This window comes from Zootoca vivipara, chromosome 7 (genome assembly GCF_965207765.1).
Source record: "Zootoca vivipara chromosome 7, rZooViv2.hap1.1, whole genome shotgun sequence".
Lineage (NCBI taxonomy): Eukaryota > Metazoa > Chordata > Lepidosauria > Squamata > Lacertidae > Zootoca > Zootoca vivipara.
In genome coordinates, this window is record NC_142590.1 from 54,474,671 (window position 1) to 54,543,839 (window position 69,169).

At 43.2% G+C, this 69,169-nt stretch overlaps 1 protein-coding gene and 2 non-coding genes across 4 annotated transcripts; 2 read left to right on the forward strand and 1 right to left on the reverse strand.

Annotated features, from left to right (window-relative positions):
* The first annotated feature begins 1,337 nt into the window (after positions 1-1,337).
* On the forward strand, positions 1,338-1,410 carry TRNAK-UUU (transfer RNA lysine (anticodon UUU)). Its single transcript has one exon. It is a non-coding gene; the product is annotated as a tRNA-Lys (tRNA).
* Positions 1,411-1,687: 277 nt separating this feature from the next.
* TRNAK-UUU (transfer RNA lysine (anticodon UUU)) lies at positions 1,688-1,760 on the reverse strand. Its single transcript has one exon. It is a non-coding gene; the product is annotated as a tRNA-Lys (tRNA).
* Positions 1,761-9,138: 7,378 nt separating this feature from the next.
* Positions 9,139-35,072, forward strand: MDM4 (MDM4 regulator of p53). 2 transcript variants are annotated; one of them, XM_035122379.3, is made up of 11 exons: positions 9,139-9,360; positions 13,612-13,723; positions 15,704-15,778; positions 19,210-19,343; positions 20,944-20,999; positions 26,198-26,265; positions 26,942-27,035; positions 29,029-29,168; positions 29,863-30,009; positions 31,001-31,081; positions 33,147-35,072. In XM_035122379.3, exons 2-11 carry the CDS (start codon positions 13,649-13,651, stop codon positions 33,678-33,680), a joined length of 1,404 nt encoding a protein of 467 aa, XP_034978270.1. In that variant the 5' UTR covers positions 9,139-9,360; positions 13,612-13,648; the 3' UTR covers positions 33,681-35,072. The 2 variants fall into 2 exon arrangements, with proteins under 2 accessions (XP_034978270.1, XP_034978269.1); XM_035122378.3 differs by having other exon boundaries at positions 9,192-9,360; positions 26,939-27,035.
* Positions 35,073-69,169: the final 34,097 nt, after the last annotated feature.

The following is a 69,169-nucleotide window of genomic DNA, read 5'->3' on the forward strand; positions in this document are numbered from 1 at the left end:
AATGCCAAGCTAAAACTTTAAAAATTCATTCAGCAGCTATCACATTTTTCAGTAAATCAATATTTTCTCTGGACCCTTGTGTGGATTTCATTGTGCACAGGGCAGTTGAGGGTTGGGGCAGGCTCCAGCCCACAAAAGTCGAAGGGCGGAGGCCGATAACTTATGACATCCTCTGCTTAGTACGCAAAAATTTGAGGTCTATCTGTTGGTCGAAATATGAAGCGCGTTTGTTCTCAGCAGCCTGCGCCATCTCCTTCTTCAGTGCCCTCAGGGTTGGGGAGATAGTGGTGGAAAAACATTCAGACAGTGGTTACCGTGGCCTTCTTTTAAATGACATTCAGCTATCCAGCTCTGGACTGTTAGTGCATATTCGGAGTTCAAAAACAGATCAGTGTGGCAAGGGTGCCTGGTTAAAATTAGCAGCTTCCAAGCATCAAGGTCCCTGTCCCGTAAAGGACACTAGGCGTTATTTGTATTTGAGACCTGCTGGCTCCGGCCCACTATTCATTCACGAGGATGGTTCCCGGCTGATGAGGCACCAATTCACGTGTGTCCTACGTATGGCAATTAACGCATGCGGGTTTCCTGCAAAAGAATATGCCCCCCATTCTTTCAGGATAGGGGCTGCCACCTCTGTGGCACATTTAGGCCTCCCTACAGACAGGATCAAGAAATTGGGCCGTTGGAAGTCGAATGCCTATATAGGGTACTCGACTAAGGCGAAAGGAAGGTCTCTAACGCTGCCCAGTTTGGCGGAGCGGGACTGGTGAGCAATGAGGATTCGCTCTTTTCACTGTTGCCCCGCACATGGCGGCTTCCCTCCCGATCCGGAAGTGGAGGCTCGGGTGGAACGTTGGCCTTCTGCGCGTCTCTTTGCCAACTGGGGAACCTTTTTGTCTTTATGGGTTCCAAGGGAGGGAAGGGGAAGCGTCGCCCGCTAGCAAAGCAAAACTAGGGGAGCTGATGCAGCAACAGTTCTTGCATGCATGCTGCAAACCGAGGTTCCTAGGCTGCGCCTGCGCAAATACTGACTTATTTATTTATTTTGCTCCCTGCCAACCAGTGTGCATATAAAATAACCCTGAGCCGCTGTGCAAATTAATATACCTTCCGCCCCGTGTGCAGCTGTTTGTGGGTGTCTTTGTCAATGCAAAACTGATACGTTGTTTCCCGAAACGAGGGTTGGCAGGCGGAAATGGTGGCAGGAGTTTACGGGGGAAATACCAACCTCCGTTGCTCTGATTGGTTATCGCAGGGCAATGAAGGTAATTAACACATTGCGCACACTCCAGCAGCTTCGCTTTCTCTAGCGCCGTAGTGGAGAAACTCAGCACGGAGCCCGGATAGCTCAGTCGGTAGAGCATCAGACTTTTAATCTGAGGGTCCAGGGTTCAAGTCCCTGTTCGGGCGGATTCCGTTTTTTTATTTAAAAAAATTCATTAATTTTTTTGTTTAAATGGTTCTTACAACTTTCTGCAGTCCGATTTCCCTTGAATAGTTTTTTTCGCTGTGTTATGCTAGAGACTAGCTCATGGCAAGAAGCTACTCTTCCAACGTGCATTAAAAAGAAAACCCCGAAACAGATTGCAAAGGAATCCTGTAACTTAATTTTTCCTACCGGTAGTAAAACCACCTCTTTGCAGTTCGATAGACTTTTTATTTGCCATTTTCTATTAAAAATCGTACTCGCCCGAACAGGGACTTGAACCCTGGACCCTCAGATTAAAAGTCTGATGCTCTACCGACTGAGCTATCCGGGCGCTCTACAAACTTTTGTTTCCACACTGTAGATGGTCTTCCTCGTTCATCCTGGCAACCTGTCTCTGTACTGTATTTGAACACTGTACAGTATGTGCATTCTTTCTTCATGTGTATAGAAGTACAGATTAGCCTACTTGCTCTCCCCTTTTTTAATTTCTTGCTGCAGTGATATTTCCTTCCTGCCTCGTTTTTTAAAAAAATATCTGGTTCTGCATGAGTAATGAAGGAAAGTGTAAAAAACATTGGAATAACCAGGCTTCAATTTATATACGTACTTTAAAAAAGCGAGCGTGGGGGGGGGGCGAACCTTTTGCAAATAACAAGATACTAGCAAAGTGTTTCCCCAACTTCAGTCCCCCCATGTGACTGTTTAAACAAGCAAGGCACGTATTAAATATCTAATATTCTTTAACTCTGCAATCCTATAACTTGACTACTTAGAAGTAAATGCCATTGAGTTCAGTACTACTTACTCCCAGGTAAGGGGGTGTATTGCAGCCTACCGTAGGGCTCCCCCTGAACAATACTGTATAATGAATGCAACGTGGCACTTCAATCTTTCCAAAAGTGCAGCAGCCAGCTGAAATATCTCAGCTCGGAAGGCATAGGGACTGAGCTCTAAGCTTTCGTTTTCCAATGCCTGTCCTTGTTTGCCAGGGCTTTTATTTCTTTTCTGGCTGTGCTTGTAACTATGTCTGGGGAGTTCTTGAACATAAATTCCTGCACACACACACACACACACACACACACACCCATCCCCTCAGATTTGGAAAAGTAGGAAACTGCAAAGGTAAACAACATTAGAATAAAATTCTTCACCAGATAACATTGGACGTCAAATTAAAAAGTGTGTGCTGAGAATTTACAATTGCTTTCATTTCTTTTCCATTCCAGCATGCTAGTAAGGTCGGGTGCATAGGTATATATAGAGCCCACAGATTTGCACTGTTAGGGAAAATTTTGGGTTGAGAGACTACTCAACAGCCCAGCTTGTCAGGGTACCAGTCCCCCGCGGGTCAGCAAAAGAAGGAAATTCCAGCCAAGCAATTTATGTCGTGCCCCCCCCCCTGTAATTTCCGTAACAGCACAAAAGCAGAAAAAATGCGGTAGCAAATTTACAATTGTCTGTGTTTTTGCATATTTCTTGGCCAAGGATACATCTATTTTTAAGCATGGTGTGTGTGCGGTTTTCTATGCTCATGCCCTGTTGGTACTTAATTGGCATGATAGAATCAACAGATTAGAAGGTAGTGACAAACGCAAAAAAGAACATCCACTGGTTTCAAGGGGACAGAGCAATGCTGCTACTTACATACAGATTCAAATACATGTGGGTGTGAACGACTCCAGTCTTATTTGAATGGGTTAACAAATAATGCTCAAAAGTGGACAAGCCTGTAACTGCACTTGCGGTTTGAGGACCTGCCCCCCACGAGAAATAAAGACACAGTGACACATGGATTTGGGTTAATGGGTAAAATAAGGCCACAACTTTATTGGTTAGAGCAAGTGAGAGGTATTGGCTTAGGCATTGGACACCCTAGCAAGCATGACTCCATCCCGCTCAGCGGGGGGCCATATAAGGTTAACACCCTGAGGGAGGAGCCTGTTGATGCAAATACAACTGAAAGCTCCCCCTGGTGTCACCGGGGGTCGTGCCATGCCCAGCAGGACATCGGACAGGATCCACAACCGCCGGATCCCTTAAGGTGATACCCCTATAAGAGGAGGGTTGGATGATGGCCACAACCAGTCCAGACAACACACCAGACAACTCCATATTCCAATGCCTAACCGCCACCCGAGCCAAGAGGCTCGCCGCCAATACCCTCACCGCTGTAACCAAGCCCTAATGCTTCTTGTGATATCAGCTAGCCAGATGTCATTTCCTTGATTGGAAATATGGACGCCATCATCACGAAAGAGAGCAGCCTTGCTGAACCGAATTTCAGGGTGCTCAATAACATGGCCACCCATGTTACACAGTTTGCGTGCCACCACACAATTCAAGAGTTTCCTGGATTTCTCCAAAGCCAGACGGTTATAGCTATCGCGCCACACTCTCCTCTTGAGCAGTGTGGACCAAAACAAGGTTGTCTCAGGGAATAAGGCAGCAAGTCCATCAAAGTCCTTCTTTATATTTAGCAATAAGTCCACTCTTCCCAATTCATCCCACGCCTTAGTCGTTTGCAGTAACCAGCGGCTCGGGGCCACGAGGGTTATTTTGCTCACTGCATGGATCTGCCTCATTGTTTGCTGGTGGTAAGCTTGCAATGCGGTAGGGGCAGCCTTGTGACATCTCATACAACAAGAACACATTTTTTTAATGCCACTAATTAGCTGCTGTGGGCTAAAGCCCATTTCAAACGCCAGTGTTGTGAGAATTTTGAGGTGATATATAAAAAATTAAATGTTCATAACTGTATATATAAACCACATGTCTGAAGCAGTCCAAGAAGGCAGTCCTGAAGCCATGACAAGGTCTTTCTCTTTGAAAGGAGGGAGGAAATGAAAAAACCTCCCCATTGTCTCTCTGCTCACAGATCCTGCCTAAGGGCACATTTAAGGTGTGAATGGGGTGAGCCCGACACCTTGGACCTAGATTCCGGAATTGAGTAGTTAGAATAACAAAAGCATGGCCACGCTCCATATTTTACCCCCTTGATGCCTCCTTTGCAGCTTGGTACACCACTTTTCACACACACACACACACACACACACACACACACACACACACACACTTGACAGTAAGGTTGTGACCAGATTCCATGGCTTCAACGTCGGCCTATTCCCACCCATTGCATTGCATTGTTGACTATAGAAGCCAACCCCCAGCGGGTATTGGCTGGGGCTAATGGGAGTTGTAGTCCAAGTGGAAGGCACCAGGTAGGCAGAGGCTGATCTAGCCTGAGAAGAGTTCTGCAGAACTCAAAACCTTGTACAGTTCTGTGATATTTTGGTTGGCCTAAAACAAAAGTATTGCCCTAATGTGCATTTTGGCATTTTTTTAATGGGCCAACAGGACTCTCTTCACACGTTTTTGATTAATACAGGAGCCAGGAGTTTTTCCGAAATTGAAAACAGTAGTTGGCAAGTTGATAGAAAAGTCGATGGATGTGACAAGGAAGAAGATTTCTGATCTTTCTGCATTATAGAACTTGAAGGCCATTTCTTATTTGCTTAAACTTTAAGCTCTTAGCTGAGTAAGTCACTTTTGTGTCTGATGTGAATACTGTTATAAGAGTTTTAAGGTCATACATTATATATGTATCACAGTGGTATATATATGTGTATGTATGTATGTATGTATGTATATATATATATATATATGTATCACAGTGGTACCTCTACTTACGAATTTAATGCGTTCCGAACGCACATTCGTAAGTCGAAAAAATTTGTATCATAAGTCGAAGCAACCCTATCTAAAAATTCGTAAGTAGAAAAAATCCTATCTAAACCACATCCAAGATGGCAGACGGAGCTCCGTTCGTAAGTAGAAACATTCATAAGTAGAAACATTCGTAAGTAGAGGTACCACTGTGTGTGTATATAAAATAAATGTTCATAAATGTACGAAGCAAAATTCTGGGTTGAGAGACTACTCAACAGCCCAGCTCGTCAGGGTGCAAGTCCTCTGCGAGTCCATGCGGTTAGTAAAAGAAGGAAATTCCAGCCAAGCAATTTGGAGCAAAACAGCAGTCAGTAGACTTAGATCCTTTATTGCAACAGGTTCAAACAGCAGCAAGTGAACCCCGAGCATGGGGCGACATTGACTTTTAAAACTTCCCACCACATCCCAGAATACAGTTCGCACAGAATCATTGATACATCATCTTTATCTCACTGATGTGTCACCAAAGGAGAGGGGCAGACAGGGGTTACACTAGTTTAACCTTGGGCAAACATGTCCAGATAAGTCCTTGGTCCGATATTAGCATAGGCATAACATGTCAGGGCATGACCCAGGTATAAGATTAGCCTAGGCAAACACCTCTGAAGTCCCACCACCCAAAGTACAATAGAACTTCCTTTGCATGTCTGGACCCCTAGGCAAGTCTGGTGATGGGATTAGGCTTTCCTTGGCCAACAATCAGCTCAGCAATTGTTACCTCTGGGCAGGGGCGTCTTGCTCATAGAGGCAAGTGGCGTGGGGCACCAGGGCACCAAGTTCGCGCTGAGTTCTGGAGGGCGCCTGGGAGGAGGTGGAGGCTGGACGCAGCGCCTCCCGGCACCAACTCACTGCCCTCGTCCACTGCACTGAAGCAGTGCCGTGCCCGGTGCCCCCGCCCTCTTCCCCACCGGAGGAGCTGCCCTCCAGCCGCTGCCCGCCTCCTCCAGCCCCACAAAGCTGCCAGCAGCGCTGTAAAAAGGACAGCAACTCTGGAAAACCGGGGGGGGGGGCGGCGGCGGCAGCGGAGGGGTCTTTGAACCACAGCGCTGGATAGGCCTAAGACGGCCCTGCCTCTGGGCACTTCCCACAGTCCCTTTTCCAAGGGCAAATAGCGTTGGAATGGAGGAAACTGGCAAAGTAGTTGACTTTATGATTTTTAAAACTAGGTAACTTCCCCGGAATTAAGATTTCTGGAAGAAATATCAACAACCTCAGATATGCTGATGACACAACCTTGATGGCAGAAAGTGAGGAGAAATTAAGGAATCTTTTAATGAGGGTGAAAGAGGAGAGTGCAAAATATGGTCTGAAGGTGAACATCGAAAAAACTAAGATCATGGCCACTGGTCCCATCACCTCCTGGCAAATAGAAGGGGAAGAAATGGAGGCAGTGAGAGATTTTACTTTCTTGGGTTCCATGATCACTGCAGATGGTGACAGCAGTCACGAAATTAAAAGACGCCTGCTTATTGAGAGAGAAGCAATGACAAACCTAGACAGCATCTTAAAAAGCAGAGACATCACCTTGCCGACAAAGGTCCGTATAGTTAAAGCTATGTTTTCCCAGTAGTGATGTATGGAAGTGAGAGCTGGACCATAAAGAAGGCTTTATGGTCCAGAATTGAGGCTTTTGAACTATGGTGCTGGAGGAGACTCTTGAGAGTCCCATGGACTGCAAGAAGATCAAACCTATCCATTCTGAAGGAAATCAGCCCTGAGTGCTCACTGGAAGGACAGATCGTGAAGCTGAGGCTCCAATATTTTGGCCACCTCATGAGAAGAGAAGACTCCCTGGAAAAGACCCTGATGTTGGGAAGGATGGAGGGCACAAGGAGAAGGGTATGACAGAGGACGAGATGGTTGGACAGTGTTCTCAAAGCCACCAACATGAGTCTGACCAAACTGCGGGAAGCAGTGGAAGACAGGAGTGCCTGGCTTGCTCTGGTCCATAGGGTCACAAAGAGTCGTACACGACTAAATGACTAAACAACAACAACAACAACTTCCCTAAGCTGTCAAGTTGAAAGTATATATTCAGGCATAATATTTGTAACATTTAACAACTTTAAAGATGTGCCCCTCCCCGTAATTTCTGTAACATACATACTGTAAATATATAAACCACATGTCCAAAACCCACAGGAAAAGTCCTGGAGCCATTTTGACTCTTTCAGTCACCTCAAATATTTCTCTACAAGGTCGAAGGAAATGCAGAAACCTCCCCATTGTCTCTGTCCTCAGGGGTCCTGCCTTGGGGGCACATTTAAGGTGTGAGTGGGGTGAACCTGTGACCTGGCTCAGGAATTAGGTATTATCATTACAAAAGAATGGCCAGGCTCCCCAGGTGGTCCGGTCAAGTGACCATTGGCAGGTAACCGGGCAGACAGGGTAAAAACAATGCACTCAGATTTCTGTTGTAGACTGCCTTTTCTGTGATGTAGGTATGATGTATCGGGGGTGTTCTTGGACTCCAGGGCAGGAAATTTAAAATGTCTATATAAGGGCTTGCATGCATGGCTCAGGGTTCTCCTCCTCTTTCCTGCGTGTGGGGGAGCACCCTGTTGCAACAATTAATACAGGCTTACTAGCTGCTTTGCTTCTCAATATTCTCTGGTTTGTTATTTTCTCCTACCAATAGAGAAACTACAAAAGGACTCTATATGGGCTCATGGGTACCCCATAAGGGAAAAGGAGCAGGTTTTTTTTTTACTTATACCAATTCAAAGTTACAAAATTTTCAAATAAAAATTAACAAGTGCCTAATTTTGAGGGTCCCTTTGAGGCTGCAGGTGAAGTGAGCCTCCTGACACCCCACTCTGGCTAACCCTAACTGCGGGTTAGGGGGCGATGCTAAAATATAATTTACTTAGATAATTTATTTAATTTAGTTTAGATAATTTACCCTGCAATGTAATCCACTGTTAACATTGCAAACTATTAACTTCATCTCACACGGTAATAGAGGGCCCGTGTACATAAATGTTCCCAGTTCAAATGAACCCCAAAAGCTAGGTGTTGCTTATCTAGACGGTAACTGATAAAGTTTACACACAAAGTTTATTTCACTCATATCACAGTGTGGGAAAAGGTGGGGAGGGAAGGTTACATGAAGTGGTGATCTGTCAGATCTCATGCAAATTTCACGAACTCCTTGGCTATCTCATGCAAATCTCTTCATTTTAAAGGGAAACAATGCAAGACTATTGTTCCTGTTATCTTATTGCAAAGGAACACCTGGGATGGACTGATAAACTGATGACCTGTAAAAACCTTACATGTGGTGCCTCCCCTTCGGTGACGCTGGCCTGACGTTTCTAGGTGGGCACCTACAGACCACCCAACTCAAAGGGTATAAATGGAACTTTTTTTTTGTTCAGGTTCTCTCTCTTTCCTGCGAGTTGTGAGTGAGGACCCTGTTCAACAGTATTTCTAATAAATACCTGGCTTAGCAGCCGCCTTGCTCAGAATTACTCAATTGGCATCTCCTGCTTCTTCCCAACCGACAAAAGAGCCTCCCGGGAAGCTCAGGACTTCCCAGCCAGCTTTTCCCGGGTGAATTTTTTAAACAAAGGTGGGGCTGAGACTACACCAGATTCCCAGTCCAAAGTCTCCCGTGCAGAAGCCTCGTGCTCCACTGGTTTACATACAGCCAATATAGCACTTTTAAAGATTCAGAGACTGAACCCAATTTTCCCACTTGGGAGTAAGATCCGAATTGGACGCGGGGGGATACACCTCAATCAGGGGACACCTGTTTAGGCCGCGTGTGAGCGAGAGGCAGCTGCTGCCAATCACCTGCAGCAATTACAGCCCGCCTTGTGCGACGAAGAAAGCTCCGTATAAACCTCTTGCAGGTGAGCAGAGCATCCCTCTCCTCCTTATCTCTGTGGCTTCCACTCTACCCGCCCATTCCGCTCTAGCCTTTGTTTCCCTTTAACCTCTATGGTGTAGTGCGTGAGTTGGCGGGAGACTCTCTGTAAGCTGATCCCGCGTGTCGCTGGTCCCGCCATAGGCACGTGGGCGCTGGCCTATCCCTGCGGCCTGGGCGGAAGTGCGCGGGTATCCATGTTGAGCGGCTGGGCGGAAACCGAGGCCTGCTGCCTTCCCGCCTCGCTAAGATGGAGGAGACGAGCCGCCGGAGGTGTTAAGCGCCCCACCCCCCGTGACTAGCCGGGAGTTACTGGGCTTCGTAGAACGGCCTTAGGGTGAGTCCCGGAGGAGGCGGTGAGGGGCCCGAGAGCCTCGCGGTTTCTCCGTAGGAGGGCGAACGGTGGGCGGGGTGCCGAAAAGCTCCGGGGGGGGGGCTCCAACTTCAACCTCAGCGAAAGGAACTTTTTGGGAAAAGGCGGGTTGGTGGCGGCGCTGAGGCGGGGAAGCGCAGGAGGGGGAAAAGCCACGGGGCGGCGGGCGGCGGTTGCCGACCTTTTGGACCGGCCGCTTCGAGAACCCCCTTGACCTGGGATGTACAGAAAAGCCCTTGTGGTAAAAAGAGCTGCCCATCGACTTGCGCCCACGATGCTAATATAGGGAACGGTTGCTAGTGGGAGGGGAGGGGGCGGGAAGCAAGGGCAGGCAGGCTGCTCCTCCCCCCTCTTCTTCCCTGGTCAGTTGGCAACTGTGGCTCCTGGAGTCTTTGCGGGCGCAAATTTGGGAGGTTGGAGGTGGCGTGTTGCGAGGGGGGCTGTGAGGACGCTGCCTTGGACCCCAAGCATTTATGAGACGCTTTGTTTTCCTTGGCGTAGAAGAGTCGTCTTCTTTGGCGATCACTCGTAGCCGAGTAAGATTGCCTTCCATAGTCCCCAGTTCCAGGCTGTAGAAGAAGGCACCGCTTTGGAGAGGGGAGGTCCCTGCTGAATCAATAGCACTTGGGTATTCTGGGACTTATGACTGCCTTTCCCTAGTGTAAGGAGGGGATAACACAGGGGTGGGTCTAACAGAAATGAATGTCCTCATTCGCATCATTATTACAGCATTCACTAGTCCGAAAAGCAAAATTAAAGCAGGTATATATTTTGTTTAAAAAGGACTGGCATTTGCACGCATGCTTAGCTCTAGGTTTAACGTTTCTCATAATTAAACTCACCAATTCAGGCACATTGCCTTTTTTTTAAGGAAGGGTATCTTTCATCTGACTTGCATGCACTTGTGCTTTGTGTAAGCACCCCATCACTTAAGGGCTTTGTCTAAAGTAGCTTTTTTTGGCCCCCCCCCCCGAAACTTTTGAAATTACTTTTTTGAGTTTCTTTATAACTAAGCAGGAGGTGGCTCTGACGTCGTGGAAAAATGGTTGGAGAACGTGTTAAATATTTTAGAGGGAAAGTTTAAAAATGAGGGAGTGCGCAGGTCCTTACATCATTCAGTGCGCCCGTCATTTTTACGTAAGACGCTGAAATGAAAGTTGCTGAATGACAGTCGCCATTTGCTGCTTAGTTGCCCTGTCTAGCCATTTTAAGTAAAGCTTAGAAACAAGGAAGTGATTTTTAAGAGATTAGTAATGCAGTGGAAAGTGAACAATAAGTAGACAGCAATGTATGCTCGTAGTCATAATCGTGCGGCAATCTTAATTCTAGGAGTGCCCGTCTTTATATAACGAAACGGCACCTTCCATACACAAGCTGGAGATATTACCAGGCTTGAGGGAATGTCCAAGGTTCCCAGAAATAAAAAAAAACATACTGTATTCATGAAAACAAGGACCCCAAGGTTTGGGAAACTCAATAGCCCAATGAGTACTTGGCATCCTCCATTGCAACAGAATATTAACTGACTGTTGGAGATGGGTGGAAGGCGAATACAGTGGAACCTCGGTTTATGAACACCTCGGTTTATGAATTTTCAGTTTACGAACGCCGCGGACCCATCTGGAACGGATTAATTCACTTTCCATTACTTTCAATGGGAAAGTTCGCTTCAGTTTATGAATGCTTCAGTTTATGAACAGACTTCCGGAACCAATTGTGTTCATAAACCGATGTACCACTGTAGAAGTAGTATCCTGAACAGGAGCATTCTCACTGCATCATTTGTATGATTTTAAGTCCCAAACAATTCACGGGGGACTGATCATTTTCTGTGATCTCAGAATGCTGGATGACTGTTAGAGGGTGTGGGATGGTATTTATTCGCATTTTTCCGTGTCATCTTAAAGGGTATAAATGAATGCTTGTAGAATCAGAATTGTAGAATTCTATCCCAACCCTAGTCCAACCCTAACCCCCTGCAATGCTTGATAGTACCAGCTTGCAACAGTGTTTTTGCCCCCCCTCCAATATTGTTATAACTGCTAATCTCATATGGCAATTTCAACCATTGGGCACAAAACAAGTGATAAGATCCTAGGGGATACTTATATGACTAAAACTAAGACCATCTTATTACCTTTTTTCAGTTGGTGACAACTTAAAAAACCTACATGTACACTTACCAGTCAAGTATAAATAAAGCTATTATGAATGAAAAGCCTGCAACTCATCATTTATTAGACCTTCATGGGGTATTTATCTTTCCTATGAAATGGCTTCTTCAAAGTGAAGTCCCAAGCAATCTTTACTCTTCTGACCCTTTGAGTCCAAAGAAAACCAAGTCCCCTAGGGCATGCTCAGGCAAATCCTAAAACAGTGAATGTGTTCAGATGAGTCACTTGAACGTGAACAGTGGAGTCATTCAACTAGTACTGGAAATTCTACCTGTTATGAGAAAAAAACAACTGCTCCTTTTCCCTTATGGGGTACCCAAGAGACAAAATATGTCTATATAAATCACCAGCAGCATATTTACTATATGTGTTATGTCTAGAAGTTGCCAGGAGTTAGGCAAAAATAAGCTCTCTTCTGTATTTGAATTTGAGCAGTAGGGGTGCCCTCCTTTATTTTGGAGGTCAACAGACAAATGGAAAATATCCTCACAGTACCTGCATGTGGGAAGTATGTCCATGTGTCTAGTGTTTTATGGTTTTTTGTAGCCATCATGTTCTGTTAAGTTAAATATATTTTTTAGCTGTTTGAAAACTATTTTCTGAATTCTTAAACTTCAAGTACTGTTGTGAGCTCTAAGAGAAAGTCAGTTATACATAGATGTCATACTTTTTGCCAGCCATCATTACAAGGTTATCCAAAGATCCAAACCTGGTTTAGCCTATTACCGGTAGTATTCTTTACTGAGCACCATGAAAAATCCAGCTGGAGGGATTTACTTATTCCATCAGAGGTTAAGAAACATGACATGAACTGCCATTACTCCTAGCCTGTTATTTTAAACCCCACCACTAGGACATGAGGTCTGTACACGTTTTATAGTTATTTTTGAAAACTGCCACATTAGAGAACAAAGCTGTCAATTCAGTACATGAAAAATGTCTTCCCTTAATTTCATTCTGAAATATCGGAATTTGGATGTAATCCTTTTTCTATTTAAAGTGAATTAATGTATACATACTAAGTTTCTGTCTACACATAGGTTGCATAGGTTTTTTTAATAGACTTTTCAGTCTGATTTGTTTAAATCTGATAATACACAATCCATAGATCTACTGAAATCTCATGCTTATCATTTAGTAGCAATCTCATTTAGCCTCTAGATATCACAGTCTCTCCACACGTTGCAATATCTATACCAAACCCAACATTTGCAATAAAGCTCATGTCCATACATGTTTCAGTATGATTTACTTCAGAATAAATACTATAGGAGAGAGCTCTGATAGTGCAATTTTAACTGGCTGTTTATTGTAAATGGTGCAACAATAAAATAATTCTGGATTCTGATTAAGAGATTTTTGCTATCTCATGCTTTCTTTGCTGGAAATGAGTAAAAATAAAGCTTGCTGATTTGAAAGCTCTGCGTATAGCATACTGTATTTTTCATAAACACTTGTGGAACTTTTCAGTTTATAGGATAAACTGTATTTATATCATGAGCTTTAAGCACTAGTACATTCAGTTGCTTGCCCCAGCCCTGCTTGCTGACCAAGTTAACCATGATTGGGTACTAGTTTAATGACTCAGCTGTTAGTGTTCAAGTGACTCATCCTAACACATTCACTGTTTTAGGGATTTGCCTCAACATGCCAGAGGGGACTTGGTTATATTTGGGCTCAAAGGGTCAGAAGAGTAAAGATTGCTTCGGACTGCACTTCGAAGAAGTTGTTTCAGACACTAGTCTCTGTCTAGAAGAAGAGGAAAGATATCTAGTTAAGGTGTAATAAATGAGGAGTTGCAGGCTTTTCCTTCATAATACCCTAATTTATATTAGACTAGTAGGTGTTGAATTTTTTAAAGTTGTTAGCCAAACTTAAAAAATAGTAATAGGGTGGTCTTAATGTTAGGCATGTAAGTACTCCTAGGATCCTATTTCATTTTGTGCCAAATGGTTTCCTAAGACTTATGAATAGCATCTGTTCTGATAGTTTTGTGTGTTCTTTCTTTCAGACTAATTGATAAATCTTATTTTGGTTTTAGGCTTGTATTGAAGACAGACAGCTACTTCACTGCCAAAATGTCATCTTCTACCTCTACACAATGTCTACCACCAGAGAGTGCCTGCAGAACACCACCTCAACAAGTCAAACGGGTAAACTATTATTATGAGTTTTTTTGGGAGGAGGGGTTTGACTGAAGCCTGGGCCTCATTTTAATTCCTGGATCCAGCATGGATTCTATTGCTGGAATAGCCAGGCCAGCCTGCTAAAGGCCTGCTAAATATGGGTCCTAAATGGAACAAAGGGAGTGGCTCCAGTCAGAGGGCAAATGGGTGAGCTACCCTCCCTCAGCTGTCTGTTAGAAAGACAAAAGGTCAGACTTGAGTTATGTGAACCAGAAGGTGGAAGGAAAGTTGCAGACTGGAAAGGCAGAGCGAGAGAGAGAGCGCCATGTTTCATTTGGTTTGAATCCAAAACTGCAGGTATGTAAGAAGCAAGACTGTTTTTGGCTGTTAATGCTGTGAACCCCTCCATCGTAGGCTCAGGTTGTATATATGTATAAATACAGGCAACAACCAATTTACACATGTCCAATTGATGCGCAACTGCACATGCATCACAACGACCCAGAAGTGGCTGGAAAAGGGGGTGTAACACGCAGCAATATAGATGGAAGCGTGAAAGACAAGTGCAGTCAACAGTGGGTGCTAATCAAGGAAGAAGGAGCTCAACTTCTAATTTTATTTGCCATTAATGACAACTGGCTTTTCCATTCGGATTTAGTTCCCTAGCACATTAATTTAGAAGTAGTACTATCATAGTTCCCAGATATTATGATTAGACATGTTTGTTTATCCTCACTGCTGGGAGAAAATATTGACTAAATAAAGACATTTGAGTTAATGGCCATATATTAGCTGTCAAATTTAGTATCCTGGGGAGCTGAGAATAATCTTTATATCCAATTTGGCTATGCTGGAGTTCTTAGGGTCCCAAGTGAAATACATTGAGGTGGTTCAGGTGTTCCTATTTGGAGTTAGAATGAAATGCAGAGGGCAGGATGTCTTAAAATGAATAAATCAACCCATATGACAGAGGCCCATTAGGTTGGAACTATTCTCTAATTTAATTATATTTAATTATTTGGTTGTGTATGGGCCTTGTGTTAGATTACTGTGAGCACTGAACTTTAAGTTAGCTTAATTTGTGTCCTGCTGTCCGCAAACGGGTTTCAAAAGCAGGCATGCAGTTTTGATGCTTCCCTTGGGCTTGATTTCGGAAAACACAGGAGTCCCCAAATGGTTGGTCTTTTCAATTTGTAAAATAGACAGTATCTAGTGAGAGTTCTGGGAAACAGTTTCCAACAAAATCCTGAGTTAAAGATGGGTAACATTTTGGAATTTGCAGTTCATTGGATGCCTGGGTACTGTTTGGAAACTGTGATTAAATGTTGGTGACACAGAACTGCATAACTCCACAGACGTGTGGGAAAATGGGAGTCAGTACGACAAGTGTAATTTTGAAACTGGTCTAGAATGACTGCAGGCTGCTAACTCCCTTGTTCTGTCCGCTTAGCCTGAACATATCAACACTTCACCTTTGTCTCTCATTTTAGCATTGGGAATATAGAGGGTAATGAGGTATTTAATACAGACCTATGGGCCTTCTTGCTTCAGGCAATTTCATTGTTTCAGCCTTATGAAGCTGCCTGGGTATCTCTCATATAAAGTTTCATTTGGAGTTGCTATAACATCATTGTGGCCCTAATTGGATATTATGACTGCTGCAGTGAGAGAAGGTGGGGAAGCAACATGTGTGTTATGATACTTGGGATTTGATATGTTGCTGTTGCCTCTCAGGCTCATTCTCTTTAAATCTCTCTCTCTCTCTGGTAAAGTGAAATGTATGATTTACATTGAGGTTATGCATTGTTTGTTAGTCACTTCATCTCCTTAGAATTATTTGTTCCAAAGGCACATTGGTGGGGATGGGACATTGCAGTTGTGTGTTTCAGGCTTGCATGAAGCATTTAGTTTCCTGTTCTGGGATAGGTATGTGCAGCATTTAATCTGTCACCTCACATAAGTTATGGAACATGGCTTTTACAAAACTCTCTTTATCCCATATCTTAGCTACGACCGAAACCGCCACTCCTGAAGATTCTGCGAGCTGCAGGTGCTCAAGGTGAAATTTTCACACTAAAGGAGGTGAGTTGATACATACACTCTTCTGTATTGGAAACAGTTTTGATGGTTGCCTTATTTTACTTTTCCCCTATTTAGGGAAGTTTTTAATGTTTGATGCTGTACTGTTTTTAATATTCGGTTGGAAGCCGCCCAGAGTGGCTGTGGAAACCCAGCCAAATGGGTGGGGTATAAATAATAAATTATTATTATTATTATTTATGTATTTCTATGCCAATCTTCAACCACACCTAATATTGCTGAAATGCTCCCCTTTGACTTCATAGCCCAAACAAATGAAGTTGTGAATAGATTTTGGCTCAGTTCTATTGGAAAACCCCCTCTCACTTCCCATGTTTAGGCTGTTGAAGGAGGAAAGTGTAACTTCTACAAAATGAGGACTGTGCATATGGTCTTTGAATTATATATGCTGTTTTATGCTCCCTAATATTTACTTCTTTTTGGTAGTCAGTGTTTATTTGACACAAGCATTTGCCACTTTCAGATGCTGTTTCATCTGTTCTCTTAACATTTCCAGTTTGCTACCTTTTGATTTCCTTCTGGTGATTGATATACTTCTGTGTGTAATTTTGCAAGTTTATTCTGGATAATTTAGTGGCTAGAATGAAATGTTTCTGCTTGTTCCCAATAACCTGAGTGAGCAGTGTTGGTGAAAGTGGTTTTTAGGGGGAGGGTGTCCCTAAAGACTATCTGTAACTGTTCTTAATAATGCATCCCCTAGTTTGAGCATGGAGGCTGAAATATGGAGGGGCAGATTTTGGTCTCAGCACTTCTGAACCTTTCATGTGAAATAGGCACATCCTTATTGCCATGGGTGTGTGTTTTATTCATCGGAAGGTTTTTTGAGCTGCCTGTTGCAGATGCTAAAAGAGCAGCAGCTTTTTTATTGTTGAATAGCTATTATAAAATGATTTAGGGCTATCGGTCAGTATTAAGAGTGGGAGGGAAACTGCATTAGTTGTAATCCTGAGAGACTGTTAGAAATGTTTCTTGTTGCCAATTGATGCTTGAAAGTTTTTGAATTATACTTTTATATTTTCCTCTCATTTCATTGGAAATGTCTTGTCAGCTAAACCCAAGAAACCCTGTGAAATCATTTATTTTAAGATGAAAATGCAAAGTGTGTACAAGATTAAAAAATGACACTAGCTGTGATTTACAGGGGTATCCTGTCAGCTAGGAATTAAATGCAGTGGCTTTTCATTAGGAATGTGTCAGATATTCCTGTAGAGCTCCGTGACTTACTTTAAACACTTATGCATTTAAATAACTTATTTAGCTTCTAATATTTTTGCAAAAAACAAATTGAATACTTTGAATGGAAGGGGTTTTAGTGTTAAAATGTTAATTTGCCACACCAGCCTACATTTAGCGCAGTAAGGGCTTGTCCCCCAGCAGTGGATGGAAGCTGCTAGTAGTTGTTCATTTTGCATTTATCTTCTCTAGGTGAGACTCCCCCCCCTTTTGCTGGAGACACAGAGGGGAGACTAGGCTTTTATGCTTAATGTATTACATGAAGGATAGGCTCCACTTGTGTGTTATATACTAGTATGTGGCTGCACTATTTCAGTTGGATCTGGATTGCAGTTCAGACATTATCTGATTGTGGTGTCATTGCCTTAATTTTAAACCATGCAAGCAGTGGGGCTCTGTGTCTATTGGCCTTATTTCTGAAGGCAGCCCTGTAGCGGGAAGTTTTTAATGTTTGATATTTCATTGTTTTTATATATGTTGAAAGCCACCCAGATTGGAAGGGGCAACCCAGCTAGTTGAGTGGGGTGGTATAAGTAATAATAATACTGTAATGATGATGATAATAATAATAATAATAATAATAATAATTAATTAATAGTTAATAATAAAAAATTAGCTGATTGGGAATACTTGATCTAGATGCTGAATCTGCCACTGTGCCTGAATGCCCATAGTATGGTTTGGCTGCTGAAGGGATGCAGTGTATCTGAGCAGTGTTTGGGACACCCATGGGAAAGTGGCCCTAAGCTTCTCAGAAGGGTATTTGTGACAAATCTTTATTACGCTGTGAATATATATAAAATCTTCTCTGACCGTTATAATGACAACTACGGTACTTTACATCTGCTTAATACAGAATTCCCAGCTTTTAAAAATCTACCTAATACAATAAAATAAACATTGATCATATGTATTACTTACATATTACCATCTCCTGCATTATAACCAGTGCCACTTTCTGTTTACCACTGTTAAGCTCTAGACCAGGGATGGTGAACCTTTGAGCCTCAAGTTGTTGTTGGACTCTGATTCTCACCAGCCCCAGCCAGCATGGCCAGTGGTTAGGGATGATGGGCATTATAGTCCAGCAATGCTAGAAGGACCAGTGGTTTCTCAGTCCTGCTCTAGATTAGTTCTATTTCCAGACAATTTAAGGTGCACAGATATCAATGTTCAGAGTCTCCTCTTAAACAGAACTACAGTTGTGCCATCTTTGAGATCCCAATATATCCAAACTCCAGCCAGTGGGGTTCTAGTTAGGGAATGAATATTGACTATAAAAAACTACCCACGTCTGTTTATTCTGTGTTTCCTATTCCCCCCTCCCCCAGTTGCCGATGCCTTAAGTGGTTTGCAGAGTTATCCCTGGAGTGCTTTCTCCAGCGCTTTGAATGCAAACTGCTTTCTAAGGAGAGAGAGAAATGTTCCCGTTTAAAAATTTTGAGCATTTTTTTCTCGCCTTGGAAAGCAGTTTGGATGTGGGAGTTCCATTTTAGCTGGATTGTGGAGTTCCTTTTAGAGCTCCAATTCTGCGAACCCCTATTTTAAAACAGTTACTGTACATTATGATTCCAGGCCCAGTTCAAGGTGGTAATTATTCTGATTTTACTTGTCAACCCTATGACCTACTTGCACAGGCTTGTGTGCCATGACCTGCAGGTTGGGGAGCACTTGATGTATTTATGACCCTCTTATGCCATGTGGGTAGCTGAAAGATAAAGGACTGAAATTGGAGGAATTAAAAGTCTGTTGTCTTAATTGCCCCATCAGCACAAGCATTCCTGCTTGCCAGATGGAGTGATTCCCCCTCTCCTCACCATCACTATTCTGGGGATTCTCCTGACCCTCCAGAGTGGAACTGGGGCAGGAGAGCATGGGAGAGCCCTGTTGCACTTGTGCTGCATTCTGCTAGCTCCCTGTGTTAGTTGAATCCAACCCTCAGTATCTACGTTGGTTCAAGGGATGTGATAAGCTTTAATTCATAAAATAAGAGAGCCATAAAATATGGTGGAAGCCATATAAAATTACAACAGTGTTTTTACTGACTAGGAGCACTATCGTGTGGTATTATTTACAGAGGAAAAAGTTCAACAAATGCTGAAACAGTTGTAATAGAGAACAGTCCTTACTGGTTTAATTCTTGCTGCATTTCTTATAAAGGTTTTTTTTTATTTGCCTAGCTTGTACATTACCTTGGAGAGTATATCTCAAAGAAGCAGCTATATGACAAAAAACAGCAGCACATCGTGTATTGTGGAGGAGACCAGCTGGGGGATCTTCTAGGTTGTGAAAGCTTCTCTGTGAATGACCCAAGGTAGGAAATCTCTAAAACATAAATAGAATAAGTTTCCTGTGTGTAAAGCAACTATCTAATCCAGGCACCCCCCAAACTTTAGCCCTCCAGATGTTTTGGACTACAATTTCCATCTTCCCTCACTGCAAGTACAGTCAAACCTCGGTTTCTGACCGCCTCCGTTTGCGACCGCTTCAGTTTCCGACCACCGCGGACCCGGAAGTATTTACATCCGGGTTCTGTGGCGCACACATGCGCAGAAGCGCTCTATCGGAGCTTTGCGTGCGCGCAGAAGCGTTCATCAGGGAGCGAATGGCTCCCCAGAACGGATTGCGGTCGCAAACCGAGGTATGACTGTAGAAAACCAGCATGCCAGGGAGAGAAGTTGTAGCCTTGTTCTGTAACTTACGTGCTGATTTTTATTTGCAAGGAGTTCTTAGAATGGGGAGAGGTGGTCATTCAAAAAATGACTTCTGCCTTGTGACCTGCTCCATGCTGCCACTTAACACCACCTGGCTATGCTGCATATGTAGGTCAGACCTTGAGGCATTGTACAGTGGTACCTCTACTTACGAATAACTCTACTTACGAATGTTTCTACTTACGAACGGAGCTCCGTCCGCCATCTTGGATGCGGTTTAGATTTTTTCTACTTACGAATTTTTAGATAGGGTTGCTTCGACTTACAAATTTTTCTCCCAATGCATTCCTATGGAATTCGACTGACAATTTTTTTTGACTTACAAATGTTAGTTCGGAACGCATTAAATTCGTAAGTAGAGGTACCACTGTAGTTGTTTAGTTGTTTAGTCGTGTCCGACTCTTTGTGACCCCATGGATCGCTGCACGCCAGGCACTCCTGTCTTCCACTGCCTCCCGCAGTTTGGTCAGACTCATGTTGGTGGCTTTAAGAACACTGTCCAACCATCTCGTCCTCTGTCGTCACCTTCTCCTTGTGCCCTCCATCTTTCCCAACATCAGGGTCTTTTCCAGGGAGTCTTCTCTTCTCATGAGGCATGGAATGGGGCAAAATGTTGGCCTTGCATGGAGGCTTAACAAAGCCTCCCAACATTACTTCATTTTTTGTTACTTATTTTGTCTACCCGAGTCGTTAAGAAACTTGGAGTCCAAAGAAAGGCCATACTTCTCAATAAGTAATTAAAGACAAGTAAAATCTACTCTCTTGATGATCCCTTTTAGAAATTGCTTGTCAACCCACCACAGCTAGATTCCTTTTAAGGGGGGGGGGCAAAAAGCGCATTGTTAACATAAAAATCATTGGGATGCTTAATTGTGCTTGTACTCTAGCTAGGGTGGCAACTGTATGAGTTAGGCTAATGAAAATTTGCAGGCTGTGTTGGCTGTTTCTACTTTCTTTAAAGCAGACATCCCCAAACTTCGGCCCTCCAGATGTTTTGGACTACAGTTTCCATCTTCCCCAATCACTGGTCCTGTTAGCTAGGGATCATGGGAGTTGTAGGCCAAAACATCTGGAGGGCCGCAGTTTGGGGATGCCTGCTTTAAAGATAGGTGTGGAAGGGTGAGAAGGTTTGATAAGTGTGATAATACCACAATCTGTCCTTTGAACAAAAATACTTATTTAAAAATAATTTTTCCACAGACCATTTTATGACATGCTGAAACGGAATGTGACTTCTGTTACTGTTACTCTTACAGGTAGGTTTCTTTTAATATTATCTAAGTTTATTATGCATTGCTTTATAAAATTAATTTTGGTAAGTAAAAGCATGTAAGGTCTGCTGATGAAAGTACTGAGACACTACAGCCGTCACACACCCTCAACACATTTTGGGCAATAGTGTCAAGACTTAGAATGATCAGATTGTTAATACAGTTGGTGGTGGTCTGATTTCAATGGACTTAAGTTGATTTATTTCAGTGGGTCTGTTTTGAGTAATAGTCAAACACAACCCTGTGAGTACAGTTGAGAGAACGTTCAATCCGAGTGAACTCACTGTGGTTAACCCTTTATTTATGGTATTTAAATGCCTTCTATTCCTCTGGCTAGAGTGCATTTAACTTTCTCTAGATTTTGCTAAATGGATGAACTAGCTTAATTTCTCGGCAGGGAGCAGAATCCCAAAGGTTATCCATCATTGAGATTTAAAAATGAGTGATTATGCCTGTGGCCCTCCAGTTATTGTTGGATTCTTGTTCAATCTTCTCCACTTAGCATGACGATTGGTTGGTGAAATGGAAGTTGTAGTCCACTAACAATGAGGACCACAGGTTTCCCCACACCTGATCCATACTCTACCATTGGTTTATTTCCAGTTCTTATATTTTTAACACAACACGTGTATCAAATACAATTTTTCATCTTTATTTGTCTGGCAACTTTACAAAAATTTACTTGTGGAACTCTTCCCATGCTCCTTCATTTTTGGCAAGGTCCTCAATTTGCTCACTTTCTGTCATTTGGAAAAAACAATTTTATTTCTATGCTGCTTTTCATTCAAATGAATCCTAAAGTGGCTTACAAGCGATAAATAATATGATAGAACACAATACAGTGGTACCTTGGTAGTTAAACAGCTTGGCTCCTGAACAAATTGGCTCCTTAATGCTCCAAACCCAGAAGTGAGTGTTCCAGTTTGCGAACGTTTTTCGGAAGCTGAACATCCAATGCGGCTTCCGATTGAGTGCAGGAAGCTCCTGCAGCCAATCGGAAGTTGCACCTTGGTCTTCGAGGCGTTTCGGGAATTGAGCAGACTCCTGGAATGGATTAAATTTGAGAACCAAGGTACCACTGTAGCGAATTAACAATATTTGTTCCAGTTAGTTGTCAAACTATATCCTGCAAGTCGTGACTGTATTTACCTTGTATGAAATGGCAAGCATAGAAATCATGAGAAACACAAATAAAATGTGAAGGAAAACCATTTTTTTTGTAGTGATCTGCTAGTTGTGCACCAGTTTTTCATTAGTCATTTTAATTCAGCCCGAGCAAATCCTGTGATAAACAATTATTGAAGGTTCATTCTTGTAATAGTGATTCACACCTAGGTGACAACCATGGGGATATCCTGAGGTTGAATTTGAGTATTGCCTGAATGCACCTTGAGTTGTGCTGGTGCAAGATCCAAAAGCAAAACTGACTTGGCTGGCCCTTGTATTGTGCATTAGTAAAGATGTAAGCATGTACGATGTAAGTAGCTATTTCCAACACCCAGTGATTTAAGGCTTCAGAACTTTTCTTCATCACTTTTGTGGTGCCAGTTGGCCATATTTGCCAGTCAGATGAAAATGGGAGTTTCATTTGAAATGAAAATAGTAGCTTCAGAACCTTGGTAGAATGAGAGAATTAAACTTCGTTTCCCCACTTCTCACAGTCTTGATGCTGCCATGGCTTCACCACTGTTTATATAACATACACATTTTAGTTTGCATTCGTAACATTTTACATCCAGCTTGGTTTTTATTCATAAGGTGTGTTTTGGTGAGGTTCTCTTGGAATTTTAATGAAGATTAATTGTGGCATAGTTCTTTATTGGTACTATTGGAAGTCATTTGCACATTCTTGAGTGATCTACAGAATCCTTTGAGGAGCAAACAAGTGGGCTTATACTACAGTAGAAAGTATAGCTTGGCCTGGTTTGCAGATAATGCTAAGCTATACTTTGTTTCTCTAAAAATTGATTTGTTTTCTAGGTTCTCTTGCCTTGCACCTTTATAGTTTGGTGAGTGTCTTGGACTGGGAGGCTAAATTATGGTTAAGGAAGGGTGCTGGGTTCATGCATATCACTAAGCTATAGTTTTAAAAAATCCAAAGACCGTAAGCCAACAACAAAGTATGGTTTCTTGGCACTAAGCAAGCCAGTTAAGCTGCTGTGCACAGTTCACACATAATGCTAAACCGTGGTTTAATAAACCATAGTTTAATAAAGGACAAGTCAGGATTACAGTATATGCAAACCACTCTGAGACTTCTGAAGCCATCCTGAGTTCAGTGGGCAGTCTTGTTCACTAGCATTTGAGATCTTTGTAGAATCGAATGGGTGGCTCAGAAAAACTCAGTGGGTAACTGTATTGGGGAAAATATAGAAAAAGTGAACTTTAATAAATTTATTGATGCTACCAAATCAAGAGAGGAGAGATGGCCTGAAAAATTAAGAAAACTATTGTTTAATAAATTAACAAGCATTTAAAGGCTTGAACAATCAGTGCACTTTGGGCATGGCAACTGCGGCAACAAATAAATACACGATAGAATTTCAGTGCATGAGTATTCCTAACCGTAGTTTTATCCCTCCAATTTTGTTATTGGCTAATTACAGCTAATTGATTTGAGTGGATATGCACATTTCAAATACCAGTATTGAAAGATGAAATTCCTGTCAAGTGGCCCTGAATCATCATTCTCTGGCTAGAGAGCAGTTTTTCATTTAGCCTCATTTGTTGCTAACCTATCTGTTTCTGGTTGTGCAACTAGATCCGAGTTTTTGTGAACTTCCCATCCTTTTGTCCTAACTCAATTCTCAATCCGTTCTATTTATTGGAACATTTTCGGAAAACTGCTGCCAAGTCCATAGTTTAGTGTTAAAGCACACAAAGTGAAACAGTATGTGTTTCTGTAAATGCTCACAAGCAGGGTGGATCTGATTTAAATCAAATCAATTTAAATCATAATTTAAATCACTAGTTAGACTTGATTTTAATCATTTTTTACAGAAATTTTTGCTGGTATAATCTTAATACCGGTATTTGCAACCAGATGAAGGTTTCATTTTTGGAATAATAAATGTTCAGAGTAGTTTTTACAGTTCTATCAAAATTATTTATTTGGTTATACCGTGTTTCTCCAGAAATAAGGTTTCTCCAAAAATAAGACACCGTCTTATATTTTTCCTCAAAAACACACACGGTGGCTTATTTTCAGGGGATGTCTTTTATTATTATTATTAAGTATGGTACAGTTTAACCTACAAGGTTAAACTGCCTATCACTATGGCTTATTTTTGGGGTGTGGCTTATTTTTTGGAGAAACACAGTACTATTAGAAATACATAGATAAATATGAAATTATTGTAAGGTTAAATAAGTTAACTGTTTATAGGGGCTATATCTCCCAGCAGCCCTGGCTTTGGAGAGTCTGGCCTTCCTTTTTCTAGAGGGGAGGAGAGAGACAGTTGGTAGGCCTAGGCTGGAACAGGCTTGCAGAAGAACAGACTGAGGAGAAACAGGCTGGTGGAAAGCTGGAAAAGGAAAACCAAGGACTGGAGCAGAGAACTTCAGAGATTCCTGCTGCAGGACTGAAGTTCTAAGTAGAGACTTTATTGTTTGGACAATGTCAGGCGAGTCTTGGGAAGAAGGGCCTGGAACCAGTGAACTCTTATAAGTTGACTGGCAAGCACTTCAAAGTCTCACCAAGGACTTACAGATCCCAGTTACTATTTCCACCACCATCCCTTTGGATTTGCTTCTACATTCAGGTGCTTATTCTGTACAGTTAAGTGTTAGTGCAGTTGTTGGAACTTACTGGATTGAGAAGAGGTTGCCAGCCCTGAAGTGCCTTCAGCACTTGCCTCAAGTCTGAGTTGCATAGACATGCAACTGACTTGCACAAGTATTATGCAAAGATCCCAAGACTTGAGTATTCTGCTCACAAGGTTGCACTTTCATTTTTACTGACTCACTCTTAGCTACTTGTGCAGATCTATTCCACTCCAAACAATCTATTCATTGAATCTCTTGGAACTTAGCATTTAAGAGGTAAGGGGTTGATTCTGTGTATATAAATTTGCAAAGAAACATTGGGATTAAGGTTTTTTCCTCAACTCTGTATGCTTATTTTATAACATTTTTACTGTGAGGAAAAGGCATGTTATCTCTGCAGACACAAATTCACACTTTTGAGAACTGCAAAAACAAGCATCTGTGATAATATCTTCTTGTTAGAAAAACTGCCCCAAATAATCTTGCAGAAACCTCTGGAAGAGCATGATATTGTGAATGGATTAATGGAATTCATTTACCAAAAAATTTAAACATAGCATATGCTACATTATTAAAAACAAATCCTTATTTCCTGATGAATAGCCTTTGGACTATAATGTAACTTAAATAGAAAATTATCTTTGGAAAGCTTTTTCCTCCAAAAGCATTTTATTTCAAAAAATCCAACTTAAATAAAAAAACTGATTTTATTAATTTTTTTAAAAATGATTTTTATCCACCCTTCTCACAAGGATGGAGGCCTTGCTGGAGCAGATCTTCCTTTGTAGCAGTGAAAGGACTAAGCCAGACACTCCCAAACTCAGCCCTCCAGATGTTTTGGAACTACAACTCCCATCATCCCTAGCTAACAGGACCAGTGATCAGGGATGATGGGAATTGTAGTCCCAAAACATCTGGAGGGCCGAGTTTGGGGGTGCCTGGACTAAACTGTCTCCCTTGCTGAGCATTAGCAGAAGTAATGACTGGATGGGCATTGGTACATTTCTATGTGTTGGTTAATAAGCTGGTTTATGTATCTTGCTTGAAAACAGAATTGGAGCCTGGGATCTAGAACCCCTTTCTATTTCCCATTAAACTTGCTGTTCTAATGTCAAGGCGCTTACAGCAGTTTGTCACTTGAAAGTGCTAGGAAGATTTGGCACAAAGTGCCATGTGGGAGGCCAGAACATGAGCAGTTAAAGGGTCAGGAGCTTGAAGGTGCATATTCCATTCCTCAGTTGTGAATAGCGTAGGAATTTGAGCAGGGTTTTTGATGGATAGGACTATATGCCCTCACATTTAACTTTTAACCCTACAGCTGCCAAACCTATTTGTTGGTTGCTTGTCAAGGGACCCCTCTGTGTTGTGAGAATGGTTATTACCGGGGAAGGTTTTTTCTTTCTTTACCTGCTGTCTAGATGCTGCACAGAGACTTGCTCTCGCAAAGGATCAAAGCATGAATAATCCAAGTCAAGACCAACTGAAGGTAAACCCTGATGGGTGGTTTCTTTTGTCGTACAGAGTTGCCCCTTCTCTGTACCTGTGCACGGTGGACTGCTAGAACTTTTGAATTTCTTGACAGGGGGGCCTCTGCCTTCCTCAGAAGTTTTGGGGAGTCCACAGACCAGGGACAGAGTGACCATTCTCTGTTCTCTACCCAGCAGAGTTCCATTCTCTGAACATGTTTTTTGGGGTGTAACACTTCCTGTCCTCAGTCACACCAGCTTGTGTTGTTGTCAGTATTCCTGGATGGGATTTTTTGAACAGAGGGTGATTTAGATTTACTTAGTAGTGTCCTTCTTGAAACGCTTCTAATACCTGGCAGATCTTTTTTCTGGTACTATTGTTGGATACATTTAGGCCAGCTTGAGAAAGAGTTATATGATTTGTGATGGAGGTAAGAAGTTAGATGTCATTGAGTAGATAGCAACTTTATTTATTTATTTTGCTGGTTTATAACGTAGAAATGCTGCTTGATATTACCAGATTCTTGATTGGTTAATATGCTTTGTTAATTTTGCTTTGTATGCTCAAACCGTGACACTCTTAACTCCTCGGTGTTGCTCTGCAACTGGTGACTCAGAAAGGAAGTGTTACATCCCTGTGTCTCTTTTAAGACCTGTTGGGCTAATGATTATCTCTCTCCTTCTTCCTTTAAGCAGAGTAGCACAGACATAAGCTGCACTTCTGGGCGAAAAGAGAACGAAGTTGACACACCTGCCTTGACTGTCTCAAATACGTGCAAGGAGGATGAAGGTGAGTACTGTACAAGTCTTTGAAGCTGATGAAAGCCATGACTGCCACAAGATGAGTTCCTTTGTTCTACATTTGGCCAAGATTTTGCTGTTCTTTATTATATTCGGATCTGGGCTCTATTCTCAGTATTGCTTCCTTTATATGTGATCATATGCACATGTTCAGACTTCACACATTGGTCAACAAGCACTGAGAGTAAGTCACAGTTCTCTGTTCATCTCTGTTGTAACAGGTGGGTTATTTATCCTCACTAGATTGCTTCTGTGCATTTTGTAGAAATATGCGTCCTTTCAGTAGTATTGACTGGTGGTAGATAGGGATGGCACCTCACTGTAGGCAATGTGCCTTTTTATTTAAAAGTTTCTTTGGATGGCAGGAGCTTAATCTTGTGACAAGGGTTGGGGGCAAGTATGATGCATCATCACCATCATTTTATTTGAATGCTGCCTTTCCATAGTTAAAACCATGTCCAAGGTGACTTACAACATGAAAAGATTTACTTAAGTAGTAAAGTAGTCATAGACAATAAATAAAACAAATCAAAAGAGATGTGACAAAATTGAACTATGCCTCATAAGTCATAATAAGATCTAACAAAAAAGTAACAGCAACAAAAACGCCCAAAGAAACCTCCTAAACCAGTGGTTTTCAACCAGTGGGGTGCCGCGCATGCAACACTGGTCTCTGTCCCTCTTCCCTTCCCTCCCTCTTCTGATGTCCTCTTGTGTCTCTGCCTCCCAAAGGCTTGCACAGCTGTTTATTGCAGTAGCCCTGGCTACAAGCTCTGCAGGTGAATGGTGCCTCTGAGGCTGGTCCTGGGGTGCTGGTTGCAAGGAGCTGAGGCGACCTCAGAGTAAGCAAGTGTGCAAGGGAGCCCAGTCAGCCAGTCCACCAGCCCTTGATGTTGGGAACAGATAGACAAGTCCCAGGCCCATGTGGAGCAGTGTAAGGAGGCACCTCTCTTTGGGGCAGGGGGGACAGCTCAAAGACCAGAGCAGCAGCAGCAGCAGCAGCAGCAGCAGCAGCAGCAGCAGCAGCAGCAGCAGCAGCTGCCTAGAGGACTCCCAAGGAGAAGGGAGAGGATGCTGAGGGAACACTCTACAAGGGAGGGTATTGGAAAAAGGGTAAGAGGCTGCCAGCTTTGCAGGCAAGGGGTGACATAACTGTGCTCCTGAGGTCCACGGGGTGCTGCAGAAAGAATGTAGTTGGTCAAGGGAGCTATGGACTCAAAAAGATTTAAAACCTCTGTCCTAAACAATACTCCAGATCTAGAATCTGTACAGCAGCATCAGCTTTTGTAGCTGGAGTCACATGGTTTAAAAACATCCTGCTCTGATCATCTTGTCTGTGAGTCCTTTAATTTTAGCTGAGTTTAAGGTGGGAAATGGTTATAGAAACAACAGCCCCTTATCAAAATTGATATTGCATGTGAGCAAAAGTGAACTTGAAGGTCATACAATCTGTATAATCTTTAAGGAATGGCAGAGAGTCTTGCTGGGGAGTCATTTAGTTATTCCATGGGGAAGGTGGGTGGCTCAGTAGTAGAATATCTGTTTTGCATGTAGAACGTCCCAGGTTCAAACCTTGGCATATCCAGGTGGGTCTGCAGGGGAAGACTTGTGGTCTGAAGCCCTGGATATCAGCTACCAGTCATTGTGAACAACATTAAACTTGATGAAATGTTATGACTTGGTATATAGAGCAGTTTCCTATGTTTTGAGAGTATCTACATGCTTTGCTCTGCCTTATTTCTTCATGCAAGTGTAGCTGATATGGTGCCCTCCTGATGTTGAGGATTATCACTCATATCAACTATTGCTCATTCTCCCTGGGGTTGATGGGAGTTGGTATCTACAACCATGTTGGCTACCCCTGCCAAAGTACCTCAGGCAGAAGGATATTAATTTGAGAGTGAGCTGTGTCTCAATGCGTAGAATTATCAGTCAGTTCACAATAAATATGTTTTAATCTGAACTTTGGTTGTTTCCTGTAGATAACCTTTTAAAAGAACAACCCACACTGGATCTGGTGCTTGAAGAGTGGGATGTGGCTGGTCTTCCATGGTGGTTTTTAGGGAATCTGAGAAACTACAAGTCTAGAAGTAACGGCTCAACCGATATACATACGAATCAGGTAAATGTTGTTCAACATTAATTCCTGAGATCTTTATAGGCTCTTTCCAGCTCAAGCTTTCTTTACTGTTGAGACTCTCCATAGTTTGACTTTGCTGATTATGGATAGACTCCAGGAAAGAAGGGGCCTGCAAGTAGTGCAGGGTAAATGGCACCTGCAAAGACTTTGAATCATCCATTTGAATGCCGCCGAACACTGCTGAGGGCTCATCATCGAGCCTATGTAGTGGCAGTGAAGACAGCAAAGAAAGCATACTTTGCTGCTCCCATTACCTTCTCTTTGTACCAGCCAGCAGAGCTTTTCCAGGTAGTGCAGGGCCTTTTACGGTCTGGCCAGAAGGAGGTAACAACCAATGGTAGCTTGCTGTGACTGGTTTGCAAATTATTTTAAGGATAAAATTACTTGCATCTGCCAGGATCTTGATTCCACTGTTACAGCAGTTGAATCTCAAGAGGTGTCCAGAGCACTGTCTAGTCCTGTTGTATTGGATGAGTGTATTGCCTCCTAAGGGTGGCAACACAAGAGCATGTCTTTACGATGCTCTGCCAAGTCATTTTTGCACCATGTCTGATATCGTGGTGAAGGAATTTTGCAAGATCATACATTGTAGCTTTATTCAGGCATCATTGAATATAATGAGAACAAGTCTTTGTAGATCAGTAAATGCCATGTCTGTCTTCCCTTTTTGCTCTAGGATGTAGACACCACCATTGTTTCAGATACCACTGATGACTTGTGGTTCCCCAATGAAGCTGCTTCGGATCAGTTTGGTGTTACAATCCCAGCTAAAACAATTGACCGTGACCATGCCAGTGAAGATGGAAAAGATGGGAGCAAAACTGTAAGTCCCGAGAGCAAAGGAACTGAATGGTGCTTGTTCCACCAAATGAGCATGGATATTAAGCTGGAAGTGTAAGCCATCGGAGCACTAAAGAGAACCAGTGTTACAAGAGCCAGTGTGGTGTAGTGGTTAAGAGCGGTGGACTCGTAATCTGGTGAACTGGGTTCGTGTCCCTGCTCCACATGCAGCTGCTGGGAGATCTTGGACTCGTCACACTTCTTTGAAGCCTCTCAGCCTCAACCTCACAGAGTGTTTGTTGTGGGGGAGGAAGGAAAAGGAGATTGTTAGCCACTTTGAGACTCCTTAGGGTAGTGATAAAGTGGTCTTGCTTTGTGATCTTTTGCGAGATGCAATTTATTCCCATTCTCTAGATAGCAGTGATGACATGGGGGTTGTGAGGGGAGAATATAGTCACTAAAAGTGTAACAATGATCTGGTGCAGTGGCTTTCAATCTTTTTGACAAACCACATTCATTCTGCAGCTCCCCTGTGGGATACAGGGGAGTTCACACTTACATGGGAGTTCCATTCTGGGCTACCACACATGCCACTGGCCTCGTCCATTTTCAACACGTGCATTAGCAGGAGCGTTTGTGCCAATCGCACGCAAGTGGGCTTTTAACTAGTGCTTGTCAAACGAAAGACTCTTTCCATATTGCTGCATTTTAAATTTAAATGTAGGGCCTGGCTGCAAGGAATTCTGGAAGCAGAAGGAATTAAGTAGTAGGCAACGTTAGGCCAAAATAGGCATCAGTTGACCATAATTGCTGGTAGTCATAGTAGAATACCATCAGTGTTGACACCTGCCTTGAATTTACAGTTTTACATCGTTCTTTTTATCCAAATTGTTTTATTTATTGCAATATTTTTTTGTTGTGCAGCATGCAAATATTGACAGTAAAGAAGTCTTTCTTATTGGGGTGGGGAGGGGAGAGAATACATTTTTTAATGGCCATACATGTTCCTTTTTGGTTTTATGTACTTTTTGCAGGTGAGTGAAGCTGAATCATCTGATGACTTTGAAGATACACAGTCCTTAAACGATGACACAGACATAGATCCTCCCTCCAAGGTAAATGTACTTGAAGCTTAATAGCCGTAATTTGGCTACAAAGTTGAGTATCAGAAGTTAGAAGCATTTTTATTCAGGTAGTTGAAGTTCCTTATTGCATCCATAACAACAAAATACAGTGCATCTTTTTGTCCCTTTATTGTGTTTAAAAGGGCAGATGTGTCAAATCAATTTGTAGGTTTTATTGGACCATCTGAACTGGTGGTAATTCAGCTTGTCATCATCCAAAGATTGAGCTAAGGAAACTGAACACAATAGTTTCCATGGTTCAACAGTTGCAGTCTGCTTAGTTGCAGGCTTTCAGCCTTCTTACCATTTTCCCATTCTTCCGATAGCTGGTTATGTTTATGTTTATGACCAGTATAAAAAACTACTTTATTTCCTGTATGGAAGACTACTTTAACCTCATAGCTTACAGCTCAGGTGTTCAGAGGCCAGTTTTTAGCAAGTGGCTGAGGAAAACTGATATGTGACCAATTCAAATCTTCTGAGAAATGAGGGATTTAGAGTGTCTATAAAGTTTTTAGAGGGCCTTCTAGCATAGTAAATATCTAAACTGATAACTGAAGGCCAAAGTACACCATCATTCATGGGTCTATGCTTTTAGTATGGTTTGGAAAGGGGTGTTTTGCTTAAGCAGTAAAAATAGTGTGCTAGTGAAGGGAACCTTGCCTCCCCAGAGTCTGTTGTTCCAGGTATGCTTTCCCTTCTTTGCTGTGATTCAGGGAGTCTGAAATAGTGAAAAGTTGGCTGGAGCAATAGGCTGGGCTGTAAGCTATGGAAGAGAGGAGGTTTCAGGCCTTTTCACCTACATTCCTTGACAGTTAAAGCAAAGCACCCCACCCCCATGTTAAATGTGAATGATGCAGATGTGAAAAGAAGTGTGTGTCTGCATCCCATCTTGTCTCATTTGGTCATCATCTTTCCACATTTTGAGAAGAGCCAAAAAAACCTTTTGCTGCCTGGAATATATTCATTGGGATATTTTTACAGAGCCAGTTGAATATAGTCTCACAACATGACTACACTGTTCTGTGTCATTGTGGGAGCATTTTGATACTCAGTGGATCAGCACAGATGTTTCATGGTTTCTATTCCAAATGAATCAAGGGAGGGAAGAGATATGATCTCTATCATTGTGGCAGTGTTCTGGTTAGTTTCTGAAATTGCCCTTTTAATCCCAGCACAAAGACACTTTCTCAGTACTTATCAGTGGACAACAGACTTTATTTCATTATTCTCTGCTCAATTTTTCCTTTTTCTGGTTTTGCATTGCAATGGAAGTAGTAGTCATCCTGTTCCTCATAGCATGCAGAACCAAGTTTTGCTGCTGCTTGAGTATAGTTTAGTCTGTGCCAGTTTGACAAATTGGACTGTCCCTGGCACCAGACAACTGAACTATAGCTCTGAACTCAGAAAGTATATGAGGTATATGATATATGAGGTAATCAAGTAAGCCACCATCAATTGTGTAGGTTCAATAGATTTTATATATTTATAGAGTCTGAGAAATATGCTTTTAACTGACTTAAGGAGCTATCTACTCTTGAATTTAGAATAAGACATTGAAAATTAAATACAGTATAGAGAACAGGGTAGAGACTTTGTTCTTCCAAAGATATTGTGGGAGGGGGCACAATAAAGATGAGGTTCAGCAAAAAGGACATCTCATTTAGAGGGTTCAACCACAATGGTCCCCAACCTTTTTGGAAAATCGAAAGAAATTGTTACACAAAAAATACCAATTTCACCAAAACAAAACTTGTGTTGCTCGCACACAGAGAGCGCTAAACATAGACACCCCCCCCAAAGAAACATCTCCTTAAAAAAAGAAAGAAAGAAAGTTAGAATTGGAAGAGGATTTTTTTTGGTGGGAACTAAGGGTGGGCATCTGAGGGTCCTGAGTGATTGTGGACACTCTTGAGTATGTAGTAACCATGCTCTTAATCCATGACTTAAGAACAGAATATCGCAGTTGATGGTGCTGCTTACTGTTTTTACTGTAAGAAAGCCTTTATATGAATGCACAAACCTGTGATTGGTTTGAATGTCTTTCTTTCATCAGGACTATTGGCAGTGCACAAAATGCAAGAAGTTTAACTCTCCCATTAAACGATACTGTTTCCGCTGCTGGGCCTTACGGAAAGACTGGTTCTCTGACTGCCCCATGTTAGCACATTCTCTTTCCTTATCCAACATTGCCACAATGCAAAGCAAAGAGGACACAGAAGGGATAGATGTCCCAGACTGCCGAAGGACAGTATCTGCTCCACTTATGCAGTCCAAAGACCCATGCAGATCAGAAATCAAACCCAACCCACGTCCTGGAAGCTCTGTGGATTCTCTGGATCTTGCAGGCAAAGAGCCTTTGTTGCAGTTTGGTAAGCACAAAGAAAAGTGGTCCCTTGAGAGTAGCAAGGAATTGCTGAAACCTTGCATTATGTGTCAGAAGAGGCCACGGAATGGGAATATTGTCCATGGAAGGACAGCTCATCTGGTCGCCTGTTTCACTTGCGCAAAAATGTTAAAAAAAGGCCGGTCACCTTGCCCAGTGTGTAAGAGACAGATTCAGATGGTGATAAGGACCTTTATAGCATAGCAATGTCGCTTTTCAGGTGCTGCGGAGCAAGGATCATCATTCAGTGGACTATAACTAAAGGATAAAGATTTATATTTAGAAGTATGTTTATATATATTTTTTTATCAGAGAGGGGAACGTGAACCTGTGAGCCAAATTTCTTGGCCATTTATACAGCCTGGAAATTAACATGCTTGCTTTTATCAGATTGACTGGCAAAGGGTTCTTTGTTAAAACTATGTCAGCTGACTATGTAAAAGCCGTAAGATGAGCAATTCTTTGTGCACAATGGTGCTAGTTCTGAAGTGCAGGAATCTTATTGTGTATTGCAGTGTTTCTCAACCAGTGTGCCTCCAGATGTTTTGGGACTACAACTCCCATCATCCCTAGCTAGCAAGACCAGTGGTCAGGAATGATGGGAGTTGTAGTCCCAAAACATCTGGAGGCACACTGGTTGAGAAACACTGGTGTATTGAGCTGTGTTTTTCTCTTACTGTACCATTTAACCCACGAGCAGAGATACCTGCTCTCTGCATAACTTTCATTGTGGTATTGAAAATATTCACAAAGGTAGTGTGAATGCTTGATAGAAAATATACCTGTGCAATTCTCACCCCTCATAATTAGGGAATAAAGCACCTTCAATTTGAGTTTATGTGCATGGGGCTATTCTTAATGATGGCCCCTCTTCTGTGAAATGTTAATGCGGTGGTGCTCCATGTCCCTCTCTGGGTGTTGGCTCTTCACAATATGATAATGTAGCTAACCCTTCACCAACCGAGTGCCTTCCAGATCTTGGGTTGATGAGTGTTGCAATTGAAAACATCTGGAAGGCACCAGCTTGATGAAGGCTGGCTTACACCCTCTTTCAGTTTTCTAAGTTATTTGTAGCTTTAAGAATAGTCTACAATTTATGTAGCATCTGAAAGAACCCTTGATTTTTGGATAGTTATTCAAAAGTGACAGGGTAGAGCAGGCACCCCCAAACTTCGGCCCTCCAGATGTTTTGGACTACAATTCCCATCTTCCCCGACCACTGGTCCTGTTAGCTAGGGATCATGGGAGTTGTAGGCCACAAAACATTGGGAGGGCCGCAGTTTGGGTATGCCTGGGCTAGAGCCTTTGAGAAGCCAAAACATATTTAATAAGGGCAAATATAGTTGCCCATCATAAAATATAATTTAAAAACTGTTTTATTTAGCCGTGATGGACATTCTTTTTGAACCCGTGAATTATTAGATGAAAAGATAAATGCCCTGTCTATATTCATCAATGCAGCATAACCCCACTAGTCATTTTGCCAAAGATCTTGCCATTGTAGATATCTGGAGTAATGGTGCACCGTAGGAGGGAGAGAATCGGGTTCTCTTTTTAAAAAAAGTATTTTTATTAAAGGTTTCTTGATTTACAAAAGTATGTGCAATCTCTCTCTCTCTCTTCCATTTATCATTTTTACAAATCAGTTTCATTTGTTGAGACATTGGGAAAAAGAGGGGAAGAGAGGTAAATGGGGGGGGAGGTTGGGGGATTTTTTTTAAAAAAAGATGGCATTGCTCTTACTTCTTCTTCGTTATTGCTAACTCTTGTCCCACTTTTGATGTAAGGGTATGGGGTACCTTTTCAGGAAGAATCAGGGCTGGGCAGAAGCAGACCTTATAACAATAGGACCTCTAGATGTTTGTGGACTTAAACTCCTATCATCCTGGTCCTTGACCATTCTGGCTGGGACTGATAGGTGTTGGCAACCAACATCTGTTAAGCTGCAGATTCCCCATCTCTGAAGTTTAAAGGCAAATAGCTCTGTGAACCCTAAAGATAGGCCTACTCAAATAGTCCTGAATATGAAACCAATATTCTTCAACTCTTTCGGCACCTTTTGTTCCTTCTAAGGGTTCATGTTGGCGAGTCTTACAATGAGGCATCTTGCACTTTAAAGCCTATAATATACATCTTGTCATCTATTTACTCCATTCTTTTGGGATCGCTACAGGATTGTTCCCATAAGTTTTCTTTGTCATATTGAAACTGGCATATATAGTGAATGTTATTGCTTTAGAATTTCAAATGCAACTTTATGGTACTGGTTGGGTAATCCACCTGACATTGACCTCCCTCAGGCATGTTGTCTGCTAGAAACGCTTCCTGGTCTCTTCTAAGCCCCTTTTGACCAAGATATCCCCTGAGGGCATGCAGTTTAACTGGCCATGGAACCGCTGTAACTTTTTCATCTTCTGTGGCCATTAACAATTTCTGTTTGGGCAGCATAGGTTGACCAACTTAGTTTATTGGGGTGGGGTGGCTTTTTGCGCGAGTTTAGCAAGCATTTTTATGGACGATTCTTAATTTTTCTGCTATTTCAGTGTTTACTCCATTCTTTTGGGATCGCTACAGGATTGTATTTTAATATTTTGTTGGAAGCCGCCCAGAGTGGCTGGGGAAACCCAACCAGATGGGCGGGGTATAAATAATAAATTATTATAATATTATTATTACCTGCCAGCAAGCTGCCTATGGTTGATAATATTTCCCAAATGGGGGAGCTTGAAATAAGAAGAAAGCAGAAACCTATTTTCCTTAAAAGGCCCCTGGCAGTGGGGGTCTGAAGTACCACTGCTGAGTTTTTGTCTATTACAGAGATGCTGTTTATAAATATTGTGTGGGGGTGGGTGAAGGGAGGGGCTTATTTCTCCTTCAGTGGAGGAAGGAGTGTGGGTTGTCACCACCCACTGAAGTCAGACTTCCGAGAGGGCACACCTGGTGGATAGGGCCAGCCCCCTGACTGGTTCAACTTCCTGTCAGCTCCACTGTAGGTTGCTCTTGCCAGCAGCTTTAGGCACGGCTAAAGAGAAAAGGCGGGAATGCCATTTTGGAAGGGATTTTCCTTGGCTATTCTTTTGTTTGTTTTTCCTGTCTCCTCTTTCTGCTCTTGCTCTGCTATTCCTGCTCTCTCCTGGCTCCCCAGATTCACCCCTAGTGTCAAGAAGGGTTGAAACACAGCTAATGGGGAGGAGGAGATCTGTTCTCTACCAACTCATCAAATGAGTAATTGGGAAGCCAGGCCACCTGTGCAGGGGTACCAGGGATCTCCCTGATCACACCTGTTTTTCCAAGTTTTTCTTCATGATAATCAAAACCATTATTAAAATTGTATGCATATATACCTATGAAACCTTTTAAAACCAAAACAGTTTAGAATTACTTGTTTCAAGAAACTTCTAAATACCAAGATCCGAATGATGTACTCCTTAATTTGGGGCTACCACTGAAAATAATAGCCTCAGAGTTCTCAACCTTCCCCTTGTGTTATGATGTTTCTTCAGGAATTTCCACATCCTTGCTCATGATTGAGATAATGTAAAATTTATGTATATTAAGGTAAAACATTTATTAATGTGGGGTGAAGGATTGAGATAACTCAAGTGTGTTTGGTAGCAGCAAAATGTTGAGCATAACATCACGATCTGTTTTAAATCCCGGGCTGGTCCGTCTCCCACCTTCTCTCCCTCTCATCCCCTCCTCTCCTGGCTGAGGAGGGATGTGGTACAGAATGGAAGTGGTTGTCTTTTTTGGGGGGGTGGGCGGGTGTTTCTGCAGGCTTAATCAGGCCTCTGCTTTGTACTTTTCTGTCATTGTTTCAAATTAAAAATTGCTAGTGTGTGAAATGCAATTCTACCCTATTGTTTGATCAGACATGTGATGCTTTGTTCAAATGTTAATATTTATCTCTGATGCAAAGTTGACTTGCAGAGCAGCAATGAGGTTAAATTTCAAGATAAAACGATTAGCATGCTGCAGCACCTTTTCTTCCAGCCAGATCTGCAAATGCTCACTGCAGAATGCGCCTAAAATAGCAATCTCAGCAAACACTGTTACCCCTGAAATACTGTTATCTGTACTAGAAGGCCTGTGACTTTTTAGCTTCTGGAATTTAGTTGTTCCAAATGCATCTCATCTTTAAACAATGCTGAACTTCATTATTGCACTGACTGAAATTACAGTTTGAAATTAAATAAATGGACCTTTTGCTATCCTGGCTAATACTGGTCTTTGTCATTTCGGTGATTTTGAAATGGCTGTCATAACCTGAATTGCATGTTTATGTTTGTAGGTACAAGAGAACTTTTTACGGGTTTTTCTCTGGGGTAACATGCTGTAGACATTTATAAGAACTGATGTGGTGTAGCCATTAGAGTGTTAGACTATGATCAGAAGGACTGATCCAAATCACCATTAATCCATGGTCAAGAGTGGTGGTGAGGGTAAAGGAAGGAGAGGACCACAAGCTTTTTGGAAAGGGGGGGCGGGGAAATGTAATAAGCATCCTGTCCAAGCCCTTTTCGGCTGCTACGAGAATTGAGCATTTGTGGGAATGCAGTTTAACAATAGGGACAAGATAAGCATAGTTTAATTCTAAACTGCCAAACGGAGAGTAGTCAGAAGCATAGCGTATAAACCTCTCTTTTATCCTTATCTTAATAATAGGTGTATGTTTTGAGATAGCAGTAAGAGCCAAAGAAAGGTGTTAGTCTGCGTACACTACTGCTTGACTACTCCTAGCACTGAAGTAGGCTGTAGATAACAAATTAGTTAATTTTTCAACATGACACAGAATTTATTTTTTAAAATAGTTGGGGTTTTTTAAATTACACACTGCATTCCTGTTCTGGTTTGTGTCCTTGGCTGACTGCACAAATATGAATTAAATGCAAACTTAAGATGCACCCAGTGTTTGCATTAGTGTTGTTGAAGGACTTTTGAAAACATTTGTTTTTCCAAGTGGTAGGTCGGAGCAGAGTTAACTAGGTGGGTGGGGAACCCTGTTGTTGAAGTTGGCCAAAAATGCTCCGTAGGTAGTCAAAGCATTTTATTTGTATGTATGTATTCGTATTCCAGAAAAGGAAATGTGCTAATCTTTACTTTTGCTATATTTTTCTTTTAATATAATTCAATGAAAAGTGAAAGTCCTTGCTGCCTGCTAGCTGGCCGATAGACATAATGAGAACATGTAGTGCTCTTAATGCACTATATTGATATAGTGCTCCTTTTCCCTTATGGGGTACCCAAGAGCCCATATAGAGTCCTTTTGTAGGTTCTCTATCGGTAGGAGAAAATAACAAAGACCAACCAAAGAATATTGAGAAGCAAAGCAGCTAGTAAGCCTGATTTTTATTGACTGTTGCAACAGGGTGCTCCCCCATACACAGGAGAGGGGAGGAACCACGAACCATGTGTGCTTGCCCTTATGTAGACATTTTGAAATACCCTGCCCTGGAGCTCAAGACCACCCCTCCATACACCATACCTACATCACAGAAAAGGCGGTCAACAACAGAAATCTGAATGTTTTTCCTGTCTGCCAGGTTATCTGATAATGCCTTATCTGATTGCCTTTTCTGGTAGTCTGGCCATTCCTTTGAGATGGTAATCCTCCCTTCTTGCAGAGAAACATTTGGTCAGTTTGGGAGTTAAAATGGTTTCAGGACTGTCTTCCTGTGCTGCTTCAGACATGTGGTTTATATATTTATGTACGTGTTTGCTTGGTACATTTATGAACATTTATTATATATCATAAGACCTTAAAATTCTTATAACAGTGGCTTGCTAACCTGGATGCTTTCTTCTCTTCTAAAGAAGATGGAAAGTGGAAATGTAATGCAGTTACTACTAGAGGAAAGACCTTGCTCGAGAGGCACGAGGCTTTTAAAAAGAGATATTCTTAGCCTCACAGAAGAACCTTGAGAATTAAAACTCAAATGTTGACCCAAGATTAGAGGAACTCTGGGTTAGGTTTGAAACTTCCTTACTGAAAGTTTCTTCCCTAGACCTGCAACTGTTCTGGGGCCCTTCTGAACGAATATGTGTTAATCTGTGTAACATTTTGAAATGCAAATGCTTGGCGATCCTTGGTTTGAACAGTTGACAGGTGCCACATAATACCCATTCCCCATTTGTATGAACTTGGTTGTTTAGTGCAGGGGTGGGCAACCTAAGGCCCGTGGGCCGGGCCCGCAGATGGTCTGGGAATCAGCGTGTTTTTACATGAGTAGAATGTGTCCTTTTTAAAATGCATCTCTGGATTATTTGTGGGGCATAGGAATTCGTTCAATTCCCCCCCCCCAATATAGTCCGGCCCACCACATGGTCTGAGGGGTGTTGGACCGACCCATGGCTGAAAAAGGTTGCTGACCCCTGGTTTAGTGCAATTTGGAACTCCCTGCCTATTGAGATTAAGCAGGTGCCTTCACTGTACACTTTTCGGGGCCTGATAAAAACAATTGTTCAGACAAGCTTACCTTGATGCTTAGAGAGTTGAGAGGTAGATCTGTTTTAGTATTTTTATTTTTATATATTTTAATGTAAGATTGTGATTTTTTTTCCTGGATTTTACTGTTTTATGTTTTAGTAAACCACTTTGAGGTTGTTGGGTTTTTTTTACAATCAAGCAGGGTATAAATTTTTATGAAATAATAACAGCTGTATGCAAAGTTACTAAGCCTGGAGCATTGTTTATTGCTTCCCCGCCTCCATCGTAAACATCTTCAGATGGTAAGAGAGGAGATAAAAATTACCCACAACTGAAAAGGAAAAAGGCTTTTTGCTCTACAGAAATATCTGAAGCTGCAGCTAGATGGCATCAGTTACTTACAAGAGGGAACCTCCTGCTCAAACTTTTGTAGCATTTAGACCATTCTCAGCTTAGCTAGGGAACTTTAGTGCATGAAGGAATGAGAATGTCAAATTCAGCAAAGTTAACCAAAGTGACAACCTTTAAGCTCTTGGTATCATAAATGGGTTAAACATAGTTAGGCCTTGAAAAATCTAGTTCCATTGAAAGTTTCTGCCTTATATGGTACATATTTTAAATTTATGCATAAATTTGCCACACACAGGAGTCAAATATGCTATGAGAGAAGTATTCATTTGATAAGGAACAGAAGCTGTTATTCAGCGGCGTGGAATTGTGGCAGCAATATTCCCTCTCCTTGTCAGGTAGAGGCTGTAGAAGTGCATTGCGAGTGCCTGTATTCACTAATGGTTGAGGGAACACACAAGTTTAATCCTATGTATTATTTACTTACAAAATCTATGTGCTACTTTGGGGGGCATAGCCAAGGCTGCTCTTAACAAAATAGCTTTAAAAACACAGCAGCACCCACAGTTCTTTAAAACAGGCCAGCTAAAAAAAACCAAAAACTGATGCAGCTCACTTGCAATAGCTACCAGAGCTATCTTCTCTATTTTGCTCCATCTTGAAAATACTAGTCTTTAAAACCCAGTTGAAAACTCTTGTGTGGAGGTCATACACACCTTGGAGGGTGGGGATGGTTTCACAGTCTGGAGGGTACTGCACAAAAGGCTCTCTTCCTCATGCCTGCCAGCTGAATGGACCTTATGGCAGGCATAACAGCTGGGTGAGCCAGGCCTCCGAAGCAGATCTTAACATCCAAGTAGGTTTGTACGGATGCAGCAGCCTTTCAAATAATTTGATCCCAAATTCTTAAAAGATCAGAACCCACTCTTTGATTTGGGCTACAAAACACACAGGGAACTGGTGTCGGAATAGGTTCCATGTGCTCAAATCACCTTTCCCTTACCTGTAGCATTTTGCTCCATTGGAAGTTTCGAAACTGTTTTCAAAGGTAGGGCTAATTACTCAATGTGGCTAGTGAATAATCAATTTCTAGGCAAGTGGTTAGTATAGCAGCTTGAGCCATTACTTGTGCTTCCACAGATGGTGCTGAGTCCAGGACTACCTCCCATCCGCCATCTAGGGCTTGCCATCTCTTTCCACCACCCCTGCAAATTCACACTGCTATATCCTGTCTGGATGAAGTTTCTCTCTATCCCGCTTTACTACCTCCACAATAATCTTTAGGAGAGTTCCACAACCTCCCTGGATTTGCAGAGATGGCAATGAGGGAACTGGGTTTTGACCACAAGAGGAAATATTTTCCATAAATGTGAGGAAACAAGATTTCTAAAACTTAAGGCCAGTTCCAAAATGGATAACCACCCACTTCACATTTTTCTGAAACCTCTTGGCCAGTTAAACTTTGGTTACATTTAGCTAAGGCAGAGATGAGAAACCTATGGCCCTCCAGATGTTATCCCTAAGACGGATGGATCCTTGTACGCCTCCTTCCGTCAACTTCAGCCACGTTGGTGTCAAATGTTTTGCTCTGCCTTCCTTTGGACCACATCAGTGAGGCCGAGAGGGAGATCTTGTCATCTAGACAGCCCAGGACCTCCATATAGGCTGCTCAGTCTTGCACCTGGGGGAGGTTACTTTGGTGCTGCTAATGCAGAGGTTTGATTTCAGACACGCCACCACTGTATATTGAGACAGACAAATGGCAACAACCACCATTTATACTTCCCCCTGACCGTTCACTGTGGTAAGTGAGGCTGATGGGAGTTGGGAGTCTTGACACCATCTAGAGGACCACAGGTTCTCCATCCCTAAGCTAACAGCTTTCCTATTTTCCTCACTGCTGGGTTCGCTACCTACTTACCTTTCTCTTTCAAACAATTACAGGGCAATCCAATGCAAAGGAATTTTTACTTGGAAATGCAAATTACAATCTTGGTCATACTGAGCCCCCCCCCCCAAATAATAATTTTGGTGACCTAGTACATCTAGTCCTTATTTGCTTGGGGGGGGGGGACTTTGCAGTTTGCGGTCTTTCCTAATTGCATCCATTTTGAATTGCGCTATTAATACCTGGCTAGCTCACTCTCCCCTACAAAACTCCAGGTGTGAGGATATATTTATGTGAATTTGCACCATTGCTTTTGCCTGAACAGCTCCTTTTTACCTGCTTCTGGTTGAAAAGGAGACACCTGGCCCTGGATTGCCTTGTAGACATAGTGTATCTTTCTTTAAAACATAGAAGAGTTTATTAGAGTGTGATGAAATTGTTCACCTTGGCATCTGACTACTTGATGGGATATCTTGTCAAGGAAATGCTTTCCAATTCTTTTAGTGCATTTTCTTGGTATTCAGTAAAGAAGAACATGTGGCAATGGAATCTGCAGAAATCTGTCTGATGAGCTTCATGTCCATTGCGGCTTAAGGCATTGCTGAAGTGCCCTAGAAACCCAGGAAGGTCCTGCTGTATGAAGCTCTCTGCAAATATAGGAAGGCAGACCTAGGTATACCTGCTCTCTGGAACTTCCTGCTTCTTAAACCTTTGTCCTAATAAAGTTACTAGCAAGGGTGAAATGTTTTTTTCATATATATATAAAAAATGAAACATGTACCATGGCTGAATTCTCAGCACCAAAAACTTCTTTCATTCATTCAAGCTTACCAAGACTTTAAAAACTGCTGATTTCACTTTGATAAAGTTAGATCAGCTGGTTTTTAACATGTACTTTTCATATGTATTTTAATTGAATGTTTTATATTTTATGTAAACTACTTAATGATTAGTGGGATGTGGGTGCCGCTGTGGGTTAAACCACAGAGCCTAGGGTTTGCCGATCAGAAGGTCGGCGGTTCGGATCCCCGTGATGGGGTGAGCTCCCGTTGCTCGGGCCCTGCTCCTGCCAACCGGTAGCAGTTCGAAAGCACATCAAAGTGCAAGTAGATAAATAGGTACCACTCCGGCGGGAAGGTAAACGGTGTTTCTGTGCGCTGCTTTGGCTCGCCAGAAGCGGCTTAGTCATGCTGGCCACATGACCTGGAAGCTGTATGCCAATAAAGCGAGTTGAGCGCCGCATACCCAGAGTCGGTCACGACTGCATCTAATGGTCAGGGGTCCCTTTACCTTTACTTAATGATTAGGTGGTATTTAAATCCTGTTAAATAAATATGCACTGTTTCAATTGAACTGGATAGGGTGGAGAAATTACTGCCAAAAACCCCCATGCTTGTCGGTCCAGTTTTAAGGTGGAGCAACTACCCTCTCCCACAGAGGTAGCCAATCTGGTGCTCCCCATATGTTGAAATATGTAACTCCAGATTATTACACTGGGTAGCTGGTGCTGGAGTCCCACAGCATTTGGAGGGCACCATGCTGGCTATCCTTGCTCTGCCATGCTGACTGGTAGCTCAGTTGTGCCAACTGCCCCTTCTGCCTTTGAACCCTCTGTTGAAGATTCTCCCTGCAATTCCCAAGAGATGAGAAATACAGGGACACTCTGTAACTTGGGCTGCCTCCTCCTCAGCATTTCCAATCTGAACAAACTGCAAATGAGGCAGCGGGAACTTGTTTGGTGATAGAAATCTTTGAGGGATGAGCCTGCCTGAGTAATGTATGTTCTTGAAGTTTTTCCATGTTCCATTTTATTTCCTGCTTTCTAGCTGTCAACTACACTGATGGCTTTGTGATTAATGCTGATGCCGTATCTCCTGTGTGTGTTTCCATGGCTTCTGATGTCACCAGAATCCCCCCATTTTTGAACTGCAGCAACTTGCCGCATTTGTAGACGAATATTGTATGTGGGCTAGCTAGCTGGCTCTGGAATTTCCTGTAAAATCTACAGTACAAGAGGCCTGCTGTTCTGCCTAACGAAGGCCTGTGAAGAGATCCCAAATCCCTGCAAGTAATAAACAGCAGTTGACAAAAGCTGGACATACTTCAGGTTATATTCCTAAGGAACTGACTGCTTGTTGTGTTGGCAAAAGGCCTAGAGGGACAGCCATCACACAGGAGCAGAGAACTATTGCAGTGACATGCTAATAAGAAATTGGCAGGCTATCTAGAGCAATCTTTCCCATTGCAAACCTGCTCTTTACTGTCATCGGCAAGAGGTGTTGATAGGAGACAAGTGCACAGGCATGGCTCTTGCTATCTGTACACAAAAAGCGGCATGGAGCTGCTATCCAGGTGTGCACTTCCTTTCCTACTGGACCACAATTAGGTGGGAAAGGCCCACACAAGTCCCACCTCTGCCCTTCCCACAGGGTGCAGTGCAAGAGCTCACCCACTGCGACCTGGAGTCCAACAACATCTGGAGGGCCGCAGCTCCCATCAGACTCAGCCAGTACGGCTAATTGTTAGAAATGAGTTGTGAGGGCCACAGGTTTCCCATCCCTGCTGCAATAGCACAGGGTTTCCCCATAAACTCTGGGGGTGCCTGAGCTCTTGTAGATTCATACCAACGGGGATGCGGAGGGACTGCTCAGAGGGTAAAGTGGAGTGTGGGCACCTGCCTTCTATTGAGTCCAAGCCACTGGCCCATTTAGCTCAGTATGATCAGCACCAGAGGTATCCTCCAGATGTTGGACTTCAACGGCCATCAGTCCTTAGGCAGCATAGCCATTGGTCGGGGATGATGCAATTGTAGTCCAGCAACATCTGCAGGGCATCATGTTCTACGTGGAGTGGAAACAGCTTTCCAGGTTTCTTGAGATGGATCTTTTCCATCCCTTCCTGGAAATGCCAGATTGAACAGAGGGCCTTTTGCACACAAAACCTAAGCTCTAGTACTGATACTTGGCCCTTCCCACCAGAATAGATGAAATGTTGTCTCCATTAAGCCTTCCTGTCTGAAGCTTCCTTTTCAGCATCTCTTCTCAGCTGAATAATCAGGGGATCCCTCACCAGGCTTTAAACCAGGCACCCCCAAACTTCGGCCCTCCAGATGTTTTGGACTACAATTCCCATCTTCCCCGACCACTGGTCCTGTTAGCTAGGGATCATGGGTGTTGTAGGCCAAAACATCGGGAGGGCCCCAGTTTGGGGATGCCTGCAAACACTAGTCTGAACACCTTAAATTGGGCCTGCAAACCACCTGGCAGCTAATATATGTATGCATCTTTTGTCTCTGAGATTGCTATAAGGTCTCAAGGTCCAGTTCTACCTCTTGGCTTAAGGTCTGAATGCAATGGTTCCGTTCCATAGTCACTGCAAGGAGCTCCAGATAGTGTCCCCCCCCAGAAGCTGAGTCAGGATTTGAACCTGGGTCTCCCTACTCCTAGCCTCCCACTCTACCTTATGACAACCACGCCAAGTTTAAAGTGGCACAGACAGGTGTGCCTGGGTTTAGATGTGTCTGGCTGTGCTGAAAAAAATATATCTGATTTGCGAGGTGAGGTGGATTTGTTTGGTCCTGAGAGAAGTCAAGGGAAAAGAATGGCTAGCTCTTTTAATTACTTTTGATGTGAGTATGTGAAAACATTTTGGATAATTGGGCACTTTCACTTCCAGAAGTCCTTACCACGTAGAAGGGGCTATAATCACATGTGCATTGTGTTTAGTGTGATTATGAGACTTAGGATTTGCTAATCATTTAACATTAAAGGCTTGTGCTTAAACAAAACATAATTACCACTGCTTAATTTTAATTTTAATTAATGTTATTAGTATTCTCATTAATAAGGCAATTAATTTTAAAATGAAATTAATGCAGGTTGACTTACTTGCAATAATTACTTGGCTGCTTAAATGATTGAATTCACATGGAATGAAATCCAGATATTCCAACTCTGAAGCCATTCAGATAAAGTTCACCAAGGTTGTGAATTTGAATATTTGTTCAAGTAAGCTAATATAGTTGAATTTTATTGGTCTAAAAGCTTTTGATTGTACTCATTTCACTAATGGTCGGTCAAAATGTTACTGGATTCTGAAGTAAATGTTTGCACAGTTCAACTATGTGAAAGCTGCAGAGATCCCTAAGTCTACAATCCAATACTGTACATGCTTACCTGGAAGTAAGCTGTTTTCAGTTCATTGGGATGCACAAAATGTGCCCTAAGGGCCACTTCCTTAGCATCTTTATTGCACCCCTCACCCGCCCATATGGAGATATATTTTTTTGCTGCATTGGAAAAAAATAGAAATATGAGGGGGGAAATGGGGAAAGGGCATTTTCAGCCAGTTATTTCAAAATGGTGAGTGAAGTTCACTCCCCCCCCCATTTGTTTGTTCATTATGCCCCAACCTCAAGGTGGCTTAAAACATGTTAAATTCAGACATCATCCTAAAATAAAACTAAGTATTTAAAGCAACAAAATAAAGACAAAAGAGTCCTTGTGAAAATCAGCCACAGCAACACCAGCAATAAATAAACGTACAGTGGTGCCTCGCTTAACGAACGCCCTGTAAGACTAAATTTTCACTTAACGAAAGGATTTTTCTAGCGGAGGTTGCCTCGCTAGACGAATTCGTTTTACGAAAAATTCATCTAGCAAATCGCGGTTTCCCATAGGAATGCATTGAAATTCAATTAATGCGTTCCTATGGGCAAAAATTTTGGATTATGGTGCTGGAGGAGACTCTTGAGAGTCCCATGGACTGCAAAAAGATCAAACCTATCCATTCTGAAGGAAATCAGCCCTGAGTGCTCACTGGAAGGACAGATCGTGAAGCTGAGACTCCAATACTTTGGCCACCTCATGAGAAGAGAAGACTCCCTGGAAAAGACGCTGATGTTGGGAAAGATGGAGGGCACTAGGAGAAGGGGACGACAGAGGACGAGATGGTTGGACAGTGTTCTTGAAGCTACGAACATGAGTTTGACCAAACTGCGGGAGGCAGTGCAAGACAGGAGTGCCTGGCGTGCTATGGTCCATGGGGTCACGAAGAGTCGGACACGACTAAATGACTAAACAACAACATGGGCAAAAAAAAAATAAAAAAAATCAATGCATTCCTATGGGATTTGCTAGAGGATTTTTTCGGTTTAAGAATTGACCCGTGGAATGAATTAAATTCGTCTAGCGAGGCACCGCTGTAGAATGTAGAATAAATGCCCTACTTTTGAAAAAAAATATGGTATCTCTATGGTAGTTTTTGTTATGTGAATGTTGCCGCAGACCCGGGTGCTGCAGACCCCCAATTTGGAACTATTGCTCACTTTATCTTCATGGTTTTAATCCTCGCGTGGAACTGCTTTGCACCTTTAAGCATTTGGATGAAAAAACCCTCTAATGCTTTCCCCAGCATCTATTGCCCATTAATAGTAATCAATGCCTTGGCTGTCTGCATCACTTTTATCCCTGCCTCATTGGGTTATTTTATTTATCTCCTTGGTGGCTTTGTCGGGATTTACCATTCAGTAAGTGCCACTTCTCATTCCTCTAGCCCCAGTGATCTTGTTAACGTAATCACCGTGCCCAGATTAAATATTTACTAGTTGCTTTTCCTTCTCACCCTTGCCTGTTCTCTTCTTTTAATTAAAGATTAAGCAGGTGGGCATTGGTGTATTTGTCCAGTGGTGGTTTGCTAGAAGTTCTCTTTTTTTTTGTAGGTGCTTTGTTATCACAGATCTGGTAGAGTGAACCTAACATAAAAGCTTTTAAAAATATTGAGCTGTCTTTAGCAGTGAGGCTGTCGTGAATGTAGGCATGCTGGGTATTTGCTGAAGAAACTAACAATCCCAAACCAAATATTCATAGTGAAGTTTGTAGGCATTAAACTTAATAGAGTCTGAAGGACTATCTGGAGAAACTCTGCGTTTGTATGTAGCATTTGAAATACATGTAGCATTTGAAGTGTGTCAAAGCATAGTTTTCCAGGTGTATCCAACCTACCAGGGAGCTTCTTTTCAACAGTGAGAATAAGAAACAATGGATTTTTTTAAAGTGTGTATTCCTCTGTGCTGCTCATTTCCTCTATAGTTTCAGAAGACAGGTCAGTTTTAATTATTTTACAAAAAAATTTTTTTACATGCTCGGTTGTAAAAAAAACCCCTACCAAAACCCAACAGCAACCCTCAAAGCAGTTTCCAAAAAGATACAAACAAAAAAACAAGAAAATCAAGAAAAAAATTGCAGTCATACTGTAAAATATACAAAAGTTAAAATACTAAAACATATTAAAATTATGCAGCTGGGAGCCCTCTAAGGAGCTGTGACTTGGAGGCAAAGTGGGGCACAAGTCTCCCCCCCCCCCATGGAGAATTGGTAGAGGTAAGCTTCCTGGAAAATGATAAGTAGCCATTCATACATGGGGTTGGGAAGCACTGCATCGTTTTTCTAGAAAAGTTCAAGCCCTAAACCCAGGGGTCAGCAAACTTTTTCCGCAGGGGGCCGGCCCACTGTCCCTCAGGCCTTGTGAGGGGCCAGACTATAATTTGGAATAAAATATGAACGAATTCCTATGCCCCGCAAATAACCCAGAGATGCATTTTAAATAAAAGGACGCATTCTACTCATGTAAAAACATGCTGATTCCTGGACCGTCCGCGGGCCAGATTGAGAAGGCGATTGGGCCGCATCCGGCCCCCGGGCATTAGTTTGGGGGCCCCTGCCCTAAACAATGTGGCATGGAAGGGGGAGTTGTATCCTTTTACTGCGGTAGATTTGTGTAGAACTGGCCCTTGAAACCGTTCTTCAGGAAGGTAGGTTTCATACTGATTGACTTCCTGAAAAATTCTGTTGGATGCTAAAGTTTGGGCTCTTTCCAGCATATAAGATGTGGCTAATCATGCATCTCAGGTTTTGTCTATTTACACATTCCAGACCAGCCAGATTTATATTGGGTGGTATTCAACTAAGTTTTACTCAAAGTAGACCCATTGAAATGAATGAAGATGACGCAAGTTAGGTACATTAGTTGAATACCACCAATTGCATATTCAGCTTTAAAAAGGTAAGGGTAAAGGAACCCCTGACAGTTAAGCCCAGTCGCGAACGACTCGGGTTGCGGTGCTCATCTCGCATTACTGGCCGAGGAAGCTGGTGTTTGTCCACAGACAGTTTTTCTGGGTCATGTGGCCATCATGGTGAAACCAGAGCAGCACATGGAAACACCGTTTACCTTCCCACCAGAGCGGTACCTATTTATCTATTTGCACTTTGACGTGCTTTCGAACTGCTAGGTTGGCAGGAGTAGAGACCGAGCAACGGGAGCTCACCCCATCACGGGGATCCGAACCGCCGACCTTCTGATCAGCAACAGCGCCACCCGCATCCCTATATTCAGCTTGGTTGTCCTTAAAAAAGAAAAGCCTTTTTCACCACAGGAAACACGATTTATCCCTCTGATGATTTTAGTTGGGCTATTCTGTATCTTCTCTTAAGTTTTATACATGTAGGGCTATTCAAATAGTCTCCCAGGTCCTAGTCTGACAAGCTAACCATTACACCAGTGTCAGATTCCTCCTCCACAGTCTCAGTGCTGCCCTTGTAGAACACAGCAAGGAGGAAGATGAGGACAAAACTCCACCTGTCATTGGATCTGGCTGTACTTCACTGTCGGAGCTCCCTACCTTCTGCCTCAGCATTTCCAATGGGACTGCAATCGAATATTGTATTTGTACAACAAGATCACTAAATTCAGCCCTTTCCCCAAGACTTCCCTGCACTGAATGCTTGCCCTTGCCGCTGCTGCAGCTTTTTCCTGTTATAACCAAGAGATATTTCCTGGGTGAGTTGTAGGCAATTTAAAACACCAGCGGTGCACATTGTTTTGTAGGCATAAATGTTGACGGCCATTTGCTGTTCCATTGCCCCTCACCCAGTTTGATCAGGGCTTTTGGAGCTCCTTGTGTTTGGGGATTTTAATGCACTGGATTATATTTCGCCCTCTGCTAGGACGTAATACCTTTCTTAACCCTTGGCACTAGGTTATTTGAATAATGCAGCTTCCAATGCACTTCCCTCCATTATTAAAAAAAAGCTCATTTTTAATTGAATTTCTTGAACACATTCATAACAACTTTTTTTTTAGCATTCCCCCCCTAATTTTAGAAACCAGTAAGATAAGATGGAGATCAATAATAAGGTACACAGGTTGAGAAACTGACCTAAAACAGACCTTCTCGTGCCCATTTGCTGCACTCAACCAGTAGGTGGCAGTGATACGCCAAATTCAACTTTGCATGGACCCGTTACCATGGCAACTGAAAACACTTCTCCCAGAGCCACTCAGCTGAATTAATAGCACAGACCGGGGAAGGATGCAGTTGAACATGTCCAGGAAATTTGGAATTCTGGATGCGTAACACACAGGCTCTTGGGGAGGGGTGTGTGTTATTTCCTCATTCAAGAAAAAACACTCTAGGCTTTTTCTAGCACTCACCTTTCAAGAGAAAAGTTGCAGCCCAATCACAACCAGGTTTAACTGGAAACATGGCCAATTAAATAGGTATTTGTTTATTTTTAGTTAGTGTGCATAGACCTGATCTTTCTTGCACAGACCCTCCCCTCCAGAATTTATCCGGGACTGCCAAATCCTAAGCTGCTGCTCCTCGCCTTTCTCTACCATTCATGCTTTAGACTCATCATTATCTATGTCCCAGACACTCCGAACACAAAAATAGCTCTTGCTAGGCCTTGGGGCTGAAGGCCTGCTTCTTATAGGAACAGTTCTGTAACTAACCATAACTGTGCCTGGGTGCAAACAATATGTTGTGCACCCCCTACCCCATTGCTATTTGCATAAACAAACAAAAACAATAATTTGCAGGGCAGTCTTGTGTTGGCAATCCTGACGCTCACAAACTCTTAAAATGCGTACATTACACAAGGCGGTATGTACACAAAAGGCAGGGGCCAGTCTTGCGCGCCCCTTGCCACAGATCTTGCACCCTGTGTTGGGACACCACCTGCAGTGCCCCTAGCTACGCTTCTGTGCATGAGAGATTCGTCTTAGTAGCTGTGTGTGTAAGATGATCAGGAGAGAACACTTTGCTTCAAAGCACCAAAGATCCTGAGTGGTCTAAGTCACCTTTGCTGCCAAGGAGTGTGGTGGAGTCGCCTTCTTTGGAGGTCTTTAAGCAGAGGCTTGACAGCCACCTGTCAGGAATGCTTTGATGGTGTTTCCTGCATGGCAGGGGCTTGGACTGGATGGCCCTTGTGGTCTCTTCCAACTCTATGATTCTATGACCTCCCTGAAATTCTGTGAGCAAGCCCTTCTTGTGCTTCCCTAGATACAGTGTAGCTGGACTTCAACCCAGATATTGGCACTGTATCTTTAACGCATGTCAGGGACAGGGAACCTGTCAACCCTTCAAATGTTGGACTGCAACCACCATCACCCTGACCAATGGAGGCTGATGGGAATTTGTGGGGGGTGGGGACAGAGGTTCCCGATCTCTGGCATATGTGATGGGAGAGGCTGCTGTTGCCCACTTCCGTCCGGGGCATCCTCACGCAACCTTCTCTCTTTGCTGTGGGGCAAAACCAAAGTTGTCCTCACTTCAGTAAGCAGGGCTGGAGGGCCAGGTATGAAGAGGAAGGCATACTGATGGCGACCTCTCTGACTGCATGAGCAACGGTGAAGGAGTAATCTCTGGGTGGGTTGCAATCTGTCATTCCTTACTCGGATTCTGATTCTAGCCATTTGAAGTAACATAAAGGCTTCTATTTTCTCGCCAGTGCTCCTGCCTCTGGTTTCTTGCTCAAATATACATTCAGACCTCTAATCTGTGAGAACTGTAGAAGCTATTGATTTTGTGGAGCCCCAACCTCTATTGTTAAAGCTTCTGAGTGCCCTGAAAGTAGTGATGTTCTAGTGCCTTCAACGGTACAGCGGTTGCGCCACTGCTTTTAGAGCACAGGGCTGTCGTTTCTGTGCACATCAAGTGGTAGCCATTATACCTTTGGTGTACATTAGTAGTGTTCAGCTATCCTTTTATCTCATGCTAAGTTCCATGAGAAACAAGGAGTGGGCCTTACTTCTTGGTAACCACCAGTGCCACATGCAGTTTTGTACAGATTTTAATCAGATTTTGCCCATGCCTCCCATTTTTGCTCTTACATTGGATAACAGAAAAGTGGGTAGACTTGTCAAATGTGTGGTTACTTCTCTTTGTTCATCTGCCACAAGGAGAAATGTGCGTGGAAATGTCCCCAGTGGCTGACTGCTAAGGTGTCATTAACATCTTTAACAGACTGAATTGCTGTGCAAAAGAACTAGAATGGTAGCTTTTCTACTTGCTGCTTTGTAGTGGAGGAAATGCAGTGGTGAGTGAAAGCTTTCTTATGACACAGCCAGTAACCCAAAGATAATAGCCTGTAGAAACATTAGATGAGGCTGCTGGATCAGGCCAGTGCCCCAGCTAGTCCAGCACCCTGTTGTGACAGTTGCCAACCAGATGCTTGTGGGAAACCCCAAAACAGGACCTGAGCACAAGGGCATCCACACCACCAGCAGCTTCCAGCAACTTGTATTCTGAAGCATTAATGCCTCTAACCATGAAGGCAGGAGCATAGTCTGGCTAGTAACCATGGGTAGCTTTATCCTCCATAAATTGACCCATTCCTCTTTTAAAGCCATCCAAGCTGGTAATGAGGGACGCGGGTGAAGCTGTGGTTTAAACCACTGAGCCTAGATCTTGCCGATCAGGATGAGCTCCCATTGCTCAGTCCCAGCTCCTGCCAACCTAGCAATTCGAAAGCATGTCAAAGTGCAAGTAGATAAATAGGTACCACTTTGGCGGGAAGGTAAACAGCGTTTCCGTGCGCTGCTCTGGTTTGCCAGAAGTGGCTTAGTCATGCTGGCCACATGACCCAGAAACTGTCTGTGGACAAACGCCGGCTCTCTCGGCTTATAGAGCGAGGTGAGCACCGCAACCCCAGAGTCGTCTGCGACTGGATCTAACGGTCAGGGGTACCTTTACCTTTTAAGCTGGTGATGATAACTGCCTCTAATCACTGTACTCTTCTATTACATTTCACATGCAACTTCTCTGTTGGGATGAGAACATGGATTTTGGCGAAGGACTCTTAGCTCAGTGGTAGGGCATCTGATTTGGATGCAGAAGGTCCCAGGGTCAATCCCCAACATCTCCATGTAAGGCTGGCCATGTTCCCTTCCTGAAACTCTGGAGATCCCTATCTGTCAGTGTCAACAATATTGAGCTAAAAGAACCTATGGTCTGACTTACCGTAGTGTTCCTATGAATGCACATTTATAAAATAAGATAAAACCTATCTGTCATTTTTCAACCTTAGGAATTACTGCTTCTCTCTTTGCTATAACTGGCCAAGGTACGGTGCTAAAGCCAATGGGCATTCATGGTGCCAGGGTTACTGCCACCTTATAATGGCTTTAGGGATAGGGTGATGCAGGGGGCACCCTCCCTCTGGAGCACTGCAGAATCTCACCTGAACCCATATTACATCTGTGCTGTGCTTCCTAGACCTTCCCTCCTACATCATTACAAACTGCTCCCGGCAGTGCTTTATCATGGTGGCAGAAATGAACAGATTTGGATCAAAGCAATCTCACACTGGATATTTATCTGTAATTTTTGCAAGAGCAGGGCTACTTGTGTTGCTTTGTTGTGTTCCTGTGCTTGTGCAATTCCAGGTTTGGGTTGCAGTTAGTGATTCTCATGCTAGCAGAACCAGGGAAATTTTAAGCAGCAGCCCAAAGCTTTCCATTCCTGTTCAGTCGCTGAAGGGGAAAGTGAAATATATTCATATTCTCTCTCTCTCTCTCTCTGCAACCCCACCCGTTTGTGCGTTTGAATTCACATCACCTGATTTAAAGCCCTTTAGGTTGATCAGAAAAGGATTAATACCTGAAGGCCGTGCCACGTATCTGCAAGAAATGCCCATTCCAGTTCTGTAGCTAAAAATGATCTAAAAAGCAGACAGCTCATGACCTCTCTCAAGTTAGGCTGTTGCTCATCTCACATTTACAAATGTCTCTGCTTCCTAGCTCTCACCACCCCCCCCCCCCGGGCCATAGGACCTGTCTCCAGAGATGCTTCCTAAGCAGCTACAAATTAACAATTTGAGTGCAGTGAGCCGAGCTGGATGCACAGACGTCGGGCCATCTGCATATATGTTGATTTGAGATGTTCATCGCTCCAATGGGATCAAGCTCCATTGAACTGGCCACCTGAGGCTCTCTCCCTGTGCTGTGCTAGGAGTGCTTATAGAAGACAGACGCCGGCTAATGCAGTCTTCTTTGACCTGATGCCCTCCAGATGTTTTTGACTACAACTTCCATCAGCCCCAGCCAGGATAGCCATGTTGTTGTACTCCCAAAACATGGAAGACACCAAGTTGGGTGATGTTGGCCCTAATAGTAGGTATTGTCTGACTTCAGCTTTTTTATACCTGTGGATAAGGGCATATCAGCTTGGAAAGAAATCCCACTGAATTCAGTGAGCTTTATTCCCACATAAGTACATCTCTCTGAATAATCACACATCACTTGAACCTTTAAGTCTGTGCAGCAGGAGTATGTTGGCAAGCTGCTTGGAGGTTTGAGGCCTACCACTTGCCTCTGAATCACTCTCTATCCTAACAAGTAGAAATAGCCAGATCTGTATACTGGGCCTTGGAGGTGGTCAATGCCTCCTTAAGGAATGGTGGGGCTCTGCTCTTCTTGAAGAAAGTGGTGATAACCCCTTTTAAAGAAAACCAGGCTTGATTCATGGCAGATTTATATAATTGTCATCCAGTGATTGAATTTGCTATTCTTGGGCAAGGCGCTGTAGGGATGTGTTTATGGTTCAACTCCAGGAAGTTCTAGATCCATGGTTCCCCAATGTGGGACACACTCCCCACAGGGGGTAAATTTGATTTATAGGGGGGGGGCAATTCGAGAATGAGTTATTAACAGTTAATGGCCTTTTCAGGGGCGTAGCCAGGATCAAAACTAGGGGGGGGGGCAAGCCATGGTCGTTCAGGGGCGGGGCCAAGGCCCGGAAGGGGAGGGGCCACAAGTGGGCGGGGCTAAAGGGCCAGCGGGCCTGATGACATCGTGGCGGCGGCAGCAGCGGCCACCTTGTGCTTCTGGGGCTGGTAGCGTTGGCTGGAGAGGACGGGAGGGTCAGGCAGGCGAGAGGGGGTGGCAGGGCGGGCGAGGGCGAGGCAAGACACGGCCGCAGCCACGACGGCTCCGAGGCGTTGCTGCATATCAGCATAATATTTCAACCATGGTTCAAGCCCCACCTTAGGAAAAAAATCCTGCATTGCAGGGGGTTGGACTAGATGACCCTTGTGGTCCCTTCCGACTACAATTCTATGATTCTATTGATATATTACCATAGCATATGCATCATTCTGCTTTCTTGAATTGTCCTACTCCTAGGCATAGCAGCCAACTCCTAGAGGCCTAGGTGCCCCCCCCCAATTACTGGTAAATACCGTATTTGAAATAGTCATCCCCCCATGTTGATGGGCTTTCTATGTGGGGCTTATCTGCCCTCCCCCGTATTTTATTAAGGATGGAAGAGGGAGGGAAGGAAGGAAGAAATAGAGAGAGGGATAACTCATATTTGTGGGTGCCTCTGGGTGACACTGTGATGCTGGAACTCTGCATGTACAGGAGCCTTGTAAGCAGCTTTCTCTCTGCTTGATTTACAGCAGGCACGTCCAACAGGTAGATTGTGATCTACCAGTAGATCACTGGATGTCTGTGGTAGATCACTGGTAGGTCACTGGCACCCCTAAAAAAAGCTCACCCAAAATTTTCCTCCTCTCTCAAAAAAGTTGAACTATGACCTGAAGCCCTAAACAAAAATGGGCCTCCCTCCCTCCTAAAAGAAGCTTCCCTTCCTTTAAAAAAAACTCAACAGCTTTGACCTGAACCCCCCAAAAGGGGGTAGATCACCCCCAGTTTTAAACTCTGAGTAGATCAGAGTCTCTTGGGAGGTGGCCACCCCTGATTTACAGTATACAGATGCAGGAGGAGGGGCAGACTGGAACACCAATGCTTTTTATAAACATCACTGTCTGTCAAAGCTACAGCCTCCCCCCTTTCTTATTCACTTCTTTTTAGCCTTGCAGAGCCACCTTAGTCAAATTGAATCCTCTGAGTCTGCACCCTCATTAAATCGCCAATAGAACTCTTAATGCTCCTGAATGCTCATTAACAATTCCCACTTAAGAACAATAGGGTGAAATGGTCAGCTATCGAATCTTGCCTGGGGATATATGCTCCATTGTCTTAACTGCTTAACTACTGGTAGCCACTTTGCTTTATTTATTTGATGTGTTTTTGTTACTGCTGTGTTCCCCCCCCCCCCAGCAAGCGGAGACTTAGATGCTCTTGCTAAAGCAAAGCCCTTTCCACTTCAGTTTTTGGAGGGGAAAAGTGCTGGTTATGGTCTGTAAAATACATTAATTTTTTTTGCTTCTAGGGGGGGGCAGCTGCCCCCTCCTGCCCCCCTGCCTACGCCCATGGGCCTTTTAGGCTTCCTCCGCGTCAATAGGTAAAGGTAAAGAGACCCCTGACCATTAGGTCCAGTCGTGACCGACTCTGGGGTTGCGCGCTCATCTCGCATTATTGGCCGAGGGAGCCGGCGTATAGCTTCCAGGTCATGTGGCCAGCATGACAAAGCCGCTTCTGGCAAACCAGGGCAGCACATGGAAACGCCGTTTACCTTCCCGCTGTAGCGGTTCCTATTTATCTACTTGCATTTTTATGTGCTTTCGAACTGCTAGGTTGGCAGGAGCTGGGACCAAGCAACAGGAGCTCACCCCGTCACAGGGATTCGAACTGCCGACCTTCTGATCAGCAAGCCCTAGGCTCAGTGGTTTAACCACAGCGCCACCTGGGTCCCTGGGGGAGTTCACTTTTTGAATAATAAGAAATATATGTCACGGGGGAGGGGGCATCAGGATTTTTGAGATGCTTAGGTGGGGCATGGCCAAAAAAAGGTTGGGAACCACTGTTCCAGATGATACTGATTTATTTGGATCCATTCTAGGCTGGCCTCTGGCCTGACTGTGGTCCTGTTGACCACGATAGCCTACTGGACCATTTTGCCAGAGCTAGCTCTGGTCCTTTCTAGTGGGATGGGTCCATAAAGTGGTGTAGGGAAACTATTATTCCACCCCATGTTGAAAACCCTGTGCAAACCACCTTATGGTTTGGTTTGGTTTGGTTTGGTTTTTACACTGCCACAAGTGCTAGTCATAAGGGTTATAGCCGTAAGGGCTAGAAGGCTGGTCCTTTAAAAATATAAAATTCTCAAGAATCTGAGTGTTACGTTAGAAGATTCTGTGCTGAGCAGTGTTGCAGAGCCTTCCAATTTCAAGAATCCTGACCTTTGCACTAATTTAATTTGGCAGCAGTGTTCTCACAGAAAGGAAGCTAGTCAAATTCCATCATAATACTGTTGAGGGTTTGCTGTTGGATTGTATTGAATAGGGCTGTTACTACGACTTTATCTTAACATGATGGCTGATCAGAGTTTGGGATTGAATCAGGTGGAGAACTTCTGACCTGTGGGCCATACTTTGGCCTTGGAAACCATATTGGAAAGCCACACGCTCCCACCCTAAACCTGACATCACACATCATTAGATGAAACAATGCTTTCCAATAGTCAGTTGATGTATCTTTATGAGAGCTCATTGTTATCCCTGTAAGTGCCACTAGATTACAATTCCGACTATCCCTGGTCATTGGCCATGCTTCGTAGGGCTGAAGGAAGTTGTACTTCGACGACATCTGGGGGGGGGGCCCAAGATTTCTTACACCTGTGTTAGAAAATGGTTTCTTGATACAGAGATGTGTTTGGACTGGGGAAAGTGGCATGCCCCATCTCCAGCAAAATGGAGGAGACAGGTTATGTGTGAGAGAAGTGGTCAGCCTCCCCCCCCCGCACCATTATAGAATGCTTTCTCTAAGAAGGCTCATCTGGTGACCACTTTAACATATTTTTGGCACCAAGCAAATACATTTCTTATTTCCCTTAAGGTGATTTTAAAAACATTTTTATTGCTCTCAGGTTTTTTTTAGTCCCATTGGCTTTAATGGTGATTGTGTTTATCATGTCGGGGAGGTAGTTTTGATTATTGTGGTGATTATTTTTAGTGGCTCTGTTGATTGTGTTATTTTTATGTCTCTTATAGCTAGATGATTGTTACTGAAGTGCATTGGCTGTTTTTATATACTGTAATTCACTTTTAGTGTAAGGCTAAATTGAATGAATGAATGAATAATAAAAGTAACAAAAGCAACAGGGGTTTTGTGGGGGGGGGATCTGATGTTAGGTTGCTCATTTGTTGTTATCAGACGTTACAATGGGGAGGGGGCAAGGCAACAGGAAGGTTGGTACAGTGCAAATACACTGGCAGGATCACAGGAATTACTCTGCTGATGTGCTTGCACCATGTCAACCTCCCCACCCCATTCCTTTACAGGAAGCAGCCACACAGCTGTTGGGAGGTCAAGACAAGTGTTCTTGCCATGCCACACCACCCATTACTTTAGTGCCTCAGCAGGGCCCTTCCCCTCCCATATTGCACCCACTTTCTTACTGCCACCTACTTGTTCCAGGAGAAGGTGGTATGGGAGCTGCAGCCATTGCTGTTGCCAGTTGCTCACTCTCTCACCTGACAGGTCAAGTGAGCAAGTGATACCTGTTTTGCCTCAACCCTGTGACCGCCTCCCTGTTTGCTCACTTACCCTGGAGCATGTGCGTAGGGATAGCAACTAGGAGAGGGGGCAGCAGTCACAGTTGCTTGCTCAATTATTCCTTCCCCCACCCAACTTTCCATCAAATTTTTGTTGCATGCAAAAATGTGCAAGCACCGAAAATGTTACCAGTGTTAGGCTATTAGCCCTAATTGGAGACGCTGGGGATTGAACCTGCAACCTCCTGCATGAAAAACAGGTGCTCTGTCACTGAGTTATAAGCATCTCCTCCTTATTTCCCCTGTAAGCTCTACTGCTTTTAAATTACTGTATTATTATCACATATGCTCCTGGGCTGAACCCTGGAGTTCAAAGCAAGTTCTGGAGCTGAAGTCTGGTAAACTATGGTTGCAGTAAGACCCTCGAGTTGGGGGGAAAACACAATGCTAAATATCCTGAAGCCTGGTGTTGGTGGGTGTGTTTAAAGAATTTGCCTTCTCTTGCAGAGCAGGATTGGAGACTGGGTGCATCTTATCCTGCATCCCTGCTCCCCCATCTGCTTCCTTGCCTTCCCTTAAGCCCCAACATCTACTTCTCCAAGTGTCATCTCTCTAGCCAAATGAAGCCAAGAGAGGGCTAATGAGCTTGCTTACAGAGCACACATGCAGCAGATGTTCTCTCTTCCTTTCTGCAAGTTCTCCTAATCTGCTCCTAACAAGCAGTGCCTGCAAAGAGTGCCCCTTCAAGCTCAACAGAGCCAGCCCCCCTCTCTTAGCAAACAGTGGGTTTCTCTCTGTTTAAATACGATTAGGCTGTTTTGAAACACAGCCTATTGCTCTATCTTTTCCTATGCCAGTTTAAGAGGACTCTTTCAGGTTATGGATCTAGGCAATATTAATGCACAGCACTTGCTAATAAGCAAGAGGGATCTGCAGAAGGGAGCAGTAGCTCCAGTTTGTTCTTGATACAGCAAAGTCCAATTGACAAGGTACCCCTGCGGGACTCGCAAATCATCTGCTGAAATGAGATAGAAAATATGCTTCTTTGATGTGAGATGCTGATGCGCAAGCAGAAGGAGGGCTTGAACCCTATAAATACAGGGAGGAATTAGTAATCCCACAGCCATATAAATGCAAGACTGACTCTGCATCCTCTGAAATTTGTCAGCCCAGCTAATGTGTCCGCAGTGCCAAAGTTAATGTTTAATTGCAGGCATCCTCATTTGCTTCAAAGGATGAAGGAGAATCGTGAAGCAGATGCACAACCAGGAGCATCCAAGCTCACATCACTTGCACTCATTTGGAGGCTTAGGTACCAATGCAGCCCAACTGGCAACTTGTTTATAACTAAAATAGGTACTGCACTAGTTTTCCAGCACATACCATTGAAGGGAATACTCTGATGACAGCATCGTCAAAGACCTGGCTGACAGCGCTATGTTATGCATATTTATTCATGCATATCTCCCTGAATTGAGTGGGACTTCCTTCCAATCCCCTCCCCCAATCCTGCCCCATCTCTCCCTGCTTCAATCCCACCACCACTTCCTCTGAAATTTCTAGACTGGTTAGGCTTATAAAGCTATTTGTTTTGAACTTGTATTGTTTAGAGGGAAAGCAAAAGATATAAAACTACAGTGGAACCTCGGTTTATGAACACCTCGGTTTATGAATTTTCGGTTTATGAACGCCGCGGACCCATCTGGAACGGATTGATTCACTTTCCATTACTTTTAATGGGAAAGTTTGCTTCAGTTTATGAACGCTTCAGTTTATGAACAGACTTCCGGAACCAATTACACCCATGTTTCAGTTTATGAACGCTTCAGTTTAAGTACTCCGCGGACCCGTCTGGAACGGATTAATCCACTTTCCATTACTTTCAATGGGAAAGTTCGCTTCAGTTTATGAACGGTTACTCTGCGGACCGTCTGGAACGGATTAATCCACTTTCCATTACTTTAAATGGGAAAGTTTGCTTCAGTTTATGAACGCTTCAGTTTATGAACAGACTTCGGGAACCAATTGTGTTCATAAACCGAGGTACCACTGTACATAATAAAAAGCTAGTTACCGTAGATAGCCTATCAACATCAATGGCTTTTTGTGTGTGTATCAACCAGTCTTTTTCACTTATAAACAAACATACACAGCTAAATGTAAAAAAAACAAAACAAAAAAACCCCCAACAACCTTGGAAATAGTGGATTTTAATGTGGCAAAGTTACCCTTTCTTTTTAAAAAAACGATGTAGCCATTACCTCTAAATTTGAGTCTTAGCTAAATTTCTACAGACCTTTTAAAAGGGTGTCTGAATTCGTCATTATTATTTAGTGATGCATTTATTTTATTTATTTATTTTCTTTTAAAAGCTGCCTGCTTCACACATGCAGGTATTTAAATATCACTCCATATGATGACTCACTGCTGAATGTATGAAGGATTGTGTTGGAGGCAATATGCCAGAGGGAGCCAACTTGGTACACTTAGACAATGTTGGATCACAATTCCCATTAGCCCCAGCCAGCATGGCCAGTGGCCAAGTACAGGCTGAGTCTTCTAAAAGAGGCCCCATGGAACATGTGTACTCTGTATCCATGGGGCCTGTATGATGGGAGTTGTAGTTCAAAATATTTGGAAGGTGCTAAGTTGGCTCCCCTTGCAATATGCAATGAGTTCAATGTTCTGTTCATGGTGTTTTAATGTATGGTGGTTTATCCACATGTGCAAGTTACCACTTGATGACTGCACTCTCTCCTCAAGGGATGAACACCGTACATTTTCAGGAAGTGAAATTCTGTGCCTGAGTCTGTGCTGCTTAGTATACAAACTGAATAGGCAACTTGGATATTCTTGGAATGTGCAAATCACTAAGAACTGGATAAGTAAACAAAGGCAATGATCAAGCCAAGCAAAGGGCATGTCTTGGCATTATTAGATGAGATTTTTGTTTGTAGGCTTTTCGTGTGTGGAAGAGACATTATCACTGGGAATAACCATCAGGGAGCCGTTGTGGTTTGTTCCCCCTGCTGAAGCTGTCAACTCCTCTTGTGCATCTAAGAGTCCGTTTAAGCTCAGTAGAGTCTCCTCCATCCAATCTAAATGAAAATATAGTCAGAGCTTGAACAAGGGTCATTATCCTCTAAAATCCTTAGATAGCAAATGGAAAGGGCATAGCGATAATTCAGATATGAATGGTGCAAGGGCCTCATTCTGCAAGGAGCTAAGCAATTGCTCACAATGTGCTAAGAGCTCCCAGCTGCTATATACCTTAGTAGGTGTAGAGGAAATGTGAACCAAGGGGCTCAGTGCCTGCCTAGATTTGTGCTCCCATTTATTATTATATTTATTTATTTATTTATTTATTTATTTATTTATACATACCCTGCCCATCTGGCAGGGTTTCCCCGGCCACTCTGGGGGACTTCCAACAAATACCAAAATACATTAAAATATCACAGATTAAAAACTTCCCTATGAGTTTCACAGAAACTTCTTATGTGCCAAGCAGAATTTATTCAGCAGCCATTTCATGCTGAAAAGGGTCGTTCTTGAGTGAGGCTCAAAGAGTTCTGTGTTTTTCAAAAGAAAAGCTGCAATTCTTAAGAATGAACATGTCTCCATTCACTGGAGGAGAGGGCTTTTCGGAAGGATGCTCACAGGTGGGAAGTGAGCAATGGCTATTGAATAGAAAGACTGCTACGGTACCGGACTTTCTAACCTAGATATTTTAACATAAGGCTGAGAAGTGCCAGGAATTAATGAGAGTTGAGAGACAGGCATTCTGCAGAACCCAAGGACCAAGCCGGTCCTGGCCTGACTGCATTGGCTGCCCATTAGTTTCTGGGCCAAATTCAAACTTATATGGGTCAGGACCGCAATACCTCAATGACTGCCTCTCTCCATGTGAACTGACCCAGACCCTGCATTTGTGATCGGAGGTCCTTCTCTGGGTCCCCCACCCCCAAGGGGTTCGGCAAATGAAAATAGGAGAACGGGTCTTTTCTTTGGTAGCTCCTCATTTGTGGAATGCCCTGCCCAGAGATGCTCGCCTGGCGCCATCATTACATGTCTTTAGGTGCCAGGCAAAAATGTTCTTATTTACTTACGCAGACCTCTGGCCATTACAGTGGTACCTTGGTTTACAAACACAACTGGTTCCGGAAGTCTGTCCTTAACCTGAAGCGTACTTAACCTGAAGCGAACTTTCCCATTGAAAGTAATTGAAAGTGGATTAATCCGTTCGAGACGGGTCCGCGGAGTACTTAAACTGAAAATACTCAAACCAAGGCATACTTAAACCGAGGTATGACTGTAAACAATATGTGCCCTTTTAAAAGTGGGACAGGGGACTGTTATTATGTGCTTTTCTCCTATGATTGCTTTATTGTTTGTTATCATTACGCTATGTAAATTATATTTTAATGTCGTTACATCGCCCTGGGAACTTCAGATAAAGGGCAGGAAATAATTTGTAAACCTGTCAGTAGGTCTTGAGACAGCATGGATCATGTGATAGTGCCAATTGTACGAGTATGAACTGGAAACCTCAGTGTTGGGACTATATGTGTAGCCACTGGAATTACAGTGGTACCATGTTTTCATTGTGCAAATTGCTGTGGCTTCCATGTGACCTGTGTTGTGACCCAGGGCTGTAAGCAATTGGATAGGGGCTGCTGATTGTCTTAATCAGGCCTTTGGTTACCCAGCATTTTTATGGATCCCTATAGGATACTTACTTACACACAGGGTTATTAGAAGGGGCTGATGAAACTCCAACAATTTTAATAGCTGTAGCCTGTTGGCCAGTGAAGCTGTATTCTTCCACACACTCCCAGAATACATTCCATTATGTTCTTTCATTCAGTTATCTCAACTGATCTGACCTAAATCTAATTGGCCAGGCAAAGAGAGGCCAGTAGTTTAACTCAGCTGCTCTATATTCCATCATTTCTCCCTGGAACATTGAGATATTGGAATGAAACTGAGTAGGCGTATTCAGCTGTGTGTTTCAAATCAGAATATCAGCTCACCCTCCAAGTCCATTTTTGAAGGGAAGAAAATTCAAAATATATTGTCATCTATGTGATTCAGATATTGGAATAAAAATTAAGGGAGGTGCGTTTAAGAGACACTACTCCACATTTCAGCATCAGTTTAGTCCTGATACCTGTTTTCAAGCGAAGCAGGAAAGATATAAAACCTACTGTGATGCAATATTTCCCATGAGCAGTGAGAGACCTAACTGAAACTTGGTTTTCAACATTCCTAAACGCCAGTTTGATACCCACACAGCCATTTTCAGTGCATCTGTTTATTGTGAATTAAGATAGATATTTGTGACATTTGTGATGAAGGGGCCAGGAATCCTTGCAGAACAGCACATATATTATTAACTACCAGCCTTTCACTCTAAGCTCCCAGGGTGGTTTACAACATTAAAACACAATATTAAAAACAATGTAAAACAACTTAGTATCATAAGAATATCCTATCATATTTATTATAATTTAAGTGCATTGCATCTTGGTGAGCAGTTGCAGAGAATACTACCAGCTCACATTCTCCCTTTTATCTCTGCAAGTGAAAAGGCTAGAGACTTGCTTTTGAAAATGAAAGCTGAAAGTTCAGGGAGAGGGCACCGAATATCCCCAGGGAGGCACCTAGCCCCAACATACACCCTGAGGCTACTGTCCTGCTCAGACACTGTGCTTTTCTAGTTCTAAGTGCAATTCAGCAATGAACTAAGCTGCTCCGAGAGCCTGTAGAGACTCTTTCCTTCAAGGATATCATGAAGGGACTCAATAGGTAAGCGCCTATTAAGGACTCCCTAAGGGCACAAGGAGAAGAGGACGACAGAGGATGAGATGGTTGGACAGTGTTCTCGAAGCTACAAACACGAGTTTGACCAAACTGCGGGAGGCAGTGGAAGACAGGAGTGCCTGGCGTGCTCTGGTCCATGGGGTCACGAAGAGTCGGACACGACTAAACGACAACAAAGTTATGCCATCCAGCCTTACAGAAAGGGGCTGGCCTGTGTGTATCTGTAGATGTGCATGGTTTTCTCCTCACTGATGTATAAATACATCAAGAATATAACAATGATATGATCCTGCACAAAAGTTCAGGACAAATAAAATATTCGAAGAGAATAGATAGAATTCCCCATATAAGCAATTCATATGAACAATGAAATTGGGGGAAAGAAAACAGCTTAACAGAGTTGCCATTACACAAATCACACTGTAAAACAACCTTTATGTAATAAAGGGAGGCCAATAAAATTTGAAAGCCTCCTTGAGGCACTCAGTTGGACCAAACAGGAAAACAGACATCTTAAATATAAAGGAGTAGTCTCTCACACAGATAGATTTGTGTTTGCTTTGCATCATGTGCTCATCTTGCCATTTCCTAAACTTTCCTGAGCAACTTATTTGTGTGTGGCGAGGCAGACGAGGCAGGGGGCAGCATCCATCAGGTCTTGCCATTGTCAGGCAACTGGCATTCAGAAGGATTACTGTCTCCAGCTCTGGAGGCAGAACATAACCATCATGCTCCTCGTTGAGTGATGGGACTGTGAGGGATGTGTGTTTTCTCCTGCTCCAGAGGGTAGGACCCAAACCAATGGCTTCAAGTTACAAGAAAGGAGATTCCAGCTAACCATCAGGAAGAACTTTCTGACAGAGGTGTTGTGGACTCTCCTTCACTGGAGGTTTAAAAGCAGAGGTTGGGTGGCTATCTGTCATGCATGCTTTAGCCGAGATTCCTGCTTTTCACAGGGTTGGGCCAGATGACCTTCAGAGTCCCTTCCAGCTGTATAATTCTGTGATTCTATGCATGCACACACCAACCCTCCAGCCCATTTGTGGATATATCTATCCTCATGTTTATAATGGGCATATTTAAATCATACTTTTTGGGGTGAGGGGAATTGATATAGGGAGAAGCTGGACTAAATTTTGCTTATTGCATCTCTGTCCACATGACTGCAGGCCAGGCCGATAGGAATAATTAACTTATTTTGCTACTTGCCTTTAGTGGATGAATGAATATTTAATGTTAGCTGGGAATTCTGTATGAAAACTCTAGTTAACTTTAAATGAAAGGTGGTCAAGGCAGAAAGAAATCGTAACGAAGGAAATCCTGCTGATGGACAAGGAAAAAAGTGTGCGCAGCAATTATGCACTCACCTTTATAGTAATTTCACAAGACGTTTTGTGCCCAAATCCAATCAGAATGAAGCTGAGGCACAATATCTGTGTTTTCAGTGAGGGACATTCTTTTCATTTGGTTCAGAATCAGCCATGGGAGCAATAAGCTGTTGGGGGAGCAGAATGTGCCAATGCCTTATTGATCTTACATCAATAAGGTATCTGAAGAAGTGTGCATGCACACGAAAGCTCATACCAAAATAAAAACTTAGTTGGTCTTTAAGGTGCTACTGAAGGAATTTTTTTATTTTACTTCGACCCAGACCAACACGGCTACCTACCTGTAACCTGATCTTACATCGATACTGTCCTTCCCCTCAAACTGACTTTCTGCTCCAGCACCAGTGCCCCTTAGCTAGTTGGATGCTTCAAGTCAAGTTGATTTATCAATAGAACAGACTATGCCAGCGTGGAATTTGTAGAACTCTATTGACTGAAACACATCCTTACCTGAAAGCGCAGCCAGACGTTCCGCTTGAAGCGCTCCACGTTTTCCTTTTCTGCAGGTTTCCCCCATGTTGCTTGTACATTGTAAACCTGTGAGCGAGGCATATCTTGGGGCTTAACATTATTGCAGTACCTAGGCTGGAAGTTGCTATCATAAATCCAGGCATTTGAGATGATGAGACTCTGCTCTCCTTTTCATTTGGTTGAAGATTGGGAGTGGATATGCTGAGCAAGGGACCAGGGTGGGCAATGAGCTGGATGTGGGCAAACAAATTGCAATTTGCAACCCAGAGATGATATTGATAGGTGGTTCCAGTAACCTGGAAGAGTGTGCTCAATGTGTTATAAAAGGGTTACACTTCTCCTAAGGACCAAGGTTGGCATTTGGAGAGTGGTCCTTTCTGTGATGCTCAGATGACATACATTGAAGCGTCCTTTTACCAGCTTAGTGTTCTGAACCTCTGGTTTACCTGGCACCAAGGCATTATGTGAAGTCCAAAGTTCAAAGTCAGGGGGGTCAGTCCACACAAACAAAGTCCAAAGGTCAGGAAACGCAGCCCAGATGTCAATCCAAGTAGCCAAGTCTGAAATCCAACAGTCAGGATACAGTCCAGAGTAAAACCCAAAGCACAGTCCCATTGAGGTCTGGGCATATCCAAGCTAAGGTTCATCAACATGAGCAGTTGAACAGACACAGCACATCAGCTCTGCTTCCCTTTTGCATGCTGATTGCAGCATCTGGGCTTGATGAGACATGCGACCCTCACCTGTTCCAAGCCTACTCCAGCTGAGGAATCATATCCCCCCTCCCAGAGCCTAGTGAGCCTCACCTGGCCAGCTAGAGAGCTGGGCTGTGGGCCCTTGCCTGCCTTAGTCTCCTAGACTAGAGCTCTACTCCTGCTGCTCTCTACACCCCAGAGCCCACTGTATTCGTGGGGACAGGGGTCCCTCTGGCTCTGGTGAGGGGTCCTGCTGCTCTGGTTCCTGTGCATTGACCTCCATCCACTTGCCATCCTCTGCCACCTTGTGAGTACTTCCTTCCCCATCTTCTGCTTGCCCTGGTGTGTCCCAGTCCTGACTACAACCCTGGCTGGGATCCTCTTCCTCTTTCCCGTCGTCCTGCCAGTTTATGACACTTAGGCTGGTGTGTTGCAAGCTGTGGTGTCTCCTGGACAAGGATAACCTGGCTGAGGTTCATCATGCTGTGGTAACATCCAGATTCAGTTATTGTAAACCTTGTACAGAGACTCGCAGCTGGAGATTGTGTAGGGAATCCAACTGGTTCAAAATACAGCAGGTATATTGCTGAACAGTATTTTTCTGTTGGAACCCATCTCACTGGTATTCCAAGATCTTCAATACCTAAAAGGGGTTTTCCCCCCTAGGCACAATCAATGTGATGACTTTTAACCTGTAAAGTTCTGTATGCTTTGGGACCAGGGCTACTGAAGGACCACTACCACTAGTTCCTATATGAAACTGTTCCCTTCTTATGATCAGACACCATTGGAAGGGGCCAGGGGCCAAGGGCCAAGAGCTCTCAACTCTGTGTGCCAGCCCCATATGGTGAACCACAGAACTGTAGTTGGAACAGTGAAGTATTCTCAGGCTCTGGTTTGATCCTCCTGCCCCTGCCCAAGCCCTGCTAAATAGGAAGGGCTATAAAAGACTTCCTGTTTTGGTTGAGCATTGCCTGACTTTGACTCCTGGCTCAGTTCCTTGCCTGTAGTTCAGCTCTTAGTTCTTGGCTCCCCTCTCCTACAGCTGGGCTCCGGGTATACTTGCCTTCAAATTGTAAGTGGATTCTTACCAGAGACGGGGCCTTTTTGGTGATGGTGCCTCAGTTGTGGAACATGCTCCCCAAAGACACCTCTGGTGGAAAGGGGTCTAGCTCAGTGACAGAGCCCATACTTTGTATTTGAAATGTCTCCGGTTCAATCTTGGGTATTTCTTGGTAGGGTTGGCAGAGCCACTGCAAGTCATTGTGAATAATGCTGAACTAGAAGCACCAACAGTCTTGTTGGGTGGAAAGCAACTTGCTCATATTCCTATGTACCTGGTGCCGCCTTTGTTGTCTTTCAGCTGCCAGGTAAATAAATGATTTCATTTAAGAGCTCAGGTTTTTAATAACCAGTTTGTTTCCTGCAGCTGCTACTGTATTTAGCTTTTTAAACTTATTGTTTGTTGTTTGGAGCTAATTTTATTGGTGAGAATTTGAAGTCAATTAAACAAAAAACATTTCTTTATTTTGTTACCTTTGCAATGCTGCGCTTGAAAGTGTTTAACTGCTGCTGGTTTTAATTGACGGTTGTGAACAGTAATTTGTTGTGCGGATTGTATTTCTGATGTTTTATGTGTTTTTAAATGTATTTTGGTATGCTGCCTCATGAGGGCAATGTGTCCTGAAAGGCAGTTAAGAAATCATTAAAACAGAATAGAATGATGGGTTTATAAGGTTGTTCTGGTTGCTTATTCCTAGTATGTGACCATGGCCAAAGTAATATCAGAGCTGCTCTCATCTGGCTCCTAAGCAAACAAGGAACTTGCCAGTGGCAAAACCAGTAGAGCAGCAACTAGTGGTTTCCAGGGCCAATCCAAGGTCAGGGTCCAAGCTAGCAGAGTTTACCATAAGG

Bases quoted from the DNA above. Each gene is read 5' to 3' on its own strand.
- MDM4 (XM_035122378.3), top strand. From the start codon at position 13,649: ATGTCATCTTCTACCTCTACACAATGTCTACCACCAGAGAGTGCCTGC. The intron at 15,779-19,209 runs GTGAGTTGATAC...TTATTTGCCTAG, and splicing joins AAATTTTCACACTAAAGGAG to CTTGTACATTACCTTGGAGA. The intron at 29,169-29,862 runs GTAAATGTTGTT...TTTTTGCTCTAG, and splicing joins CCGATATACATACGAATCAG to GATGTAGACACCACCATTGT.